Below are 58331 nucleotides of genomic sequence, written 5' to 3'. Positions count from 1 at the left end.
TTATATATTGGAGATAGCCTGCTATAAATAGTTCCAACAGTGGTTTTATTCCCTCCTGTGTTATCTTTTCCCAAGAAGTATACTAGGAGGTTCAAAACTTACTTCAAAGTTAGTTCAAATTAAACTTGTTACATAAAGGACTCCTCTGGACTATTTCTTTCCTGTTGTTTTATATTTTGTGACTTTGTCAATAACCCCGTTGCTGTTGAGTCAATTCCGACTCACAGTGACCCTACATGGACAGAGTAAAACTGCCACATAGAGCTTCCAAGGACTGCCTGGTGGATTCGAACCGCCAACCTTTTGGTTGGCAACTGTAGTACTTAACTACTACTATGCCACAGGGTTTCTGACTTTGTCAGTAATCAGTGTTCATATGATAGACCATAAATAGTGTGTTCTTTTAAAAAAAATACTATTTTATTGTTTTCAGTGAGCATTTACACAGATTAGGTTCCCGTTTTAACAATTCCTATACAAATTATTCAGTAACATTGGTTACATTTTTCACAATGTGTCAATCTTCTCATTAACTCTGTTCTGGTTGTTCTGTTTTCAGTCATCTACGTTCCCTGCCCCCGTGTCTTCTCATTTTTGCTTTAGGGTTGACCATTTGGTCTCATACAGATGATTTTTTAAAGGAATACAATCAGGGACAAATTACCCAATAAACAAGTTACACACAGGCTTACTTATGCTTACTTACTAGTACACAATTTCAACTGGTTTTCACCACAAACCCTTGAGAAACTGTTCACTAAAGATTAGTAAGTAAACATAAACCTGTGCATACTGTGCTTACTGAGCAGGGTACTCGTGGGTTATCTCTTTTATGCACCACTCTGTTACTTAGCTAAAAGACAGTGTCTTTAATAAACTGATGCAATAATGTGCAATAGTTCTAGGTATTTAGTTGTGGTATCATTGCTTTCTGGGAAAGAATTCTGACCCGTAGATCTATTGAATCTTTCAGATTAGGCAGCTGCAAAAATCAGCACACATTTTACTTGGTGACCCCACATCAGGCTTGACTGAAAGCCTCCAGGCATAGATCCAAGGTTCTCACATTTTTGCATGCAATATTTGAAAGGAATACTGAACCTATGAGCCTTAGGCAGTTTGTGTTCTCTCTCTCTCACACACACTCACTGTGATTCTCTACCCTATAGATACCCAAAACAATTTGCGTTACAAGTAAGATTTTATAACCACATTAACTGGCTAAGATCCTGAAGACCCTGAAAAGTTTATGGGCACTTTTGTAAAAAAAAAAAAAAAAAGAAAAGAAAAAAAAAAAAGAACCCTGACAGTGTACTGGTTAAAGAGCTCTGCTGCTAACCAACGGGTTGGCAGTTTGAATCTAGCAGCTGCTCCTTGGAAACTAACCCTCTGGGGCAGTTCTATTCTGTCCTACAGGGCCACTAAGAATTGGAATTGATGGCAACAGTTTTTTTTTTTTTTTTTAAAAATAAAGTTTAATAAAACACTGGCAATCTGAATGAGAAGGAAAGTTACAAAGAGAAATTAAAGAAGTTTATAGTCTGTTGTTAACCAAGGTAGGGGGCGGTGGTGGACTACGGAAACAAGCTTTCTTTGTTTGAATTAGGGGATCTCTTTAGAAATTCTGGCATTCAAACATACAGGTAAAATTCTATTTTAACAGAAGATCAAAATGTCACACTGTGTCTAAGTTTCCGTTTTACTGAAAAAACATTAGAAAGCAAATTAATGTAAATAAAACTCTAGGCATACGCTTACATAGAACCATTTTATTTCCTGCTTAATTACTGTTCATTTTGTCATTTAAAAATTCCTCTACTTTTTATCTGTTTTAAGAAGGTACAAGACATGGAAATCTACTAAGAAAAAGGAACATCTAAGTAGATGCCACCAGAAAAGTCAGATGCTCAAGTGTCTCCTCAGGCACAGCTGTGATTCAGGCTTGGACTCCCAAGGAAGAGGAGGTGGGGGCAGCAAAGTCAGCCTATTTTCCTTCTTTAAAAACATTTTTAGTATAAAACGTAAAAAAATAATTTTGGTTCAAAGGTTACAGTTGCCAAGGAGACAAAGTGAACTTATAAACTGAGCTTGGCTCAGTATAATATACCTTTTTCATTCTTAAGGGACACCTCTCAAAGTGTTGCTGGCTTTCTCCTCAATATAATTTTTTTGAAAGGCATACATTTCTACACACTTCAAAACTAATCATTTTGTGAGCTTTAAAATTCTTGCTGGTATTTTTCATTTTAAAAAAAAGTAACATCAGGAGTGTTCGGGTGCTCTTTACAATAAAGGGTCATCGCAGTGTAGATGCTATAGGCAGTTGGCAAGGCTCAAAGTACCTGTTTACCCAACACTTTGCATAAACAGTGTTGCTGATCATGTGATTAAAATATGGCTCTGTCCAAAATTAAAACAAATTTTAAAGCTTCAAATGCAAAGGACTGTCCATTTGAACCTTTTCATTCAAGAACAGAAATCTATAGTGCATGTGATCTCACATTACCACAGAAATCTAAGTGTGTTTAATAATGATTTTGAGTATCATGACATTAGGATTAAAGATAAACTTATATACCAAAAACCATTAAAATGAAAACAGAGAGGGCAAGAAGAATACAAATTAGTGACACTGGAATCACAGGATAGTATTCGCCTAAGAAATGAAGTTTTATTTATTTCAAATAGCAATGTTGCCATGGAAATGATATTTGTATTAAACACATTATTTTTGCGTGAATAGAAGCTGCTAAAATGTTAATTTAAGAATGCTTTGTTTTTAAGCATGATAAATGTCTACCTTTTAGTGACCAATATTAATTTGCTTAATTCATGACTATTTTTTCCTAAATACTCAGTTTTGATCTGGATGAATTACAAAAATGCAGTAGGATCTGAATTAATGAGGTTTCACTAATACTGATATTAATAAAAGACTACCCCCAAGGGCTTGTTTTCTGGACCCACTTCAACATGACTACTAAGAGTACCACATGTACTCAAAATTCTTTAGAAACTGCTCAACTTATGTTACAATTAGGAAGATATTTAACCACAATAGATAAGGGCCTGTGTGACTTAATACATTATAGCGTTCACGAGCACTTTCAGAAAAGAATTCAATGGTACTTCAGCGACATAAAATCTATTTGAATAAAATGTGTTTAGCAAATTGTAATAAAAAAAAAATAAAATAACCAGTCAGGCTTCATATCAATTAGACGACTTTTACTAAATGAGAAAACTACATTTAAAATGTGCTTTAAAACAAAATAGAATTAGAAAAAAAAGATGTATGCATTTTAAAGAACTTTGCACTGTGCTGAAAATCAAATATTTCTTGCAGTAAATACAATGCGCCAATTCATAAAATGTAAATTAACAGAATTCACAACTTAACATTTTCAAAGACAATATTAAGGTCAAGAATTTCACATCTACGGCAGCACATATAAAAGGGCGTTATAAATCTGACGTCCATCCCCATGACATAAATTTGACGGTGCTCAATAAAAGCTTATAGAATCACATCCAAAGAACCACAAATCTGTGTCCTGTAAGTTCTTGCTCTATTATAGATTATCTTTATGTTGACTTTTCTACTTGCCATTTGTTAATATTAACCCTTAAAAAAAAAAAAAAAGGAAAAGAAATGCTGCAATAAAGTCTCGATCATGTACAGAAATTATTGCTACTATAGTTCACTACAAAGCATGTCTATACAACATTATATGAACTTTGATCATGAAAAATCAGAATAAAAATCTTTAGTGACATAAGCCTTACAATCGTATACAACATTCACATGGCAATATTAGACAGTTAAGCACCCAATAACCAAAGTTGACAAAATGTCCCACTGACTGGCATTCACTTAAATACTTCCTTCTTATAGAGGGGGAAAAAAAGAGATAATGTCAGCTTTCCAAGGCTTGTCAAAAAAGGATTCTCATGTTCTGTGGATCTAAAAACAACAACAAAAACCCCAGAAATAAAACCAATGCAGGTGAGGGTGTTGCCAGAAAGCTAAGCATGCCAAAAGGCGTTTCGTGCGAATTAAAACCTAAAGCCAAGGTACCACAAAATCACATTTCCAACTAGTTGGGCAATACTATATGAGCCTTATCTTAAAATTAAATGAAATTCTACTGCACAGTACAGCATCAATAAGTTAAAAATTATAGTGCACAAATCCAGATCAGTGGCAATTTCTGTATAAAGCAAAGTATTCACTATCAGCTGCAAAGTTCGCCCAAACTGATTAAATCACTGGATTGGACAGTCTGTACTTTTTTAAACCATCAATCTCTAAAATTCATTCTTCTTGTATCAAGGCAAAAATTTCTTAGGAAGATCAAACAGTACATAAGTAGATAAAAGCAAGGGGAAATAAGTCAATGACCATCTTTAAAGCTTTTCCCACATTTCACTTTTAAAAATGTTTAGGGAAAAAACATTAAAAATATTTGCCATTATTCTAGCAAAACAAACAAAACAAAACAAGCCCAAAATAATTAAACAACCAAGCAACACTAAAACCACATTACACAGATGGATCATCATGCTTTCATCTGGTTTAACTATCACATCTAGTTTAACTGGGATGCTTTTCAACTTTAAAAATGGTGATACGTGAAGATGTAGTTTTTATGGATAATTTGAATTTGGATTTAACTTTGTTGAATATTGTAACAGAGTATACTTATTACAATACAGTGTAGCACATCCGTCTATTAGAAAAAAATTGAAGATCCTTTACCCGTCTCATTAAGTGAAAGGTGTGACATCATAAAGGGTGTCAAATGGCTGGATGGTTTTACAGCGCACACTTATATATTATGAAGTATGTCCTTAACAAATCTGATGGTTTCTTTACAGTCCCTTTCTTCACCTTTTCTTCGGTGGATTAGCTGTTCGAGGTGGAGTGACAGGACGTCCAGAATTCAGTCCACCATACTGGTACTTAGCTTTCTTTTCAGATGGTTTCAATATCTTAAAGTAAATGATTTATTAACAATGTTATTCCTTACTGCAGTAAGTTATACAACTGGGTTTCAGAATCTTAAGAAAACAGTGTTAAGACAGTGGGTTCTTCAATAAATGGCTTAAGTTGTAAAAGTACAATAAAAATATAAGACAAAATGGCCAGTTCCATAAATATTGCCCCCATTTAAAGACTGTGCAAATGTCTACGTATTATTGGGTTATATACCATATTAAAGTTAAATGAAATGCTCTGCACAGTATTATTCTACGTGTCATTCCATTCATATTTCAGTCACAAAAGTTCCAGTACCATATCAACCACATAATTCACAGATTTAAATAAAAATTTTTTTGAGTGAGTATCTCCACGGTGAGGAAGACAACACTAGTTTAAGAATCAACAGACGCTGGTTCTAACGACTATTCAGAAAGATAATCTTCAACAAGTCACAAACTCTTCAGACCTTAAATTTCATATGTGTAAATAGGTCTTTAAAAAAGTTTTATTAATATATAATTTACTTACCATAAAATCCACTCATTTAAAGTATACACATTGCCAGTTTTCAGGGTGTTTACAGAGTTGTACAAGGGGCCCTTGTGGCACCAAAAGGCTGGTGGTTAGAACCCACCCAGTGGCTCTGTGGGAAAGAGACCTGGTAATCTGCTTCCATAAAGACTATAGGCAAGAAAACCCCATGGGGCAGTTCTACTGTGTCACATGGGGTCAATATGAGTCAGAATAGACTTGACAGCATATAACAACATAGAGGTGTACAATGACTACAATAATCTAATCTGAGAGAATTTCATCACCCCAAAAAGAAACTTTGTACCCATTAGCAGTCATTCCTCATTCCCACCCTTCGCCTCCCTACAATCCCCAACCTACTTTTTTTCCTACTGATTTGCCTACTCTACCCATTTCATATAAATGGAATCATATATGGTCTTCATGAAGCAACTGTCTTCTTTCATTTAGCACAATGGTTCTGAGGCTTATTAATGTAGCATGTAGCAGTATACTTCGTTTGATTATTGGATTATACATCATTCATCAGTTGATGGACATTTAGGTTGTTTCCACTTTTTGACTAGAAAAACGATGCTGCTAAGAATATTTGTATCTAAGTTTTTGTGTGGACATAAAAGTTTTCATTTCCCTTAGGTGGATACCTAGAAGAATTGCTAGATCATACAGTAATTCTATGCTTAACATCTGAGGAACTACGAAACTGTTGTCCAAAGTTGCCACACTGCTTTACATTCCTACCAGCAACATATTAGGGTTTCAATCTCTTCTAATCCTAACACACTTGTTATTGTCTGAGTTTTTCTATTATAGTAATGCTGGTGGGTGTACAGAGCTTTAACCCACATTTTAGATAAGAAATTTTAAAATTTTACTAGAAAAACATGTCCCAAATACAAAAGACCTGTGGACTATTTCTTAGAACTATTCAGAGCATCACAGCGCCTCAGGGAAAAGAATATTAATCCAACTCCATATGGCAACTGTCAAAGGACAGGGCCTGGTGATGATCTTTAAATTGGAAATGAGAAGTCAACCACTTACCATTCAGTTGTAGTAGCTGATGGAAATGGTGTAATATACAATAAAGGGACAGAGGGATCAGAAAAGCCCCTCTACTTTTAAAAACAGAAATACAGTTGTATGCTTGTCAAGGACATAAAATAACCTTTGCAGAAACAAAGTATTGAAGTACTTTTGTTCAATAAATAAAACTGACTCGTAAGCAACACATTAAACCTAGAGCTGGCCTCCTTTGAAAATGTAACTTTTTCTATGTTTATAAATGGGCACTTTAAGATTATATGGGAAGTTTTTCTCTTATTCTACTTTATTCTCATCTGAGTTTGTAATTCTTCCTCTCCAATATCTCTCCTACCCATTCACCCTGCAAACGAAAACAAAACATTAAGTTGTTGATTGTACTCACATTTTTAACATGTAAGCCACTAACCCACGGGTCATACAGAAATTTAACAATGTAGAACATCTGAATCAAAGATGAACTGATATTACTCAGATTTCCTAAAACCCTCATATTTGATACATTTCATAAAGACTGGAACTTCAGTGACTGAAAACAGAAATCTGTAATAGTCTATGAGTGAGAATCACTTCTGAATAAAATCTATTTTCTATACTCGATCAAGGAAAGATTACAAATCTAAAAGAAAAATTCTTCTGACAGTAGTTTTAATTAGATTGACAGTCATTATAAATGTATATTTTCATCATACCTGAAATGAACACATCAAAGTTTCATCCACACTCATCATCCCACCAGCATTATCAAACTCGCCACAGTAATTTGGGGCTGAAAATAGGGTTACTAATTGTCGTTTAGCAAAAAACTCATATCCATCTTCAACCACCTGTCACAAGAAATGTCGAAAGAAAAACACACTGAAACTTATTTATGGTAATTTTCAACCATCCATACTAACTGAGATTAACATGGCCAAGATTAACAAAACAAAACATGTTTTGGCAACTGTGATTTTTATTCTTAAGCTTTGCTTAGAATATTAAAATTGGTGTACCTTTTCTATAATGGCAAGAAATTTACCTTAAATGAAATAACAACACTCATTATTACTGAAAGGTTTAAAAATCATACCATTTTCAAGGCTCCCCATGAAATAAAAACAAATATGCTATTGGTAGAGTGTCTGCAGGGAGGTAGGACACAATGTACTTCTTTATGATGCATCAATGCTTCGTTCAGTGCACAGTAACCAGACGATTAAAGGTAAGACTTTTCCCAAAAGCCTTTTTTTCTTGTTCCATCTTCTAATTTTCTGTATTATATGGTTATGCACTGAAAACATTACTAAATTTAGCTTAACTTACAGATTTTGCTCCTTAAAATTAGCTGCCTATAAAGTTTTATATGTATATAATTATTTTCCTTAATTACTTAATATGATTTGTACAGTCTGATGCAAATTTCTGAGTATGTTAAATTATGTTTCTCAGCTCTATAAATGTGAGAGACAGCTAATGATATATAAATGATATTTTTTATTTATTTGCGATAGGCAAGATCAGTTTTGGAAGTCTGTTTTAGGGATCTGGAGTTCCTGGGTGGCGCGAACAGTTAAAACATCAACTACTAACCAAAAGGTTGGAGGTTCAAGTCTACCCATAGGCACCTCAGAAGAAAGACCTGGTGATCTACTTTGCAAAAATCAGTCATCAAAAATCCTATGGAGCACAGTCCTACTCTGACACACACAGAGTCACCATGAGTCAGAATAAATTCCACCAGTGGTTCTGGCTGATAAACAAAATTATCCTATGACACTTGTTAACACAAGAAAGCACCTCCAAAATAATTTACATTGTTGGATAACGCTTATCCTCAGTAGCAGATATATGCTTCTCCTACAAGTAAACACATGGTACAATTAGACTACGACCATATCTATCTCCGGCCTCAGTACAGTGCTTGACATCCAGTACATGTTTCTTAGTTTGTTCTTTCTTTCACACATTTATTATATGAACTTTTTTTTTTTTTAATGGAAATATTCATAGGTTATGTTGTTTCTCACTGTAAGCCTCTCAATGTTAGAGGTAACACACACTTTGAAAATAAGCAGGATAGATTTTGCAAGTTTCTGGAAAGACTGTGTGAGCTAATTTTTTTTAATTTAAATTAGCCTCAACTTTAAGACGACAAGTGAATTGAGATCTACAGTTTAAAAAACTGACATCAGTGGGTATTTCAGCTAGGAAATTAGCAACCCTGCCCTGTCATTTAGTAAAAGCCTTAATTATCAAAGTCATAAAAACAAAGATTTACTGACTAAAAGGTCAAAGCAAAGGATTTGGAGACATGATGTCATTTCAACGAAACGACCAGGAAATTCTGCTCAGAAAGAGACATGGGATATGCAGCCCATGCAGATAATGAGAAGTGAGTCATTCTTATTACACAGAACCAGACAAACAAGTAGAGGCAGTCAAGTGTCACGGGGAGTAAAGCCCGAGAGAACAGGGAAATATTTTGTAACAGCATATACTTAATTTTTCTGTAACAAATAACAAGGAATCTGAAAAAGTATTATATTTATAGACGTCAAATATTTTTAGTAGTCTCAAATTAAGTTACATGTCCAAAAAAGATTTTAAAGAATGCCTTTCATTCAATGCGTCTTGTAACAGTTAGGTTATAGTGAGCATGAGGGCTTGATATGCTGAAGATACTGAAAACCAAAAAAAAAAAAAAAAGTACTAAAGAACTGTTAAAATAAGCTTTGGTTTATTCATTCATTTATTCAACAGTGAGTGACTGCATGCTATAATACCTCAGTAACCGTTAATGGTATTCAAATCACCATCAATCCTCTCCTTAAAGACCACACAATCTACTGGTGGAGGAGGACATTTAAATAACTACCTAAACCGTACGTATGTTTTTATAATAAAAAATTTCAACGATCCACAAAAGTCAGAGAAGACTTCAAAAAACTCCCATTTATTCACCACCCTGATTCAGTAACTATAGGGATTTTGCTTTGTTTCATTTATCCTTCCACTCCCCTCCATCCTTTTTTTTTTTCCACTCTGACAAATTTTAAAGCAAATTCCAAACATGCTATTTCACCTCTACAATCCTGAGAATGTATTCCTGAAAAAAATGTAAACATTCTTCTCACAGAACAATAATACTATTATCATGGCTGGAACAATAATTCCTTGGTATTTAACACCCAATTATAATCAAATTTCCTCAGCTGTTGTAAAAATGTCTTTTCTGTTCTTACCAAAGTCCAGCTGGAACAATAATTCCTTGGTATTTAACACCCAATTATAATCAAATTTCCTCAGCTGTTGTAAAAATGTCTTTTCTGTTCTTACCAAAGTCCAAAGTCTACATAAATTAATTTGCTTGTTTTTCTATACTACATATTCAAAGATCAGATCAAAATGGACAAAATATTGTCTAGAAAGTTTCAGGAAAGCATTGAAAAGATGTGTCAGGATTACAATGTATTGCTAAAATAGGTTCTTTTGAAGTATTTCTTCCTATACAGTAAAAAAAATGAACAAATCACTAGAGTATTAATTGTGAAATCTAGGTATTGGATCTGCCTCTCCTACTGCTTACCTTATAAAAGTCAATTTAACTTTCTTGGATCTGAGTTTCCCCAAAAACAAAATGAGAAGACTTGGTATGAAGAAGTTTACAGATACTAAAATATCTAATAGTTTTATATTTCATACCTGATGAGCTCGACAAATCAAGTCCAAATCATGACGGTTCAGAAATTTACTGACAACGTCAGCTCCAAAAGTGAAGGAAACACCACGATCATTTTCTCCCCAGCCTTGCACATCCTTATCTGGGTCAGACCACAGCAAATCACATAGCAAACCTTCAAGGAACAAAAATACAGCAATAAAAACAAAAAAGTCCCCCCAAATTTACAACACAAAGTATATCTACATCACTTTTCATTTCTTTTCCTGCCCTCTTACTCATTCTTCCCTTTATGTAATGACAATCACTTGCTCTCCAGTATCCCAGCCTACTGAGAGTTCTTCACTCTTTGTTAAAGCAACCACACGAATGGAATCTTGCCTGGCGTCTTCCAGAGGTACTTCCCAGCCCTTTCCATATACAGAAAATCTTTATATGGCCCACTTTTGAGCATAACAAGGTACTTGAAAAAGGCTGTTCTTCTTGTGTGTATAGTTTCTCCATATGGAAAACCAACCTATCAAGCAGCATTTCCTGAACAGCCTACCCTTTCCCTACAGCGATCTATACTGTTTCCGGCTGTGTAATCTCTTCCATTAGCATATTTTATCTATCCCCGAGCCAATAACACAGTCTTACATGCTAGAATTTTTAAACAAGTCTTTATATCTGGCAGGACTAGTATCACCATTTAATTTTTTTCTCCTTCAGGATTATCTTGGTTATTTTTGATCCTTTCCTCTTCCACATAAACTTCCAAATCAGCTTGCCTAAGTCCATGAAAAACCCAGCTGGGATTTCACTGGCATTCCATTTGATCTACAGATCAATTTGAGGATGAAAAACATTTTCTACTGAGGCCTAGAGGATTTTAAAAGCACACGAGGAATGACAGAATCAACTGAGATCCCTGGCTCTGGTAATCCTTTGGGAAAATATTAAATCAAGGCTGGAAATACTTATCTATGAATTTCATCATACTAATAGCCGTGGAAATTTTAGGAGGGACTTAGGCCACCTTGGGAATATATAGTGAGAAGACGAGTAAATGAACTCTGGGAAATCCAAACATTCAATGGGCAGACAAGGGAGGAAGGATGAACAAAAAATATTGAGAAGAAATGGTTAAAATGAAAGAAATCAGAATAGAAGAGAGAGAATTTTCTAGAAGTAGGAAATTGTTAATAGTTTCAAGTGTCATAAACGAGTGGGTACAGAACAAGGACTAAAAATGTGCCACTAATAGTAGATCATCGGCTTAATAAATGCAGCTTCTTGATGGCTGAGGGGAACAGAGAGGGTAAAAGTCAAACTACAGTGAGATTAAGAGGGAGGTGAGAGTGGAGGTTGAGATGGCAATATGGAAGGACAGTAAGAAATCAGTAGCATATATTCTTTATAGAATGAGGCAATGTTAAGATTTTTTTTTTTTGTAACTCATTAACCTTATAATGTAGCTTACCAGGAAAGGAGATCTTTATTTTGAGTCATATTATAGCTTGTCGTTCTAAGGGAATTGTTTAAAACACTGCAGAATTGCTGACAAGATAGTCTTAATTTCTCTTATTGATATTTAAGAACGTCTGCTATGTGTGTACGTTAAAGAATCAGCTTAAATATCATAGCACTGGGTTTTCTGGGGTATGATATTTAAGCTGATTCTTTAACATACACACACACACACTATAATGCTCATACTATATTTCCATAGATTCCAGTGACGGAAAGCCACTGTATGAAAATATGTAATTTCGGTGAGAAAATAAAATCGAGTACAACCAGAATTTAGTTGCTTTAGGAATTATCTGGAAAATATAACAGTCTAAAGGCATGAAAAGTCAAATACTAAGAGCAACAACGATCTAGAATTCTTCAATCTTAACGGATTCAAGATAAGAACCTCAGAATAATTTTAATTCCTAATTAACCGCCATATAAAATTAAATTTTTGAAATACAGAGAACATCAAAGTTCAAAATAATTTTTAGTATCTTAATAACTTCTGCTAAAAAGAATAAAGTGTCACCCTTAAAACTTAAGATTTATATATGAACTATAAACCCTAAAGATGTAATGACTTGAAATACATACATTATACTTTACTTAAAAAATAGAATTTTAATATTAAATAGTTCCCATTAGGGTTAGTGAAATATATACTATATAATTACAGCCTTGTCCTATCGGGTTGCCATGAGTCAGAATCGACCCTATAGGACAAAGAAGAACTGCCCCCATAGGGTTTCCAAGGCTGTAATCTTTATGGGAGCATACTGCCACATCTCTTCTGTGGAGCCATTGGTGGGTCTGAACCACTGACGCTGGTTTAGCAGCTGAGTGCTTAGTCACTGAGCCATCAGAGATCGTTTCAGTACATATACTGGTACCCAAATATGAGTAATTTCAAACATTTTAAAGACAACAGAATGGGTAAGTGGTAACAGTGATTATTTATTTACGAAATTATACTAGGCTCATTTATTAATCAATGGTATTTTATTCCAACTGGAATTTGTTTTTTTTTTTTTCTTATCTAAGAATTATTCTGAATGTCCAGATGTGTTTTCACAACACATTTCTGTAGAGCCTTAAGAGCTCTAAAAATTTAAAATATTGATAATGCAGAAAATAACAGAAAACTTAGTACCAAAATCGCAAAACCTATTGCTGTTGGGTTGATTTTGACTCACAGCCACCCTACAGGACAGAGCAGAATCGCCCCATAGGGCTTCCAAGGTTGTAAATCTCTATGGAAGCCACATCTTTCTCCCACAGAGTGGCTAATGGGTTTGAACAGCTGACGTTTCGGTTAGCAGCTGAGCATTTAACCATTGTGCCACCAAGGCTCCTCTGAGAAAACTACTAGACCATTAAAAAGGTAAATATATCATCAGCTAAGAAGGAAAGAATTATTTTAATTATGAAAAACTTTTGATTAACCAATGCAGACTCAAATGAAGGAATTTAGAGATAAGGAATTAAGAGGAATCAATAGCAAGATCTTTTGTGCTAAAACAACTCTGGCAGAACCATATTATGGTACTGTAATACAAAATTTTAAAGTTCTTCACTTTGGGAAATGATTAGTTCAAAGTGAAATGTTTTATATTACTAAAGTTAACTTCTAGTTTACTGACTATAAAAAGCTCTATTATTTATTATATAAACCAACCTTACTTTCACTAGATATAATCAGGTTCAAAGGGTCAAATATGCCAGCATTTCATGAAAAACAATTAATCCGACTTCTCCACATATCTACCTGTATCAGGGACATCAGTGGGTCTCATGATTCTCCGAATCTGCTCCATAGACTGCAGGTCTGGTGACAGTCCTATTAATAAAAAGACACAGTGATGACACCTAAAAAAATCTTAACTGGCCAATAAAAAAGCATTTAATCAAAGTTGATTAATTACTTGAAATTAAAGTTACTTAAAAAACTTGTTGCCATCGAGTGGATTCTGACTCAGCGACCCTATAGGACAGAGTAGAAAGTGTTCCTTTTAATGTTATCTTAAAGGTCAACACACTGAGTTATTTTGAATCCCAGTTTGATATAACAGAATATTATGATTAGGTATTATTCTCCACTTTTTCTTACCAGGGAAATGAAACTTCCCTCTATTTCAAAAGATTTCCCAAGTAAATAAGTCCCACCAGTCCTCTTTCCTCCCAACCATCCCCTGACCTTCCTAAGAACGTAATTCCACCACTCTTCCTATCACTTCTTCCTTACCACCTAATCTTAAAGCTTTATTTCCAAGTTACTCTGTCCCTCAGACCTCCGTCCCACATCCCACTCCAACGTGCTCATGGTCTTCAAACCGACAAACTGCTGATCAGGAGGAGAAACAAGAAAAAGCACATGAAAATACTCTGCAATTTTTTAAAGTGGTACATAAATATATACTTATATTTAAATATTATGTATCAATATATTTCGCTCTGGTAGGCAAACCAAGTATCACCATAAGGAATAATGCTCAATAGTCAATTCCATACTGCTGCATTTCTATTCTTAGCTATACAAATGTGTAACGATAGCTGGGAACCATGCAGTTCTTCTGGTGATGAATGGGATCAGATTATAGAGAAATACGAACACTGTGCAAAGGAGTTTGCTGAATGGTTTAATAACTACACTGGGTTTTTTATTAAGGAAGTAATTTAATGAGAATAGTGTAAGAAAATTCGTTGCCCTTTTTTTTTTTTTTTTACTGTGCAGGAGGAACTGAAGATGAACACTTAGATGTACTTGTCTAGGCATTAGGTATAAGTGGTTTATTCTCTGACAGAACATAATTCACTGTATTAGTGGAAGAACGTTTTCCAGGAGACACTAAATGTTTAAGGAATTGTAGCTCTTACACATTTGTATAGCTAAGAATGGAAATGCAGCAGTATGGAACTGACTATTGAGCCTCATTCCTTGTGGTGATACTTGGTTTGCCTACCAGAGAGAAATATATTAATGCATAATATTATTTAAATATATATTTATGTGCCACTTTAAGGACTGCAAAGTTTTTGTGTGCTCTTCTTGTTTCTCCTTCTGATCAATAGTTTATCGGTTATGAATTAAATTCCCTTTAATACTCAACATTTGTTGCAAAAACAAACTTTATCAATAGGTCTTTAAATTCTTCAAGACAACTAGGTCATACACTATCCATATATTTTCACGGCATCTAGTTAAGCACTAAGCACATATGTCAATTTTTCAAATGAACTTTCACATATTCAAACTTATTTCACAGGTCTTATGGAATAACACCATTCTATCAAAAAAATTATTTTTAGCCTATCAGCTGAGGAATGGATAAACAAAATGTGATACAAACAATGAAATATTGCTCAGCCAGGAGAAATGAAGTCTTGATACATGCTACAATACGGATGCAGCTGGAAGACATTATGCTGAGTGAAATAAACTAATCACAAAAGGACAAATATTGTATGACCTCACTTATGTAGACAAGAAAACGCAAATGTATAGAGACCAAAGTTTATTACTGGTTACCAGCAGCAGGAGGGAGAGGGAAACGGGGGGTTAACAGTGATGGAAAAATCGCATTGATTAAGGGTAGGGCTGCATAGGCGATTATTATAACTGCTGTCAACAAGTTGTATACCCATAAGAAGTTTAACTGGCGAAAGCTGTGTGGTAAATATACTCACAACAATGACAAAAAAAAAGAAGAGAAAAAATAGCTACTGAGGCTGTTTATGTATTAATACTACAATCAAAAACCTTGTGGGATTTGGTTCCTTGGTTTGGAGGTATAGTTTCACGGGACATCTTAGTTAATTGGCCTCATAATGTGTTTAGTGCTTCTGTTCTCCCTCCATAGTGCCTAGGGTCTTAAAAGCTTGCAAGAGGACATTCAAATAACAATAACTGGTCTCTATTCACCTGGAGCAAAAGAGGAAGAAGTCAAGAACAGGAGGAAGATATGGAATGTGTGGCTAACTGTTTCCGTGAAAAACCGCCTCCTCTGCCATGAGACCAGAAGAACTGCATGGTTCCCCGCTATCACTACTGAATTTTTTTTTTTTTTTTTACTGTACTTTAGATGAAGGTTTACAGTGCAAATTAGTTTCTCATTGAACAATACACATATTGTTTTGTGACACTGGCTGACACCCCCCGGACACGTCAACACGCTCCCCTTCTTGACCTTGGGTTCCCCATTATCAGCTTTCTTCTCCCCTCCTGCCTTCTCGCCCTTGCCCCTGGGCTAGTGTGTCCACTTAGTCTTGTTTTGTCTTATGGGCCTGTCTAATCTTTGGCTGAAGGGTGAACCTCAGGAGTGACTTCATTACTGAGTTAAAAGGTATCCGGGGGCCACACTCTTGGGGCTTCTCCAGCCTCTGTCAGACCAGTAAGTCTGGTCTTTTATTTTTATTGTACTTTAGATGAAGGTTTACAGAACTAGTCTCTCATTAAAGTTAGTACACATATTGTTTTACGACACTGGTTAACAACCCCACGGCATGTCAACACTCTCCTTTCTCAAACTTAGGTTCCCTATTATCAGCTTTCTTGTCCCCTCCTGCCTTCTAGCCCTTGCCCCAGAGGTGGTATGCACCTTCAGTCTCGTTTTGTTTTATGGGCCTGTCCAATCTTTGGTTGAAGGCTGAACCTCAGGAGTGAGTTCATTATTGAGCTGAAAGGGTGTCTGGGGGCTATACTCTCAGGGTTTTTCTAGTCTCTGTCAGGCCAGCAAGTTTGGTCTTTCTTTTTGAGTTAGAATTTTGTTCTGTGTTTTTCTCCAACTCTGTCCGGGACCCTCTTGTGATCCCTGTCAGAGCAGTCAGTGGTAGTAGTCAGGTATCACCTCGTTGTACTGGACTCAGTCTGGTGGAGGCTGTGGTAGATGCGGTCCATTAGTCCTTTGAACTAATCTTTCCTTTATAACTTTAATTTTCTTCATTCTTCCTTGCTCCCAAAGTGGTTAGACCAGTAGTATCCTAGATGGCCACTCACAGGCTTTTAAAACCCCAGACGCTACTCACCAAAGTAGAATGTAGAACATTTTCTTTGTAAACTATGTTATGCCACTTGAGCTGGATGTTCCCCAAGACCATGGTTCCCACAGCCCTCAGCCCAGCAATTCAGTACCTCAGGGAGTTTGGACGTGTCTGTGGAGCTTCCATGACCTTGTCTTGCACAAGTTGTGCTGGCTTCCCCAGTATTGTGTACTGTCTTACCCTTATCTATTGTCTATTCAGTGTTTTTCCATCCCTATACCTCCCTTCCCTCATAACCGTGAAAGATTCTTTGTGTGTAAACCTTTTCAGTACAGTCGTGGTCTCATACAGTATTTGTTCTTTTGTGATTGATTTATTTCACTCAGCGTAATGTCCTCCAGATTCATCTATGTTATGAGATGCTTCAGATTCATCATACTTTACCATTGCATAATACTCCATTGTGTGTACGTGCCAGTTTGTTTATCCATTCATCTGTTGATGGGCACCTAGGTTGTGTCCATCTTTTTTGCTACTGTGAACAATGCTGCAATGAACATGAGTTTTTTTGTTGCTGTTGAGTTAGAATTTTATTTTTTTCTAGACTGGTCCAGGACCCTCTATTGTGATCCCTGTCACAGCAGTTGATGGTAGTAGCCAGGTATCATCTAGTTGTGCTGACTCTGTCTGGTGGATAGTGAATATTTTGATCAAAGATTCCACAGTATAATCCTGATCAAAAAGGGGAGAATGCAGAACAGAATTTCAAATTCTCATGGACTACAGACTTTCTGGAGCCATGGAGTGTGGATGAACCCCTGCAACTACTGCTCTGAGATAATCTTTAAATCTTAAACCAAAAATATCCCCTGAAGTCATCTTAAACCCTGAACAATAGTTTAGCTTAGTTAAATAGTTAAAAAAAGACTGACAACAACAACTCAAAAGATCAGACAGGAACCATAACCTCAGTGAGCTTACGTTAATGAGGGAGGAACAAATCAGAAAAGGAAGGTGAGAATGGTGGCACAACTTGAAGAATGCAATCAATGCCATTAAATTGTACATGTAGAAACTGTTGAATTGGTACATGTTTTGCTGTATAAAATTTAGTGAAAAAAATTATTTTTAGGACTAAAGCAGAAATGTCAAGCTTAGAACTCAGCATGTGTGAATATTAAGCTCAATTCAACTTGGATTCCAATGAAAGGTATTTCATATAGGAAGGAAGATAATGATCCTCTCATTTTTACTAATGGCAGGGGTATCTTTCTGTCAAGACTTGAGACAAAACAGAAAAAGGAAAGACATTTTTTCAAACAAAAGTCTACTTATCCTCTTTATATGTGAAATTCTTTAAAGGTGAGTTTTCATATTGAGGAATAATCATAAACTTCTATTTACTAAAAGAGACTTTAGCTATGTTTAAAATGGTTTCAATATTTTGAGTTTTCACACAAGAACTACTTTTTTTCCTATAGAATCTTAGTTATTATAGATGCTTTCTAAATAGTGGATGAACAGTAAGAAAAACCCATAAAGCAAATTTACTAGTCTACCTCCATGACAGCAGAAGATCTTCTCATCCACAATGGCTGCTATAGGCAGACAGTTAAAACAATCGGTGAAGGTCTTCCACAATTTAATATTAAACCTTCGTTTGCCTGTAAAAAGAATAAGCAGATAAAATAAATATGAAATAACAACCTATATAAAAAAACACAAAAAAACCTATATATAAACATCAATATATTAATCTACCTATATATTATGGCATGACTAAATCTAAAAAATCTAAAACTCCCCTCGATAGTTATTTGAAAGTCACCAGATTATGAAAATTTTTAATTTTGTTCTTTATGCTTATCTAGTACTGTTTTTTTTTTTTCCTATAGTGAATAAGTGTTACTTCTATACCTTTTAAAAAGTAATAAATATAAATAAACATTCAGCATGTTCGGTAAAGTTTAAAGACTTCCAAAGGTTGTGCTAGGCGTTTTATGAAACAAAAACATCAATTTTGTCTTTTAAGATCACTATAACATAGCAATTCTGAAATAGTTTAATAGGCTATTATTTTTTCTCTTTAATACATATACTAGGTAAATACCTAGCTAAACGAGTGGACAGAAGTGAAAGGGGTGCCTCTGGAAACTGTCCATTTGACATTAATACACTGAGTAACAGTGTAAATTTACTGCCAAGAAAAGAGAATTTCCCAGTGTTTAACTGGTATTCACCTTGGAATGAATCATAACTTGGCACTAGAGCAAGTATAAAGGGAGACACAAAGGATATAATTTTCCTGTACTTTGGCATAAACAGGCACAACAAAGACAGCCTCAAGTGTACATTCACCTTTTTAGAGTTGCTTGATTTTCCTGAAGTTGGCAATACTTTGCAGTAAGTAACCCAGGGGAGGATGAAAGATACAAGTACTAATTTTCTATGCCATAGCCTGCCTCTCAGTAAGTACAACTCAAAGCAGGGTTGACAAACTGTTCTCATATATATGATTTCATTTGATGTCAGTTTTACCCTCAAGGAAGGTAACTATTCAAGCCTATTTATTTCATCCTTTAAGGATATATCTCTATTTCTGATGCAGCTTTAGGAAGATGGTTATAATTTGACATACTACAACTCTCTTCCTCTTAACTGGTCTGATTCAAACACTACACATCAGAAATAAATGTGCAATATAAAATCAAATACAGAATCATTCAACTGGCGTATAAGCTGTGTATGAACAGAGACCACTGGATGCACTGTTGCATTCCTGGCGTTTAGAACAGTGCCTACCATATACCACGTCCTCAGTTGTCAAATAAATGATTATATGGATCAGGGAGATACTTCACAGTTTAAATAGCACTATTCAACATAGAAAGATGGGAAAAAAGCAAAAAGCTTGTTCTAATGGGGAAATTCAGTATTAAGTAAGAATAAATTCACTGTAATTCAAATCACTGGCAAATTAATTCTTAGTTGTAATTAGCCAAATATATGCTCACTCCCATATTCTACCTAGCAAGCCCAAAAGACCAAGGCAATGCTACTGCTATAAACAGCAAATGAGTGATTTCTTACTGGTGAAAGTACAATAAAATATCTCAAAATACGCAATAACCTTGTTTCTCTAGATTTGTAGAGAATACATTTCAACTTTAAATAGTTTGACAGAACTTCTCAATAGTTTGTACGACACGGGGTTGATAAGGGTTCCTGTCATATCCTAAGAATGCTGAGAGCTAAAACCTTAATGGATACTATAAAACCAGAGGCCACTGTCTTTACTGACCTCTGCTTCACCAGAATATTTTGCTATGTAAACTAATTAAAAGAGGGTAGCAGTTTCAGCCGAATAAGCTTTATTCAACCTGAAATAATATGACCAGAGAGATCTCAAGGAACTAATTAGTAACATATTTCTCAATTTCAGGCTCCTTGTCCACAAAAGGCTCTGTTCCTAGTCCTATGTTTAACAGATCATATGTTGAAAAACTGTGAATTGAAGAAACTCTTTTGAACCGGAAAATTATTAGGGAATTTTCCCATTAACTACTTTTCTAAGTTTTTATTTTTACTTACATTCATCATAGAATCCATAAATGCGATTGATGCTAGCACACTCATGGTTTCCTCTTAGGAGAAAGAAGTTCTCTGGATATTTGATTTTATAAGCCAAAAGCAAACAAATGGTTTCCAAAGACTGCTTTCCTCTGTCCACATAATCTCCTAAGAAAAGATAGTTGGCTTCTGGTGGGAAACCTCCATATTCAAATAATCGCAGTAAATCTGTATACTGTCCATGAATATCTCCTAAAAATGGAAAAAGTTAGTTTTAGAAAATTTGGTTACTGTGGCAGGTAGCTTTTATGAAATGGTTTCCAATGTTCATGCCCTTGTGTAATGTCCTCCCCGTGAGTGTGGACTGGACCTAGTGACTTGCTTCTAGAACATGGCAAAACTGACGGGTTGTCACTCCTGAAATAAGGTTAACAAGGCTGTTACTTCTGTACTGCTAACAGGCTTGCTCTGGTGAAGCCTGCTGCCATGTTGTCAGCTGGTATATGGAGAAGCCCATGTGCCAAAGAACTGAATCCTTCCCTAGAGGACCCTTGAGATGACTGCAGCCAGCTGATACTTTGACTGGAGCCTTGTGAGAGAACCTGAGGACCCAGCTAAGCTGCACCCAAATTCCTGACCCACAGAAACTGTGATACAACAGACAAATGATGTTTTAAGTCATAAAGTTCTGAGGTAGTTTGCTATGCAACAATAGACAACTAATACTGTTATTCTTTAATAATTTAACTTAGGTCATCTTTGTTATACTAAATACAAGACAAATGACAAGAACTTAGAAAAATGTAGTATAAATAATTACGATTGCATTAAAGTTATTTCTTTATTAAAGTATTTTAAAGAGTACCCTGCCAAGGCTTTGAATCGTTTTATTTTTAAGATCACCTACAAGTGATCTTACATTTGCTTCATTTAAAGTCACAGAATGGACTGATCATTTCCACAAAAGTTCAAACCTCTTAAAGGTGATAATCTGAGTTAGTCTATTCATTCATTCAACCAACATTTACTCAGCTAATATCTCTTATTTCCTGGGCACTGTACTAAGGAGCACCAAGCTCATGCTGTAATACAGCACATGAAGAAAAAGAATAAAAAGTATTCAAAGAGCATGCTAAGCACCTGCAGGTTTCATGCTGTGAATGTGGATCATTAAGAAACATGCAGTAAAAAAAAAAACCTTTGCAAATAATCCTTGATTGAGCAAAAGCTGTTTAAAAGCTGTTATAAACATTAATAGGCACTACAAAAAATACCTGCATTATCAAACCAAAACCCAGTATGATACAGTATTTATACCATACTTTTTGCTGTTTTATGTGAACTTAAAAAAAATGCTACTTTCTCTACGACAATCCTCTGGCTGATTCCAAGGATCAATCAACTTAAGGTCACAAGTTCTTGCTTTTGGCCAAAAGACATGGTAAGACTTAAAAGAACAAATACAAATTGCAAAGTGATGTAATGTCTTTTTCTTATGTATTTCTAAGAACTCTATATATTGTGAATAGCAATCTTGTATATACAGCAAATATTTTCTTCTTGTCTGTCACTTGTCATTCTAATGAAAGTTTCAACTCTAATATAATTTTATGTAATAAAACCTATCAATCTTCTCCTTTACACAAATAAAAAATTTTTTTTTCTTCAGGTTATCCTCAACGTAAATATGGGAAGAAAAACCTAAGTCATTCGAAATGGATTGCTTTCAACTTTATTCATTTACATACCACAAATTTTCAGTGGTGCTTCCAATTCTAAAAGAATAGGCTGGCTGAGAAAGATCTCCCGAGACTTGATACATAAGCCCCGAACTTCTGCTTCAGTCATCTGCACAATCTTTCCTGGACGACATCCTCGTACTGAAAAACAATGAGTAAAATGGTCAGCGTTATGAATTGTGTCCCCCCCAGATGTGTGTCAACTTGGCTAGTCCATGATTCTCAGTATCATGCGACTGTTCACCACTTTATCTGTCATCTAATGTGACTTTCCTATGTGTTGTAAATCCTACTTCTATGATGATAATGAGGCAGAATCAGAGGCAGTTATGTTAATGAGGCCGGACTCAATCTACAAGATTAAGTTGTGTCTTGGGTCAATTTCTTTTGAGATATAAAAGAGAAAAACTAGCAGAGAGACATTGGGGCCTCATACTACCAAGAAACAGGAGCCAGGAGAATAGTGTGTCCTTTGGACCTGGGGTCCCTGCACTGAGAACCTCCTCGACTGAGGATGATTAAGGACAAAGACCTTCCTCCAGAACTGACACAGAGAGAAAGTCTTCCCCTGGGGCTGCCACCCTGAATTCGGACTTCTAGCCACCTAGACTGTTGAGAGAATAAATTTCTGTTTGTTAACACCATCCACTTGTGGTATTTCTGTTATAGCAGCACTAGATAAACCAAGACGGTCAGTTTTCTAGAATTTATCTGTAAAATAATAGTTCTCAAAAAAAGAGTCATATTTTTAAAGATCAGAAAAGTCACACAGGCAGCAAACTACCAGATGCTTTGCTGTGTGCTATGGCTAACAGTGAGGTTTTTCTATGATCTTTGGCTTCTCTTTCTCTACCGCTGCTGGTTCCTGATGATACTTCTCAAGCCTGCTGCCACCAAAATGCAGCCCTCTTCTTTGCTCTCCAGTAGCCAACTTGAGGCCTAGGAGCCCATCAAATCTGAAATGTCTCCAAGGGCAGCATCCTTAAGGATCTGGCCTACTCTCTCAGCATAGCAAGTCCTCCATCTAGCAGAAGGCCAGATCAACATCACTAAGAACCAGTGGCTATGAAAAAAGGGAGGTTAATAAGTAGCTGTCAGTAGGTGGTACTTCACTGAAATAGTATTAGCAGTACCAAGAATTTTAGCAACCATAACCTCCATTTTCTGATCAAAACAAACGTTAAAAAGGTGCTAGGTGCTTTTATATTATATTTAATGCACTATTATGTTCATAATAGGGCACTGTATAAAAAACTCTATAGGGCTGCTATGAGTCAGAATTGACTCGATGGCAGTGAGTTTTTTTTTTAACAGGTTATATAGATGGTGTAAATCTTTTTCTTTTTTTTAACACGAATGACCTATAAAATCCATAAAATAATATGGCTCTTCAGTAACTTTCAGTGTGGGATGAAGTAAGGTAGAATGATGTATGGGAGGAGAGTGTCTTACTTGCCCTATAGGACTGAACTTGTAATCATTTCCTCTTACATCTTTATCTTCTCCACTGGCTCTTTCTCTTTAATCTTTAAATATACTGCTAGTTCCCACTTAATCGTAACTGAAAAGGCATTGGAAAAAAAAAAAGAGACTATATTTCTATATGCTTTGACTACTTCCCGTGTCTAATTTGTACAACAAAGTCCATACGCTTCTTCCTAAAAATTGTTATGATGTCAGGTCAACCAGACAGGCTTTAAAAAAAAAAAAGAGCCAGGCTCCCATTTACGAAAGTTAATCCATCTATAAAACAAAACCAAACCCACTGCCGTCGAGTCCGACTCACAGCGACCCTATAGGACAGAGTAGAACTGCCCCACAGAGTTTCCAAGGAGTGCCTGGCAGATCTGAACTGCCGCCCACTTGGTTAGCAGCTGTAGCACTTGAACACTATGCCACCAGGGTATCCCATTAATGTAAATCCCTCAAATATTCACCACTGCTTCCTTATATCTGGAGCGAAGTTATCTGCCTGTAATAAGCAGATATGAACACAAATGCCCATAAAATTGTCTTCTAAGGAAAATGAAAAGCATTAACTAAAGTTACTTTAAAAACTAATGCCTGATTTGCCTTAGGTTTTGAATACTCACTAATTTGCATGATTATACTTGTAACAAAGTAACAAAGAGGAGACAGGGACAGTGTTCAAATGTGCATTAGTTAGTATGCCAGTTAATAAAACCATGCCTGGAACTCAAAAGAATAATGATCAATGAAACTGCTTTTGTTATGGGAACTTAAACATCCCTTCTAAATTAGTTATTAGCACTCAAACTATCAATTACTTATTCCTGATGCACATTTGGGTTTTCCTAAGACCGAAAAGGACAAAAAACAAAACCCCCCCAAAACAAAAAATTCAGATGCCTTTGAGTCAGTTCAGATTCATGGCAACCCCGTATGTGTCAGGGTACAACTGTGTTCCATAATTTTTCAAAAGTAGATTGCCAGGCCTTTCTTCTCAGGTACCTGTAGGTAGACTGGAACCTCCAAGCTTTCAGCTAGCAGTTGAGGGTGTTAACCTTTTGCACCACCCAGGGACTCTATATCTAACTATATCTTTCATTAAATAACTGGAATGCTAACTCAGCTTCATTTCCCCGTAACAGGAACAATTTTTAATCTTGTCATCAGTTTTCAACTTGGGAAATGATGACTAAAACATATAGTTCTCTCATAGAGAACCCCTGAGGGAACAGAAAAGCAGTGGGATGCAGACCCCAAATTCTCATAGAAAGACCAGATGTAATGGTCTTACTGAGACTAGAAGGACCCCCGTGGTCATGGCCCCCAGACCTTCTGTTGGCCCAGGACAGGAACCATTCCCGAAGCCAACTCTTCAGACAGGGATTGGAGTGGACAGTGTGTTGGAGAGGGATGCTGGTGAGGACTGAGCTTCTCGGATCAGGTGGACACTTGAGACTATGTTGGCATCTCCTCCCTGGAGGGGAGATGAGAGGGTGGAGGGGGTTAAATGCTGGCGAAATGGACATGAAAAGAGAGAGTGGAGGGAGGGAGCGGGCTGTCTCATTAGGGGGAGAGCAACTGGGAGTATGTAACAAGGTATAAGTTTTTGTGTCAGAGACTGACTTGATTTGTACACTTTAACTTAAAGCACAATAAAAATTTAAAAAAAAAAAGGATAAAAAACAAGACAATACTAATTAGATGAAAATTATAAAAAAATAAAAACTGAAGAAAAAAAAGTCCTCTCATCAATGAGGCAAAGGTCTATGTTTTAATTTAAGGGAAAAAAATATTCACTTTGAAGGATTAAAAATCTTTGGTTGCTTTCAGATGATAAGTACTTACAGCTTGAAGTGATTATTCGGAAAATTTATTAATTCAACAAATACTTGAGAAGTTACAATATATTAGTGGTCCATCAGGGTCAAAACACTTTCGGTTCTTATAAAAATGTTCACAATTTGTTCGTGATCCTATAGTAATAAAACACTGTTTCGGTTACTAAAAATTTAATTGTAATTTGATGGCAGTCATTAGGTAAGTAAAAAAACTAGCATGGGTGACTTTAATGTGTGAATTTGAAGTGTTCAAAGTACAATGATAAATATTTTACTGCATATACATTTTGTTTTCTCTGTAAATTACATGCCTCTCCTTGGCCTCCCAAGTGAGTAATTTAGGTTACACTGAGGTACACTTAAGACTAACATCTTTACAGAGCTATAAAATGATTCAACTTAGAAGTCATACTAACCCACAGAAACTAAAAATTTACCAAAATAGTAAGATCACCGTGTGGAAAAACATCTGGTATTTCACTGTTCTAAGATGCATATTCTTCCCCCAATAAATACCTCTGAAACTAAGAGATAACTTGTAATCAACAGCTTCTTACAACTAAATGGCAGTATCTTTCCCCCTTAGTGGCACTGGTTCATTTCATAATCAATGAAACAGTTGACGAAATGCAGACAAACAAAAGGTTCTTCCATAGGTTAAGCCTCTGGCAAATCTCAGGAAGGAATTAGCCCAATGTTTGGGAGAACAGGGTAGATGGCTCAGAACATTTCCGGTTGTCTCCAAGAGCACTTTCAATTTCTCAGAGTCATCTGCAAAAAGGAAGAGATTGGGGCAACCTGCTACATATGGTAACTCAGTCATGATGACAATCTCCACAAGGATTCCAGTATTTGGGGGTATGTGAGCCTAGACATTAAGTGTCTCAGTGGACTATGAAAACACTATAAATCTGCATACTTCACTAGGTGCAAAGCAGTTTTACATCCATCATCTCATTTAATCCTTTTGATGATCTCTGGTACTAGAAGGGGAAATTATTATCCCCACTGTACAATAATAAAAAGATTAAATAACTTACACAAGATCACATGTACCCAGGTTTTACAAGACCGCAGGGAGTGAAAAGCAGCAGCATACTCAGAACCCAAGTACTCTAACCTTCTCTCCACTTTACCACTTAAAATTTTTTTGCCAGAAGGAAAATATTTCAGCATATAATAAATTTAAATTACCTATTCCTGATGCGGAAACCCTGGTGTCATAGTGGTTAAGAGCTACATCTGCTAGCCAAAAGGTCAGCAGTTAGAATCCACAAGGTGTTCCTTAGAAACTCTATGGGGCAGTTCTACTCCGTCCCATAGGGTCGCTATGAGTTGGAATCAACTCGACGGCAACAGGTTTGGTTTATTCCTGATGCACATTTGCATTTTCGAAGTAGGATGGAATAACCAAACCAAAACCAAACCCAATGCTGTCGAGTTGATTCTGACTCATAGCAACCCTGTAGAACAGAGTAGAACTGCCCCATAGAGTTTCCAAGGAGCACCTGGTGGATTCGAACTGCTGACCTCTTGGTTAGCAGCTGCAGCACTTAACCACTACACCACCAGATGGAATGATACTGTACTATTACTACTTTAAGAAAATTTGAGGCATTACATACATAAGTACATTAATCTCAAATGCATAACTTTTGAATTTTCAACAATGTATACACATGAGTAACTCCCCAGATCAGGATATAGAACACTTCAGAAGTGCAAAAGGGTAGGTACCTTGTGCCCTAAGAAGTGAACAGTTGTTAGCTATTCTTACTTCTTTTCACTACAAATTAAGAATGACCAATTTTGAATTTTAGACAAATAGAATAATACAGTAGGTATTCTTTTGCTCCTGGATCTGTGAAATGCATCCATGTTATTACACGTAGCAACCATTTGAACTATTCCTGCACAAATATACCACAGTATTTTTATCCCTCTAATGCTGTTGATGGGTATTTGGGTTATTTCTAGTTTGAGGCTATTATTCATGCACATTTCTCTGGAGTATATACCTAAGAGTGGAACTGCTGAGTCATAGGGAAGGCTTAGCTTTATCAAGTTTAGCTTTAGTAGATGCTGCCAAATTATTTCCCAAAGTGGTTATACCAATTTATAATCCCACCAATGATGTTGCTCTACATCTCTGCTAACACTAGATATTATCAGTCCCTTTAATTTTGCCTATTTTGTTGGATGTGTAGTGACAGTCACTGAGATTTTAATTTGCATTTTCCTGGTAAGTAATGTTGAGTACCTTTTTATATGCTTAATGGAGTATTCAGATATCTTTTTTTGGTAAGTTCCCTTTGCCCATTCTTTAAAACCGAATTGTCTTTTTCTTACTGATTTGTAGTTCTTTATACTCATAGTCCAGATGAGTCCTTTGTTGGACACATGTTTTGCAAATATCTTCTCCCCATTTTTGCCTTGTCTTTTCCCTCTTAATGCTGTCTTTCAGTGAACAGAAAGAACTCCTTTTTTTAAGCAAGCTCCAATTTAATCAATTTTTTTTTTTTGGTTAGTGTTTTTTAGATCTTGTTCAAGAAATCCTCGTCTTTCCTAAGGATATTCTGTTATGTTTCCTTCTAGGTGCTCTATAGTTTTAGCCCCCTCCTCCCATTTCATGCTACAGTCCATCTCCAATTAAATTTGTTTAAGGTTTGAGGTAAAGGTCAAGTTTCATTTATATCCACAGATATCTGGGATCGACTTGATGGCAACTGGTTTATACAATTAACGCAGCAACATTTATTGTAAAGACTGTCCTTTCCCTGCTAAACTGCAGTGGCAGCTTTGTAGAAGATGAGACAATAAACAAGTTGGTCTAAATCTGGACTCTCTATACACTCCCTTCTCTACTGGTCTATTTTTCACATCGATACCACACTGTCTTGACTGCTGTAGCTTTATATTAAGTCTTGGTACCTGGCAGCGTAAGCACCCCAGTTTTGCTCTTTAAGATTGCCTTGGCTAATCTAGGCCCTTTGAGTTTTTGAATATTTTAAAACTGGCTATTTAAAAACACAAACACACATGCACACGCACATACACACGCATGCGCACAGAGCTGCGATTTTAATGGTGACAGGATTTAAGTCTAGGGAGAATGGACATCTTAATTTTGAGTCTTCCAACTCATGATCTCTCTCCTTTTACTCACGTTGTCAATGATTTCTCTCAGCAATGTTTTATAGTTTTTGGTATGGCACATTTCTCATCAAATTGATTTTTTTTGCTATTGTGGTTTAAGATTTCGGTTTCCAACTGTTTGATGTTAGTATACAGAATTATAACTGACTTGTATTTTTTGTTGTATACAGACTTTGTATTCTAATCTAATAGTCTGATGATTCTTTTGATTTTCTAAATATACAATCGTATCATCCACAGAATGACAGTTTATAAATAAACGTACACTTTTATTTTTCTTCCTCAGTGAATTCACGAAAACCTCCAGAATAATGTTGAATAAAAATGGAGCTAGTGAAATTCTGTGCCTTGTTCCTGAACTCAGAGGAAAAAAACATTCGATATTTGACTATTAAGTATAAAAACTATAGTTTTGTACACACATGTTATCTTAAGGAGCCCTAGTGGTGCAGTGGTTAAGCACTATCTGCAGAAATGTGGTAGTCCGCTTCTGTAAAGATTAACTCAAAACCAAACCCACTGCCGTCCATTCGATTCTGACTCATAGCGACCCTACAGGACAGGGTAGAACTGCCTCACAGAGTTTCCAAGGAGCACCTGGTGGATCTGAACCGCTGACCTCGTGATTAGCAGACATACTACTTAACCACTACGCCACCAGGGTTTCCCTGTAAAGATTACAGCCTTGGACACCCTATGGGCAGTTCTACTCTGTCCTACAGGGTTCCTATGAGTTGGAACTGATGACAATGGGTTTGGCTGTCATCTTAAGAAACTTTGCTTCTATTCCTAGTTTGCTAACAACTTTTATCGTGAAGAGGTGTTTAAATTTATCGAATACATTTTAAAACTGAAATAATCATGTTTTTTCTCCTTTACTTTGTATCTGACTTAAAAGGACTGATGTTTGAACGTTAAGTTAACCTTGCATTGCTGAAATAAACCCTACCAATTTATCATTTACTATTTCTCTTATATATTTCAAGATTCAATTTGCTAGTATTTTGCTCACAATTTTTGAGGCTCTATAGAGTTGCCCTGAGTCGGAATCGACTTGACAGTACTGGGTTTGGTTTTTTGGTCTTATTCATGAGAGATAATGGCCCCTAATTTCCTTGTTATTTCTGAGATTTGGTATTAGGGCTGTGCGGGTTTCATTAAATGAGTTGGGTAGTGTTATTTCTTGTTCTATTTTTTTGTAAGAGACTGTGTAAAACTGGTGATTTATTCTTTAAATATTTAAAGCTTGCCAGTGAAATGATCTGGGGCTGGAGTTTTCTTTTTGGGAACTATTTCAAGTACAAACTCATGTTCTGTAATAAATATAAGCCTATTCAGATTTTTAATTTCTTCTTGTGTCAGTTTTGCCAATTTCAGCTTCTCATCTAAACTGTTAAATCTTTTAGCATTTATTTAAAATATCCTCTTATTATCCTTTAAAAATGCACATATATTACTTTTCTGAACCATCTGAGAATAGGCTGCATATATTATGTCCCCATACCTCTTTATACATCAGTATGTATTTCCTAAGAATATTTTCTTATATATCCAAATTACATGTTACCAGAATCAAGAAATTTAACACTGATAACAAATCTTTACTCTAAAGACCATGCTAACTACAGTTTTATCAATTGTCCCAACCTTGTCCTAGGAAACCCTATGGGGTTGCGATGAGTCGGAAATGACTCGATAGCACTATTTTTTTTTTGTTGTTGTTCTTTATAGCATTTTTTTTGTTGTTGTTCTTTATAGCATTTTCTCTCTAGTACAGAATTCTGGATCACATATTGTATTTATTTGTTCCATCTCTTTCATATTCTTTAATAGCCATATCTTATTATTCCTGATACTGATAATTTTTCTATTTTTTATATTATCATATTTATATTCTATTTTTTATATTATCAGTCTTCCTTGGGTTTATCAATTTTATTAACCTTTTCAACAATTTCATTTTTTCAGTTTTATTAATTATTCATTTACTTTTTATTTCACTGACTTTTGTTCTTACTGTTGGTTTTTCTTCCTTAACTTTCTTTGCTTATAATTTGCTTGTTCTTCTATTGTCTTGAGATGAAACTTTAATTTTCAACCTGTTTTTAGCATATACATTTAAAGGTTTAAATTTCCTTCTCTGCACGGCTTTTAGCTTCAATCCCACAAGTTTTGACATGTATTTTCATTAACATTCAGTTAGACATATTTTATAATTTCCTTGGCTATTTCTTCTCTGACCAACAAGTTACCTAAAAATACAACGCTAATTTCCAAATACTTGAGAACTTTCCAGTTATCTGTTATTGATTTCAGTTTATTTCCACTGTCGTGAGAGAACATGCTCTGAAATTTCATTTCTTTTTTGTTTTGGGTGAAGTCTTCTGTGTGTCAATGAGGTCAAGTTGGCTGTGTTGTTCAAATCTTCTAGATCCTTGCTGACTTTTTCCCTGCTTGATTTGACCTACTAGTTTACTCACAGAAGCATGTCAATCTACACAGCGTGGTTCTGTCTACTTTAACCTTATAGTTCTGTCAACTTTTGCTTTTTGCATTTTAGACCTATATTATTAGATACATGAAAATTTTTAGGGTTGTTATCATCTTCCTATTGAAATGGACCTTTTGGCATTATGCAATACTCTTATCTCCAGTCATACTTCTTGCCTTAAAGTCCACTTTTTATGATATTAAAATAGTAAAAATCAGCTTTTACTGTGTGAATACATTTTTCCCATTTTTTAACTCACCCATCTTTGTATCCTTGTAAACACTATATAGTTGTGTCTTCTGAGCTTTATCTTCACTGTTTGTTCCATTTACATTTACTACAATGACTAATAAAGTTGGGTTTATCACCCTGTCATTTGTTTTCTATTTCTTCTTTTTTGCATTCCTCCTTTAAAGTAATATTTTTTATTATCCCATCCTCTTCTCTATTAGTTTTTAAGTTATGTATATTTAAAATTTTCATTCAGTGGTTAACTCTAGGAATTACAAATGCACTTTTGACTTATCATTCCCTCCAGCATTTTGTGCTACAGTTGTCATATATTGCTTCTACATGTTTCAAGCCCCATAAGCAAAAGTTATGATCTTAAACAGTATTAATTCATAGTCACATTCTTCATTTCTACAGTTTTTTGCTCTTACCTGCCATCATTTTCTTTCAACGTGTACTTTAAAATTTTTTAATTTCAGTCTATTTGCAATTAATTCTCTCAGCTTTAGTATGTCTCTGTTTTGCCTTAGTTTTTAAAGGATATTCTCACTGGATGTAGAAGTCTAGATGAACACTGTATTTTCTTTCAGCACTTTAAAGAGGTCGCTCTACTGCCTTCTGGCTCCTTGCTACAACTTCAGGTGATAAATCAGCCATCATTCTTACCATTTTTCCTGAAAGTAATGACTTTTCCCTCTGCCAGCTTTTAAGATTTTCTCTTCTTCTGTGGTTTTCAGCAGTTAAATTAATGATGGATCTCCACTTGGTTTCCTTCATATTTATCCTGCTTGGAGTTCACAGAACTTTTTGAATCTGAGTTTTGATATCTTTCTCAGTTTTGTCACATTCTTGGGTCAGTATTTCTTCTATCCCATTCTCTATCTTTTCTACTTTTTGGGACTCTGATTATACAATGTTAGTTCTTTCATGGGTATCTCAAATTTCTTATGGTCTCTTCTGAATTTTTCCTCCATTTTTTCTCTCTTGGCATTGAATAACTTCTACTGAACTGTTTTCCAGATTACGAAACCTTTTTTTTTGTATGAAAATCTTCATAAATACTTTTTATTTTTTATTGTGTTTCAGATAAGTTTACAGAGCAAATTTCTCATTCAACAATTAATACACGAACTGTTTTGTGACACTGTTTGCAAACCTCATGATGTGTCAACATTTTCCCCTTCTCCACTCAGGTGCCCCCACTTCCATTCATCCAGTTTTCCTATCCCTTCCTGCCTTCTCATTTTTCCTTTGGTCAGGTGTGCCCATTTAAGTCTCGTAATACGTGACTGAAATATGAAGCACATTACTCAAGTGTGTTATTGTTTTTTTAAAAGCCCTGTCTAACCTTTGGCTGAAGTGTTAATTTTGTGAGTGATTTCACTTCTGAGTTAAAAAAGCAGCCGGGGGCCATATCCTCAGGGTTCCTTCAATCTCTGTCAGACCAGTTAAGTCTGGTCTTTTTTGGGAATTTGAATTTTGTTCTACATTGTTCTCTGTCTGGGACCTTCTACTGTGATCCCTGTTAGAGTGGTCGGTGGTGGTAGCTGTACACCATATCTAGTTGTTGTGGGCTCTGGTTGGTGAAGGCTGTGGTACTTGTGTTCCATTAGTCCTTTGGGCTAATATTTTCCTGTGTCGTCTTCTTCATACTTCTTTGCTCTAGACGGGATGGGACCAGTAGATGTATCTGAGATGACCACTCTCAAGCTTTTAAAACCCCAGACACTACTCACTAGAGTCAGATGTAGAACATTTTCTTTATGAACTATGTTATGCCAATTGACCTAGATGTTCCTGAGACCTCGGTCCCTCAGGGTGTTTGGATGTGTCTTTGAAACTTCTATGACTTTGTCTCGGTCACATTGTGCTGACCTCTTCTATAATGTGTACTGTCTTTCTCTTCACCGAACTCACCACTTATTTAACCATCTAGTCTGTGATTTCCCCATCCCATCCCATCCCACTTGCCAGCACCATTTGATAAAAAGACTGTCTTTCCCCATTTAATGGACTTTGAGACTTTGTCAAAGTTCAGGTGATCGTAGGTGGATGGATTTATATCTGGGTTCTCAACTCTGTTCCATTGGTCAACGTGTGTGTCACTGTACCAGAACCAGGCTGTTTTGACTACCACAGCTGTATAACCAAAACCAAACCAAACCTGTTGCTGTCAAGTTGATTCCAACTCATAGTGACCCTACAGGGCAGAGTAGAACTATTCCACAGGGTTTCCAAGCAGTGACTGGTGGATTCAAACTACTGACATTTGTATAGCAGCTGAGCTCTTAACCACAGGTTCTGAGACCATGGAATATGCGGCCTCCTAATTTGTTCTTATTCTTCAATAATGCTTTACTTATCCGGGGCCTCTTTCCTTTCCTTTCCACATAAAGCTAATGATTGGTTTTTCCATCTTGCTGAAGAATGCTATTGGTTTTGGATAGGGATTGTATTGTATCTGCAGATCGCTTTAGGTAGGAGTGACATTTTCCCAATGTTAAGTTTTCCTATCTATGAGCACGGTATGTTTTTCCATTTATGTAGGTCTCTTTTGGTTTCTTGCAGTAGTATTTTGTAGTCTCCTTTGTATAGGTCTTTTATGTCCCTGGTTAGATTTATTCCTAAGTTATTTTTATACAGGCTATTATAAATGATATTATTTTCTTCTTGTTCACAGTTCTCTGTTGGTATATTGGAATCCAAACGATTTTTGTATGTTGATCTTGTATCCTGCTATTCTGCTGAATCTTCCCATTAGTTCCAGTAGTTTTCTTGTGGAATTAGGGTTCTCTATTTTATGTATAGTATGAACTAATAGTATCTTATCGTTTGCAAATACGGAGTTTTACTTTTTCCTTTTTGACTTGGAAGCCCTTTTTCTTGCCTTGTTGTTCCAGCTAGGACTTCCGGCACGATGTTAAATAGGATGTGATAAAGGGTATCCTTGTCTTATTCCTGTTCTCAGGGGGGAAGGTTTTCAGCCTCCTTCCATTAAGAATGATATGGCCACTGGTTGCGTACAGATGCCCCTTATTATTCTGAGGAACTTCCCTTCTACTCATATTTTATTGAACATTTTATCAGGAATGGGTTTTGGACTTTGTCCAATGCCTTTCCTGAGTCAATTGAGATACACACGTCATTCTTTTCTTTTGTTCTATTTATATGGTAGATAATGTTGATTGATTTTCTAATGTTGAACCACCCTTGCATACCTGGTATCTCACTTGGTCATGCTGTATCTTTTTTATACGATGCTGAATTCTACTGGCTGGAATTTTGTTGAGAAGTTTCGCACCTATATTCATGAGAGATACTGGTTTGTAGTTTTCTATTTTTTGTGGTGTCTTTACCTGATGCTGGCTTCACAGAATGAATTTGAGAGCATCCCCTTCTTTCCTATGCTCTGAAATAATTTGGGCAGTAACAGTGTGAGCTCTTCTCTGAATGCTGAGTAGAATTCTTCAGTGAAGTCATCAGGGCAAGGACTTTTTTTTTTGTTTTGCGAGTTTTCTGAAGAGATTTCTAATCTCTTGTTATGAGTCTGTTCAGACTTTCTACCTCAGTTTTTGTTAGTTTAGGTAGGTAGTGTGTTTCTAGAAATTTGTCTATTTCCCCTAGGTTTTAAAATTTGCTGGAGTACAGTTTTCCTGTTATGATCCTTTTTCATTCGGTTGAGGCAGCTGTAGTGTCTCCCATCTCATTTCTTATTTGGGTTACTTGCTTCCTCTCCTGTTTTTTCTTCTGTCAGTTTGGCCAATGGTTTATCAACTTCATTGATCTTTTTAAAGAATCAACTTTTGGTCTTGCTGATCCTTTATACTGTTTTCCTATTCTCTATTTCATTTGTTTCTGCTCTCATCTTTATTATCTCCCTTCTTCTGGTGGCTGGGGGCTTCTTTCGTTCTCTGTTCGTTCAAGTTGTAGGACTAACGTCTTGATTTTGGCCTTTTCTTCTTTTTTGACATGTGTGTCTACTGCCATAAATTGACCTCGGAGTACTGCTGTTGCTGTATCCAAAGGTTTTGGTATGACGTTTTGTCACTGTCATTTGATTCTATTAAGTTTTTTATTCCATCTTTGATTTCTTCTATTACCCAGCAGTTTTTAAGCAAGGTGTTATTCAGTTTCCATGTATTTGATTTTTTCCCCTTGCTCTTCCTGTTACCAATTTCTACTCTTATGATGTTGGGATCAGGGAAGATGCTCTGTATTATCTCAATGTTTTGGATTTTGTTGAGGGTTGCTCTGTGGCCTAAAATGTGGTCTAATCTGGAGAATGTTCCATGTACATTGGAAAACACATACTTTGCTATTATTGGGTGGAGTGTTCCATATGTCTATTAAGTCAAGTTGATTGTGGCCTTCAGATCTTCTGTAACTTTGTTGAGTTTCTTTCTAGATGTTCCGTCCTTTACTGAGAATGGTGTGTTGAAGTCTCCTACTCTTGTTGTGGAACTATTTCTCTTTCCAGTTCTGTCAAGAGTTTTTTTTGTGTATTCTGGAGCCTGTCGTATTTATTAAGATTATGTCTTCTTGGTGGATTGTCGCCCTTCCTTGCCTTTTATAGTGGATTTGCCTTACAGTCTATTTTATCTGAGATTAGTATTGTCACTTCTGTGGTGCAGTGGGGTGGAGCCGGCGGGGAGGGAGGTGGTGTGGAGCTGCTTCCACTTACAGTCGCAGCACAGCTCAGAGGGAAGTGGCACACGGCCAGTTCCACTTGGGGCCGCGGTACAGCGGGGCACAGGAGACAGGCAGGGAGGGGGGCACAGAAAGGGCAGGCAGGCTTAGATGGGGGAGTGGAGAGGGCAGGTTTGTACTCTGGTCCCTGGCAGCTGGGGCTGCTGGAATGGGACAATTTGCACTCCTATTCACCAGAAGGGTGGATGTTGTGGGAGCGTGCTTCTCCGGTTTCTGTGTGAGTGTCTGAGCACATCCTTAAGCTGCAGCCAGCAAACAGGATCTTACTTCACTCTGGGTGTGTCTGTGCTGTTTCTGTATCTCCTATTGAGAATTCCGTGAAAAGTACCTTTCTGTGTTCTTCATGTGGGGCTGTTGGCTTTATTCCAAGATGGCCATGCTGTGCCGTGCTGGTTGGCAGGGAGCTTCAAATTATGTATCTCTACTTGTTCATTATTTTTCATCACTTTCTTCTCAGTGGCTCCCAATCTAAAACTTTAACCCTTTGTTTAAAGGTCAGGTTTCCAGGATTGATGTCTGTATCTGTTCTTGGTTTTTTGGGTCGTCGTTGCAGAGGAATGGTAGCGCATCTGACTACCACCTTGGCTCTGCTCCCAATCCCCTATTCTGATGTCTCTAATTTGCTACCAAACACAACTGCCAAATTCTGAAATTTAGTTTTGTATTTTTTTTCAATTCTAAAGTTTCCACTCGACTCCTTTTTAATGGTTCTAAGTTTCTGATCATGTTCTCCATCTTTTCCTCTTTTAAGTCTTGAACATATTGATCAGTTATATAAAAATTTCTGTGTAGTATCTTTAATATCTGAATCACCTGTAGGTTTGTTTCCATAGTTTTTCTCTTGATTTTTGGTCATTTAGTTCTATTAGCCTTATTAATATTTCACTGCATGGAATATTGAGTTATGGATGAAAAACAGTAGAGGCTCTGGATGACATCGTCTTCTAAAGAGGGTCATTTCCTTTTGGCAGAAGATAAGAATACCAGTGATTCACCTAGATTGTCCTGAGGGCTGGTCTATTTCAGTTTTGCCCTCAATCTTAGGAAGTGGCACCAATGGGGTCCTAATGGAAAACCCAGGGTATAAAAAGGTCATTCTAACTTGGCGGAGTATGAACTTCAAACTTTGCCTCCTGGGCACCAGGGGGATGCTGAACACTCTGCTCAGATCTTTAGGTTCTCAGGTACCATTTTCTGCTGCGTTTCTTGGAATCTTATACGTACACGTACAGCTTATGAGTCAATCAATGGCTTTAGGGAGACCTGACTGTAGATTTTGATACTAGTGTCTATGTGCTCCTGGATTTTGCCATTTAATTTTAAACTTCTTTGGCAGCCCCAAACTTCAACATCTGTCTTGCTAGACCAGTAAGACTAGTCCCCTCTGCCACAAACTAGGAAATGTCTCTAGGAAAAAGTCAGAGTGACTGGTAGGCTCATGTTGGGTGCTTCCCTTCACTTAAAAAACATAACCCCTCCAGAATTTCCTGTGTTGGTGGCTCTACAACAATGAAATGTCTGCTCAAGTAAGAACAGAAGAGACATGCAAAATATAGTCATGGGTTACACACTAGAAATTCAAATAATCAAAGAATCTGAAGGATACCTTATCAAGGACTAGACAACACGAGTTTTAACCTCATATTTTACCTGACTTAACCAGTCACACAACTTTGGTGGGAGAATTAAGGTCTCTTGGCTCTTAGTAAGTTAATCTTTCTGCACCACCATGTTTACATCAGAAAGGAGAAAAAATACAGCACTAGGGTTCAGAAGACTATGGCGGCCTGTAGGCCATATCTGGACCACTGCCTGCTTTTGCATGGTTTGTGAGCTAAGAGTGATTTTTATAATTTTTTAAATGGTTGGAAAATAAAACAACACAAAGAACAATGCTTTGTGATACACACACACACACACACAAAAAATGAAATTCAAATTTCTGTGTCCATAAATAAAGTTTTAGTGGAACACAATCACTCATTTATATACTACCTATGGGAGCTTTTGCACTTTAATGACAGGTGAACACTTGCGATAGAGACTGTATATGGCATTCTCATTGCTTCACACTGTTCAGTGTATTATCAATCGAAGAGATATACTTACAACTCTGACAACATTTTGAATCCCATGCATACTGCCATAGGACGTCATTTTATGTTTATTGCCAGTGCATACAAGAAAAGAAACATGGACTTTGAATGTTGTGCTTTTAAGGCACAGTACAGTGTGGATTATTCCAATATAAAGTCAGCTGACAAAGCACTGTTCTGATGACATTATAACTGTGCTAAAAGAACACAATTTGTGCCCACATTACCAGATTAAACATTCATCACAGGAAAACAATGATCAGAAAAATTAAGAAAATTTAAAACAGAATATCTCATCACACCAGAATTTCTTCACAAAAAAATAAAAATGAAGTTGCTACCAAAATAAGTTTCCAACTGGCTAATTTGTTAGCCAAGTGAGTAAAGCCATTTAACTATAATGTGTTAGTTAAATCATGTGATTTGAGAAGGTAGAGAAATGCGTCTTGAGAAAATAAACTTGTTTAGTAAATTCTTGGTAAGAACAGCGCTTGAAGAGTTGAGGACACTGGGACAACATCAATAAACTAAAAAAAAAAAAAAGCAAGACAAATGATTTCACGGTTTTTCTTTGGTTCCTGATGAGCTGACAGACGTTACTGACACCGCTCAGCTGTTGCTTATTAGAGGAGTCAATACTGAATTTGAAGTGACTGAAAAGTTGGCTTCTATGAATAGTCTATGTGGGACATCTACAGGTAATATTTTCAAAGAAGCTGAGAAAAAACTAATTTAGAACAACCTCAAGCGGACTCTGCTAAGATGTATTACAACTGATGGTGGCAAAAATATGTTGAACAGAAAAAAGCTTAAAAAAAAGCCACTGCTGCCACGTTGATTCCAACTCATAGCGACCCTACAGGACAGAGAACTGCTCCACAGAATTTCCAAGGAGCAGCTGGTAGATTTGAACTGCTGACCTCTTGGTTATCAGATGAGCTCTTAACCACCGCACCACCAGGCCTCCAAATAAGGCTTAGCTGGACAAATTTATAAAGTTTGTGAAAATGTAAGGCATTTAAAGCCTATGGTTATTCATCAGCAGCTACTCTATGTAAAAACATTTTAATCTACTACATGTTATCTGAACCAGAAGTATCAATGGTGAACTTCATTTGTTCTCATGGACTTAACCATTGTAGTTCTGTAAAAATTTGTCAGGGGAAGTGATTATTTTGACTTGTCCTACCACACAGCAGCTCCATGGCTTAGCAGTGGTAAAGTTTCATTGTGTTTTTTTTTTTTTTTTGAGCTCAGGGCCAAGACTGACATTTTTCTGAATGAGAAGAACCACCCTTAACCTCAGTCACTATTATCAAGTATTGAATGGCTTTGCAATTAGCTTTTGCTGCAGATTTCACATTTCTTAAGGAATTCAACCTAAAACAGCAAGGTAAAACAATGCTTATATATGAAATTATACCCTAAGTCATTTCGACAACTAATGTCTGAGTCACAAGTAATATCAAACTGCTTATACATTTATGCTACCAAAAGTTGAAACGAGAAGTCACAAGTTCATTCTCGCACAAATCTGCAACAAAATAATTTTTGGAGGTCAAACTACACACAGTTGCAGCATTGCTTTTTGGACCTTGACGCAAGTGCAAAGGAAATTTCCATATATCAGAATCCATTTAATTGTGTGGTTAAGGAGCTTCCACCTAACCTTGTATGAGAAATGATTAATCTGCAATGTAATAACATGTTAACAAGAAAATATCAAGAAAAGAACCTAACAGAATTCTATAAATGCTTTCTGTACGCTCAATTAAAATCATGTTCAGGGACTGACATCAGTACCTGGCGGTACCTGGGGTTGCCATGGGCCAGAACTGACTCCATGGCAACTAAAAACAACAATCTCTGTGAAAAGATCTTCCAAGAGGAAATATGTAAAATCCCACCACAGGTCAGCATTAACTCATTTGCAATCAGTTTTTATGATATTGTTGTTGTTGTTAGGTGCCCTCAAGTTGGTTCCGGCTCATAGCAACCCTACCTACAATATAACGAAACACCGCCTGGTCTTGTGCCATGCTCGCAATCGTTGTTATCCTTGAGGCCATTGTTGCAGCAACTGTGTCACTTCAACTCATTAGGGTCTTCCTCTTTTCTGTTGACCCTGTGCTTTACCAAGTATGATGTCCTTCTCCAAGGACCGACCCCTCCTGACAACACATCCAAAGTATGTAAGACGTAGTCTCGCCATCCTGGCTGCTAAAGAGCATTCTGGTTGTACTTCTTCCATGACAAATTTGTATATTCTTTTGATAGTCCACGGTATATTCAATATTCTTTGCCAACATTACAATTCAAAGGCATCAATTCGTCTTCAGTCTTCCATATTCATTGTCTACCTTTCACATGCATATGATGCGACTGGAAATACCATGCCTTGGGTCAGGCGCAACTTAGTCTTTAAAGTGACATCTTTGCTTGTCAACACTTTAAAGAGGTCCTTTGCGGCAGATGTACCCAATGCAATGCGTCTTTTCATTTCTTACTACTGCTTCCATGGGTGTTGACTGTGAAATGAAATCCTTCGATCTTTTCTGTTTATCATGATGTTGCTTATTGGTCCAGTTATGAGGATTTTTGTTTTCTTTATGTTGAGGTGTGATCCGCATTGAAGGCTGTGATCTTTGATCTTCATCAGTAAGTGCTTCCTCTCCACTTTCAGCAAGGTTGTCTCATCTGCATAACACAGGTTATTAATGAGTCTTTCTCCAATCCTGATGCCCTGTTCTTCTTCATACAACCCAGCTTCTCGGACTATTTCCTTAGCATACAGATTGAACAGGCATGGTGAAAGGATACAAACCTGACACACACCTTTCCTAACTTTAAACCACACAGCACCCCCTTGTTCTGTGCGAACAATTGCCTCTTGATCTACGTACACGTTCCTCAGGAGCACAACTAAGTGTTCTAGATATGATAGGGAATATTAACTTCGAATGTCAAATAAGCAAAATGTTATTTCCCCCCCCAAAACAATTCCATTCTTCTATTTTAAGAAATTATATTCAACTACCATATTTTGAATTTCATATATTTACATAAAACTTTTTCAATGCAGATCTCTTTTAACTTAAAGGGGGTGTGTGTGTATATGTATGTATACATATAAAACTGCGCGTATACACACACCTACAATTTTATCTTTCAGTAACCATTATTTTCTCCAGCAATTTCTGACCCAACCAAAACCAAAAAACCAAACCTGCTGCTGTCAAGTTGATCCTGGCTCACAGCAACCTTAGGACAGAGTAGAACTGCTCCATAGGGCTTCTAAGGAATGGTTGGTAGATTCCAACTGCCGACCTTGTGGTTAGCAGCCGTGCTCTTAACCACTGTGCTCCAATTTCTTACCAACAACTGCCTTTTCTAAAAGGGAAAGGATGGTAATAAAAAGGGACCGATTCCACCATCTTTAAGCATGTCTGCTGCATGAAATTTTAGTAATTTGAATTAACCTTTGATATTTTAACTCCCACTTAACCCCGCCCCCCCCAAAAAAAGATTCACTCAAGGTTACATACCAATTAATGGCAAAGTTAACATAAATTAAGATTTACTCAATCTTTTTTCCCATCAATTCCTCCATATTTAGCACAAATTTCTGCTTTAAGAAACAGAAGGGAAGAAAAATAACATATTTTTTTAAATTGGCTAACATGTGGAATTTGGGTTTTAAATGGAGGAATTAGGCAGCTGCTGTAATTTCAATTCGCCTTAAGAATGTCTGGTATGAATAATCAATGTGGGTTCAGAGCCCACAGGTAGCCTTCAGGAGCTCTATATAATATCCCAAATTATGTGTAATATTGGGTGTGTTCATACATACATACTGTTCTGAGAAGGGCTATAATGCTCATGAATTTTCAATGGAGTCTATGAGTCACCATAAGCTAAAAAAAAAAAAAAAATCATTTCAGGTATACTGGTAAACAAACAGGCACCGTAAGGGGAAATGAGTAGAGAAGAAAAGTGATAGATGCGGGAGGACTAGATGTTTCAGGAACAGAGAAAGGAGTGCCCTAGCCCAACGGCTCTCCAAGTGTGATCTGTGTTGACAGCTACATTGATGGGACAAAAGCAATGGTGGGTAAAACTGCTGGCACTTTAACACAAATCAAATCAGTGGCATCAAAGTACGCTGGCAGTCACTGTGTTTTGTTCCTTAGTGACACACATTTGCAGCAAAAAACAAACACATGCCAGCTTCACTTAAGAATACCCTTGATGAAGCAGTAAAAATTATCAATTTTATTGAATTTTGACTCCTGGGTACACATACATCTTTTTAATATTCTGCATGATGAAATGGAAAGTACTCATCAAGTACTTCAGCTGTGTAACAAAGTACAACGGCTGTCTCAAAGAAAAGCAAGTGCACGACTGTTTTAGTTCCAAGCTGATTTGGCCACTTTTTTTTTTTTTTTTTTAAACAAAATGCTTTTTTTACTGGAAAGCATAACTGACATACAAACTATGATTATTCAGACCTAGGTATCTAACAGATACAGTCAGGGAATCCCAGACAGTTACCAGAAAAGTTCCAGCTTCTTAAATGCTATTTGCATTCAAGTAGCAAAATGAAACACTTCCAGGGTACTTCTTCAAGCTGTCAAAGTTTCCCTCATCTGCTAGAACTAATTAACGAAAAAATAAACTTAATCTCTGAATCCGTTAAAAATTACACCACCATCTTTATGCCTCCTCTAACCTCTCATCTAAGAAGAGATAATAATAATTAAAAATATCCCTGAAATGACTGCCCCTACTCCCCTGCCTACCCCTTTTATCAGGTCTGGCCTCAGATCTACCACAACACTCCCTTCTCCCCATCAAGTTGAAGCTGAGGGCAGCAACTAGCACTTCCTTCAACCTGCCTAACCTTGGCTGCTGGGGTCAAAAAAGAAACAATTTAACCAGAAAAGGGGCTTTAAATTTAAACAATCTGGCAGTTCCTCAAAAGGTTAATCACAGCAATTCCACTCCTATGCATATACCCAAAGAACTGAAAACATGTCTACACAAAGCTTGTATATGAATGTTCATAGCATAACCGTAATAGACAAAAGTTGGAAACAACCCAAATGTCCACTGCCAGACAAATAAATAAAATGTGGTATTACCCATACAGTGGAGTATTATTCCTATAAAAAGGAATGTAGTGATACATGCAACAACATGGCTGAACTTTGACAACACTATGCTGAGTGAAAGAAATCAGTCATCAAAGATCCCATAAGATTCTATTTATTGAAATGTCCAGAACAGGCAAATCTAGAGAGAGAAGGTAGATTAGTGATTGCCTAGGGCTGGGTGGAGAGTAGGGGGAAAAGGGTAGTGACTAATGGGTAAAAGGTTTTTCTTGGGGGCGAGGGGGAGGTGACAAAAATGTTCTAAAGTTGACTGTGGTGTCGGTTCTACAACTCTGTGAACATACTAAAAACCATTAAATTGTATACCATAAACAGATGAATTATGTGACATATGAATTATATCCCAGTAAAGTTGTTATTTGGAAACCGTGGTGGCATAGTGGTTAAGTGCTACAGCTGCTAACCAAAGAGTAGGCAGTTCGAATGCACCGGGCGCTCCTTGGAAACTCTATGAAGGCAGTTCTACTCTGTCCTATAGGGTCGCTATGAATCAGAGTTCATTTGATGGCACTGAGTTTGGTTTTGGTTTCTTTAAAGCTGTTACTTAAAAAAAAAGAAAAAGGTTTAATGTAGTTTCATTAATCTGTTCTGGTTTTCAAATACAGTCTTCTTTTAACCTCCAAACGGACCCATAAGAGGAAAACCTCCTACTTACTTAGTCTGTCAGCTTAACTGAATCTTAAGAGTACATGATTCACAAGAAAAGGAGAAATACACTAAACGATCATGTTGTTGTTACTGCTGAGTGGATCTGGACTCAGGCAACCCCCCATGTGCAGAGCAGAACTGCTCCATAGGGCTTCTGAGGCTGTGCCATTTGGAAGCAGACTGCCAGGCTTGTCTTCTGAAGTGCCTATGGAAGGGTTTGAACTACCAATCCTTCAGCTACTAGTTGAGCGCTTAACTGTTTGTGCCACCCAGGGATTCCTAAATGATCACAGTAGTTTCATAAAGTCAGACATCTGACAAGTTGAGGTCAAGTGAAAACAAGAACACTACATCCCAAGATTTCCATAAAGCCACTAAACCAAAACCAAACCAATTCATTGCCATAGAGTCAATTCTGACTCACAGTGACCCTACAGGACAGAGCACAACTGCCTCACAGGGTTTCCAAGGAGCAGCTGGTGATTCAAACTGCCAACCTGTTGGTTAGTTGCCGAGGGTTAACCACTGCGCCACTAAGGCACCATAAAACCACTAAAAACAAAAAAACCCAAACCCACTGCCATCAAGTAGATTCCAACTCATAGAGACCCTACAGGACAAAGCAGAACTGCCCTAAAGAGTTTCCAAGGAATGACTGCTGGATTTGAACTGCTGACCTTTTGTTAGCAGCCTGAGCTCTTAATCACTGTGCCACCAGGGCTCCATAAAGCCACTAAACCAAAACCAATAAAGCCATTAGTGGATCAAAAATAGAAACAAAACCACATACTGCCAAGGAAGCTTACACAGTGTTAATATTCTACAACTCCTGCTGTAATATTCAAGCTCAGTGTTTCTGGTAAAGTTATAAACACTTTGGGAAAACTTCTACAACACAGCAAACGGCTTTGAAGTCTTTCTGAAAATATTTCAATGACAAGAAAAAAATGTTCACGATATAACGCTATACGAAAAACTCATAAAGCTGCAAAAAGAATATTCTAATTATGTAAAGTATGTGAACACAAAAATATACCGAAATTTCAAAAGGGGTTATGTCTGGATTGTGGAGTTACGGGGACTTATTTTTTTCCTATATATTTCACTAATTCTCATATTTTCTACAATAAGCACGCCTTACTTTTACATTCAGAAAAAAGAAAATCCCAGATATCCACACGTACATGCATAGTTTTATATATACTGCAGCCATGGTGGCACAGTGGTTAAGAACTCAGCTGTTAACCAAAAGGCTGGCAGTTCAAATCCACCAGCCGCTGCCTGGAAACTCTATGGGGCAGTTCTACTCTGTCCTCTAGAGTCCCTGTGAGTCAGAATCAAATCTACAGCACTGGGCTTTTTTTTTTTTTTTTTTTTAATACCATGGGCATATATTAATTATCATCAACTGGGAGAGCCCAGTTTTTTTAACACCTGGATCAGGTCTAGCTTAGAAGGCAGTGGATGGGAATTGTCTTAGTCATCTAGTGGTGCTGTAACAGAAATACCACAACTGGATGGCTTTAACAAAGAGAAATTTATTCCCTTGCTGCCTAGAAGGCTACAAGTCCAAATTCAGGGCATCAGCTCTGGGAGAAGGCCTTCACTCTCTGTCAGCTCTGGAGGAATGTCCCTGGCTCTGAAGAAATGTCCCTGTTATCAGCCTTCCCATGGTCTGGGGGCATCTCAGCACAGGAACCTAAGGTCCAAAGGAAGCCCTCTCTTAGTGGTATGAGCTTCCTACTCTCTGCTAGCTTTCCTTCCTTTTATCTCTAGAAAAATAAAAGGCAGTGCAGGCCACATCCCAGGGAAACTCCCTTTACATTGGATCAGGGATGTGACCTGGTAAGGGTGTTTCAATCTCACCCTAATCCTCTTTAACATAAAATTACAATCACAAAATGAAGGACAACCACACAATACTGGGAATCATGGCCAAACCAAGTTAATACACACATTTTGGGAGGGACATAATTCAATCCATGACAGGTACAGAGGTGGTACTATCTCAATAACTGTTAAGTTTATCACACTAACCTCCTAAATACAGCCCAGGTTATGACCCTTGGAGGGCAACCATACTTGCCCTTTAACGTTACGTAAACTTACCCTCACTTTGAAAAGGACGAGCCAACAATCACCTTCACTTGCTGCACGTGCAGCTTTTAAATCACTAAAAAAGCTTTGAGCCTGTTCTTGCACTAACGTACCGCCATGGAGTTGATTTCGACTCATAGCGACCCTACAGGACAGAGCAGAACTGTCCCAGGGTTTCCAAGGCTGTGAATCTTTACGGAGGCAGACTGCCGCATCTTTCTCCTGTGGAGCGCCTGGTGGGTTCAAACTGCCGACCTCTGGGTTAGCAGTTAGTAGCTGAGCACTTAATTACTGTGCCATCAGGGCCCCTATTTCTTGGACTAAACTAAGGCTAAGTAAGACCTGCATGCAACTGTTCTGACTTACCTACAGATTCCATTTAAGACACAGGAACTGATCTCGTATGTAACACAGGGACTGCCCGTACACCAGTTTCTACTCATCCTATCTCATCTGTTCCAAAATAAACTCCATATTTATAGCTTGAAAAATGTTCCTTAGGTGATTCTGCTATACTTCCATCCCCATCCTAATTCCTTTGAGAATCACTGATCTAAGTAAAAACCTTTTACTGGATTTTCCAGGCTACCCAAATGAACCAGTTTCAATTTAAATAATCAGTCAAGAGCACTATGATAAGCCACAAGAATGTGGCAGCCGGATCACTACTGGTATGGTATGGTACATCTTCAGATTTTAGTTTTATGTAAAACTTAACCCAAGAAAACATACTGAAGTGTACATTGTTTTCCATTTACTAAAATGTTCCAAATGCAATGATAGGTATAAAGTATGCCTATCTGAAAAAGAAAAACACAATGCAACTCATAAAATATTTTATAGTTGATAGACAATTTCATACAGCACAAAACAATCAAGAATATGTTGCAGAGCTATAATTAGCATTTTAAAATGAGATCATGTCCCTCTAAATTTGTTTCCCTAATGTAGAGAAACTCTGGCCAACTTTTAACTTGCACTTTTATTTGAAACTTTGAAAACAAACTCCTAACCGTAGTCTACTGGCTTACAAAAGACCATTATTTGAATTTGAGTTAAATTTAGTTAGCATGTACCACCACTGAAAATCAAGGTATTCAAAAAACAAATCTTATTTGAAGACTATAAACAATTACTTACTAGAAAAATTAAGTATGCTTTGGACATATCTTTGAATGGGTCTAGATGGGGGGCGGAGAATTTGAGAATCTCAGGGATAAGGCACTGTCAAACTAAATACGCTTCCTTAGAAATTAGGAACTAATGAAACTCTTGACAAAGGAGGCTGGAAAAAGCTGGAGAATCACTTGTTTAGACTGAGGGCACTTTGAGTAAAGAGAAAGACTGTTTTTAGATTCCTGGTGCCTGGTACAGAGGAAGTCAATAAATGCTTAAGTTAAAAAGGGAAAATGTAACTGGACTAGAATAACACCAAAAGAAAACGAAACATTTAAATTTGCATACACAAAAACAAACGGAATCACTTAGGCTATTTTTTCCACCATCTTTTCTTCCCAATAACCTTGGAAAATCCACTAGTGAAGTTTCCTAAGTATAATCATAAAAAGTGGATCTGACTTAAAAGGTTCCAGTTGAAGCATTTTTAAATGAGCAAATATACTGTATTTTACGCCCATGGAGTATATAAATATATAAGTAAATAAACATATAAAGAAGTTGAGATACAAACATCAGATTTTAAAAATATTTAAGTTTACTCGCAAGGTTTAACAGGTACAAAAATAGTGGCAGGCCTAAACGTCCCTAAAGGTTGACAAGATACTAAAATTCTAAAAAACTGTTTTTCCCTCTTACGACAATGCACAATTACAAAATCTATACAATCGTTTTCACAACAAATATCTCACAGTTAAAGACCCAGCAAGATGTTCACGTTCGTGTATGAAGTAGTGAACACTGACTACCGGCACCAGGGGGCCTCCCAGGAATAATTTGATAGTAAAGGAAAAGGTAAGTAAGAGTTCCTGGTAAAACTTTGCTTCCTAGTCAGTCTTAAGACTGTTGGAAGGTTTTTACATCTGGAGCAAATATACTGTATTTGATTACACAACAGGTACACCAGAACTGATGTGGTTTTAGATATCGACAAACTAGATGAAAAAAAGGAACTAGTATCCTCCCCAAATCACACAACCTTCTTTGGTCATTTTCCAAATTTAAATACATACTGCTTCACTGTAGTAAACAATTATATCCAAATAACTGGAAAGCAAATGGCAGTTAATGTATATACAATCCTTTGACTGCACCTGACAAAGAGAACTCTAAATTTTTAAAAAGACCTAATTTCTTTTCTACACACTTATAAAACAACTAGCGATGGCGTAAATTTTAGGGAAAACCAGTCATTGGCAGAAGACTGCGATTAATTTTGAAAATTTTCCTGCAATAAATCAGTTCTTCCCTTTTCCCCAACCCTCCTCCCACCAACATAAAACTATTCAATAAAAACTAGCAGGGCCAGAAACTTAAAATGTGGATAAAACCTGTAAATACCTTTCAAATACAAGAGAAGCTTTACGAAAGACCTTTACTAACTTTGTTCAGAAATTAAATTCCGTTTAAAGCTGTTAAATTCTCAAACCCAAAGCCCAATCCCTTCACAAAACGTATCCACTTTTCGGATTTCTTGCGTGAGTCTTCAACCCGATCAAGGATTTTGTTTTTACATATTTTTAAAAAACTAAATAAAAAATGCTAGGTATTCCCCGCTAATTTTATCCTCTCCTTAAAAGAGTTCGTTCTATAACATCATGTAAACACGCTGAACGGCAGGTTAACAATCATATTAAGAAGATTTTTTAAAATTCACTTCCGGAACAATTTGAGGCAGCAAAGGCCAATGCAGAATAGAAAACACACATTTCACGGACGTCCAATGCACACCAGCACGCATCCTCGCCCCCTCCTTGGAAAGGGTCACCGGAGGCGAGCACAACAGCAAGAACCCAGCAGCCCTTCTCTTCTTAAACGCTGTCTCCCCGCAGACAGACTGCTCACACCCCAGACTAGCGCTCCTGGGCCCCGAAGAAAATTATTCCCAGGAGCCCGACGCGGTGGCCCACGGGGCACAGCCTCCCCCAGCCCCAGTTCTCGGAGACCGCTCCCCCCGCCAACAAGCCTCCTCGCCCCCTCCTCCGCGGATGCCTCGGCTGGTTCGCTCCGCTTCCCTCCGGAGACCCTGCTCACGGGGCGGAAAGGAGGGTCCCCCTCGGGTTTCGGCGGTAAAAGGGGGAGCGAGGGGATGAAGGCGCTGCCCCCTCCCACCAGCCCCGGCCGGCCCGGGCTCCGCACTCACCCTCCAGCAATCGGGTGATGAGACTGTCCACATTCAGCTCCCCGTCCGCCATCTTGTCGGCACCAGACTCTCCTTCCCGGCAGCGGGAACAAGGGCTTCTCGGCGGCAGAGGCTGCGGCGACGGCGCGGCGTTCTCTCACCTACAAGTCACGCGGCGTTTCGACCCCGGTCCCCACTCCCCCTTTACCCGGGCCCTCCCCCCACCCCCTCCCCACCGAGCAGCGAGAGCGCGCGCACACTCGGAGGCACACAAATAAATAAATAAATAAACAAACGGGGCTCCACGAACCGGGCCTCGTAAGACCCAGCCGCCACCTCCTCCTCCTCCTCGGCACCGCCCAACTCAGCAAAGCTCACCAGCGCCGCCAAGGCCCCACCCGCAGCGCCACTCCACACGGCCCTTCCCCGCCGCCGCGCCACGCAGCCGTCCGCGCAGGCGCGCCGCGCACCCCTTCGCGGCTCCCCTCGCCTCCCCGGCCTTGGCGCAATCGCACTGCCCTCAGCTCGCCGCTGCCGTCCCCGCCGTCGCCGCGGTTGCCTTAGCGCAGGTGCGTCGCCCTTTCCCTCCGCTTTTACTGCGCCGAATCGCCGCAGCGGCGCAGGCGCCACGGAGGGTTTGGGGGATTTGCGGCGCCGAGGAAGCTCCCATTACGCAGGGCGTACGTAGGCAGGGTTGGCCTTCGCCCAGCCCTGGCCGGCACTCGGGCTCTTCGCCGCTCCGCAGACGCCGTGGTGGGTCCTTCCCACATCAATTTTGTTTGCTTGGCTTCATTACCTGGTTTTGCAAGCAATTCCTTATGTTTCCGCTAACCGGGAAGCCTAGACTGCAGTAACCCATGTTTGAAGCCCGGGTTTGCGCGTGTCAGAAGCAAGGGGGTGTTACTCTGCTAGAAAGTTTAACGTTGCGCATAAGGGGTCTTGTACATAACTGTTCCACCAGGTTAGGTCCTCAGATGTTCTAGGATGAAGTAAATGTTAAAGTGGGCCCTGGAAGGATTAGCAATAGGAATATATGAGTATCGCTTTCACGTGTCTTACATCACCCTGTGGATACTATTTTTCCACAATGCTTTTTTGTTCATACCTCCATTCATTTGCTTAATCATCCTACGTTATAGTTGTTTACGCATTTATTTCCTACACTCGACGCTAAGCTCCTAGAGAGTAAAAACATCTATGTTTGTGTCTGGCCCATAGAAGAGAGGGAGAAGGAGAAATACGGAAGTTCAGCTGTTCTTTCCATCACATAAAACTGCCTTTACAAAAGCAGGAGGAAGAGCAGCTACGCAAAGGATCTAGTTAACTTAGAGTTTTTGGCCTGTTCTAGGAGATGGCCGGATCATCTTTACTCATTCCTCAGGTGTTTTTCCAAAATTCAGACAGATTCTGCCCTAAGCTAAAGGCAGTGCTTCTCCCACCCACGTATCACTAATAATAGCTAACACGTATTGAGATACCTGTATGTACTTGACACTATTTTAAGTGTTATACATTCCTTATCTCATTTAATATTTACATCTGTGTGAGATAGGTACTACTACTCTCTTCATTTTGTAGGTAGGATTAGTTGAGGCACAGAAATGGTTAGATACCTAGCACTAAATCATACAAGTAAGTGAATTAATGGCAACACTGGGATTCAAGCCCAGGCATCTAGAGCCAGAGCCTGCACGCTTAATTGTTGTAATGTGTGTGTGTGAGCTGTACATGAGCTGAGCTGCTTAAGCGTGTTTGTGCTATGTCATAATCTTAGATAGTAGAAATCAAAAGTTTTAGAGAAAAGCACCATCCAACCATGTATTTTGTAATGGTCCAGGTGACTTACAGAGCTTGCATTTCCTAATACCTTTTTGTCCCCCCTAGCTTTCTCTTCCTTCGTTTTAGAATATAGCTTGTACATTGTGATCATAGGAGAACAGGTAGCAAGCTGTAGTGGAGGTCCTGTCTGGAGCAGCCTTCACAAACTCAATGCCACCAGATGGAAATGAAGAAATGGCTCCTCGTCACTCTATGTTGAAACCCTGGTGGCGTAGTGGTTAAGAGCTACATCTGCTACCCAAAAGGTTGGCGGTTTGAGTCCACTAGGTGCTCCTTGGAAACCCTGTGGGGCAGTTTTACGCTGTCTTATAGGGTCACTATTACTCAGAATCGACTCGACAGCAGTGGGTTTGGTTTTTGGTTTGGTTTGTTCTAGAAGAAAGGATTTAATGTAGCTTATATATTTGTGCAGCAGGATAGATTAAAAAATAAGTACAGATTAAAATAAAGAGCCCTGGTGGCACAGTGGTTAAGAGCCCAGCTACTAACTGAAAGGTCAGCAGTTCAAACCCACCAGCTGCTCTGCAGGAGAAAGATGTGGCAGTGTGCTCCCGTAAAGATTTATGCCCTGAAAATCCTAGGGCTGTAAATCTTTACGGGCCTTTCTACTTTGTCCTACAAGATCGCTATGAGTCAGTTGACTGGATGGCAATGGGTTTGGTTTGAGTACGGAGAAAAATAGGACAAAATAAAACCAGGAGTGGCAGTTTTGTATGCAAAATGCATGGTGTAAGGTTTGCTACAAAGAGGCCACAAATATGACTCTAAGCTCTCCAGCAACCAAAGAAAAGATCAGTTACAAGTGGAGTAGGTGTTTTGGCTATGTTGGAACTATGACTTGAAATCACTTGTGGAGTTGGGTGCCACTTCCCTGAATCTGTTCCGTGAGCCTCTTTAAGAGTTACAGAATGCTCGGGAACACTTATTCTGCAGTTTTCATGGGGTCCCTAAATTCCATGAACAAAAACTTTGAACCTTATCTATGGTTGTGGTTCAAATATATGCAGACGTATGTAAAAGACAAGGGATACCCAAAGTAAACTGAATTGAACAGAGAGAAAGTGAAATTCTGAGAGAAAGTCACCATGGGTAGAGCAGAAGAGAGGCCAGTCTCAGCATAGAGTTCTGGGGGTCAGAAGGAATTGGAAAGTGGTTCTCAGTATTGTCTGCAGATGTCCACTTCTCTGCCTCTCACCCCCAGGTTTTCCACTGCTTTGGAATCCTGGGAAAGAAAAAGCAATTATAAAAATGAAAACTATATCACTAGGGTCTCAACCAACTTTTCTGTGGGATCTCTCTCTCAAAGAACTATAAAAGAACTTAGAGCTCTTCAGATTTTTAAGGTAAACTGGTACATGTTCTATATGTTACTTCATATCCCAGCAGCTTAAAGCAAATCACGTGAATATTAACATCAAGTAAGATAAATAAACACTACAAATAACTTCACAGCTGTTCGGGTCATACTTGCCACTATAGTATCTTTTTTTTTTTCCTTTCTTTTATCCAGAGTGAAATATGATTGCTGAAGGAAATTTGGAAAGTGAAAAAACAAAAACAAAAACACCTCTTCTCTCACCACCCACAAATAACCATTTTCCAGTATTATTTCTGAATGTATGTAATACATATATATCTTCCAGATTCTGTGTTCAGTAACATCATATTGATTACTTGAAATTTGCCACAGTGGAAATATTTACACCAATGAAATCAATAAATGCTACAAATCATAGCTTTTCCCTCTAGAGAGACAAATGTTAAACATTTATCAGCACATGCCTGGGTATAGGAAGACATTTGGGTCACACATGTCAGTATCCTTGTGTAGTTACAGAAATGTTTGGGGAAGGAACCCCTTGATCTTCACTTGAACTTCCTGATAGAGGTCTGGAGTATCATGATTTGGGGGTCTTATTAAAAATGTGATCTTATTTGTACTTACAGGTAATGCCTGGGACATGCTGGCGCCCATTATATAAAGTCAGTACTTAGAGGAACCCAACGATCACTGTACTGAGACCAGAGAGATGTCCCTATGGAAGTTCAAAAAGAAAGCACCACGGAACACAGTGAAGAGCAGCCTCGTAACTTCTTGTAGTAAAGATAGTAAAGACTTTCATAGAGGTATTTTTCTTATAATGTCTCTCAGTATTGGCCAACATGATGTGGAGGTAAGTAGGGTTAGGTGGCAAAATGCAGAGGTTGTGATATACAGCTTTTTAGCTGCCCTGCTTAATCCAAGATAGCTTTTAAATGAATGAATGGGAATTCACTGGACTGTCTTCCAGTAAATATTCCCCTCAATCAAGTCTTTAATAAGTCTTAAGTGACTATTTCTAAAATTTACTAAGTGTACCTGGAGGGCAACCATTCTATATAGCAAATATCATAGGCTTTTGTAGTCAGCTCAACTAAAGAAAGTTGAGAACCCAGACAGGGACACATGCATCAGTAGGAGGCCACGAGCTCAGTACAGAGGTGGGCTGAGGGAGTTTATCCTGGCAGGGCTAAGATTTTTCCTTAAGATTTAGTTCTGGGTTCATTTCAGTGCAGAGATGAGAGTAATCAAAGTACCAAATTCTTAGCTAAGCTATAAAGAAAGCCTTCAGTTATATTAGCCTGAAAAATTAAAAACCAAGCATAACCAAATGCCTTGACTATAACCAATTATAACCAAGCATAACCCCACCCCCACCCCCAACACACACACACAAACCGTCAGGACTGAATGTCTGATGGGTGAAAACCAGTAGAGCCTTCAAAATAAACTGATTGCAAAATAAATGTGTAGGTAATGGAAAGAGTTAACATGTTATAAAGAACCGTTAGCTATAAGGTCATTAAAGTTGGATGGACGGCTACCACAAACGATGACTATGTAATTTCTGAAGAGTTTAGTATGTATCCCTTTTTTTTTTTTTTGTAATTAGATTACAGGGTCAGTTTTCTATTTAGGTCAGTCCTAGTGTGTTACAACAAAGCCCTATCATCCCCGTATATGAGAATGTTTCTCTTTCAGTACTTTCCCATACTGCTCATTCAAACAAGATATCAGGAAATAACTACATGTGTTTGTTGATGAAGAAAATTATACCAAATGTGAAAGCTTGTTTCAAATAAAGCAATTTAAATATTTTGTTTCTAATGATGGTACGTCATGTCCAAAGCATATATGATTCATCTTCTCAGTGGAAGGTTTACTTCTAAAGAGTTTCATAGGTATGTTTCAGTTGGTTTTGATAAATGAAACAAGGCATTAGTCAGTGCTCTAATTTAGTTATAAAAGGAATAGCTGCCCCCAAAGACCACATTAAAATTAATAGCATGTATCTCCCTAAACTAAAACCAAATATGTCTGTGAACTGTGAAAAATATTCATCAGGGTTATACCAATAGGTCCTTTTATGTAGAAAACACTGGCTAAATAGAATATTTCTGAATTATTGTTTAAATCTTGATATGAATAAAACCTAGTCTATTTGTAAATAGATTCTTAATAGAAATGGCTGCTATGAGTTGGAATCGACTCAATGACAAAGGGTTTGCTTTTTTTTTAGTGATACTTGTTATTTAAGGAAATCTTACAGTGAATAGACCTTGAAAACAAAGTGAATAATGAACCAATTATGTGTTTATGAAGCATTTGATGTGTTTGATTGTGTTGAAGAAAGGCATGATCTTTCCAACTTTTAAGTAGTTTAACGGCTGTCTGGGAAAATGACCACAAAATTATTTGGATAGTGGGAACGGCAATGGTTTGGAAGTGGGAGTCCAAAGTAGCTGAATTACCTCAGAAGAGTCACTGTCTTTCTGAACCTTGGTTTCATTACTTGTAAAATAAGTCCATTAATAAATAATCTCCACATTTTCTTCTAACTCTAATGAGTCCTTGATGCTAAGGCACACACATGAAGCTAAAAATGTAACATCATATTGTACAGGCTGTCCTCAACTTAGGAACTGGATCAATTCCAAAAGGTCAATTGTTTGGAACACAAAATGTATTTTCCCACAGAGACCTTGGTACAAATGGTGGTTAAATTCCCAGATCAGTCTGCAAAATCAATTTAATCCTTAATGTAACTGTAGAAGAGTATCCATGGCAATGTGGACTTTAACCACCAATTATGACAAAGTTTATGAGGTAAAATCCATTGAGGATTCTAATTTGGCATGGCAGAAAACATCTCCCAGTGTTTTCCACTACCTTGAGCAAGAAGCATGAAGATAGTTCCAATTCACAGTGGACCTGGGCCCTATATGGGAGACAAGGCTTAACTGGCAGCTGGGAGAGGGAGAGAGACTCTGATATCTGGGCGGTGGGGGCTTTTTCCACAATCGGGGGTGAGAGGGGGGTGAGAAGAGATGAGGGGTGGGGTTAGGGTGGGGATGTGGGCTAAGGACAGTTAAAAGTGTCTGGGAGTTTGGTCACCTGGATGGAGTTGGAATATAAAGGCAGAAGGAAGAAAGGGAGAGTGCTAGGAACTTTTTTTTTTTTTTAAAGATACAGTTACTTTTAATTTCACTCTGCAACTGAGGAAGTCAAAATCTACGAAGGTTAAATTGCATTGATGTAATAGCAAAACTAGGACTTGAGTCTGGAACTTCAGTTGCTGTGCTCTCAGATTTTTACTCGGAAGCCAATTTGTGCTGTGCAAGAAGGTACCCCCTTCCTCCCCTCTCCTCCCTGCTCAGTAATCCCTTGGAGCGCTGCATCCCCATGCTCCTCTGCATCCTTGTTTTCCGTTCTCCGTTCTCCTAGGGCAGCCTGGTCAGCAGTTAGCACAGCACTTGCCTGTTTTCCCCAGTGTGTTTGTAGGGTGTCATCAGCTCAAAGAACAACTTTGTAATTACTAAAAAGAGGTTACTCTGGTCCCTTGTCTTCAGTCCAAACTTGAACATATCTCCCAGAGAATGTGGTTGAGTACACTCAAACTCAAGTAACATTAGGGTGCATCTGGGATGCTCCCATTAAGACAGAACCCAAGCTGACTAGGACAGCCAATGTCCTGATGTCCGGATGATGGACATTGCTCCTTTGGCAGAAAGAAGGCCTCTGGCTAGAGGTCTCTAAATGTACTAGGTGCTGGGAAAGTTTACTAGTGTTATCACACTTAATGCCACTGAAAATCCTGTTAGTATTTTCTTATTCTAAACATGTGGAAATGAAGGCTTAGAGGCTTTAAGTGTCTGGTCTCTAATCACCAAGTTGGTCTCATTTTAAAGCCCTGGCTGGAATAATTCTGGCAGTGCGACAGGTGGACCAGCTGTGGTTCACTGTAGCAAAAGGAAGTGAGAAAAAGTGAGCAGAGGGCTGGGGCAGGCAGTGGATGCAATCTGCTTTGCTGGCAGGGAGGGTTAGCTCACAGCAGAATGGAGGGGAACAGAATGAAGGTGATTTTGGCTATAGGGCAGAGGGCAGAGTGTTCAGGATGAGAGGGAAGGAGGGGTCATCCTTAGCGACAGCCAGGGGAATGATGGGGAATACCTACCTGGTACTTCAGAGAGGGCACTTTGGGCAGACACACATGCCCACATGTGTCCACATTTTTATGTCAGGCCTATATGACTAGCGCTCAGGGGTATGGTTCAGATCCTAAGCTTTTTAGAGTTCCGAAGATGGGGAGGGCAACGAGGCTAAATAAGGCTTTTATAGCAGTGAAGCAACTAGGGATTTCAACAAGGGCTTCGGGTTCTGTTTCAAACCCTTGCTGAGAATTTGCCATTTCCACCCCAAATATACGAAATCAGAATCTACATTTTAACAAGATCTCCAGGTCATACTTATGTATAACAGGTTTTGAGAGCCACCGTTCCACTAGTGGTTCTCAGAATTGGCCCCTAACCAGCAGCATTACCATCACCCCTGAACTTGTTAGAAATGCAAATTCTCAGCGTGGTTCGAACTGGAATGAAGCAGTTTGAAGCTCTGATTTGACCTGGGTTGTGAAATATTGCAGGATTTAGATCAGTAACTTTCAAATAAAGTGTGTGTGTTTGTTTTCAGAACCATCTAGAGAACTTGTTTTCAACATACCAATGTTTGACTTCCCCTCTGTCTCCTGAAAACCAAAATGTCATCGAGTAGATTTTGACTCCTAGTGACCCTCCCAAGGAGATCATATTTTAATCTCAGGGTTGGGGTGTAGGAGTGTATATTTTGAGATTATGCTCCAGGGAATTCTGATAGTGACCCATGCAACTGCCTATCTATTTTCACTGATATAAATCTCAGAAGATAAAATAAAACATGTCATAGAGACTGACTGATGCAGACAGAAGATTGAGGGGAGAGGCTCTTGATGTGAAGGGCTAGTTTCTAGTAAAGTTTGTAATGGAGTAAGGAAACTGGTATGGAGCAAGAGGGTGACACAGCAGGAGTACTGTAGTAGGAAATGTTGTTAGCTGCCATCAAATTGGCTCAGACTCATGTGACCCTGTGCACAACAGACTTGAATACTGCACAGTCCTGTGTCATGCCCAGGATTGGTTGCAGATCAAACCATTGTAATCAGGAGTGTTTTCAAAGGCTGATTTTTGGAAGTCCATCATCATGAAATAGAGTGGGATAATTAAGACAATGGGGCAGTCAAGGAGGAACTGGGAAACAGTGTAGGAGAGTTTAAACCAAATGTTGCTTGAAACGGGGAACGATTCATGTATTCATTTGGTCAATAAATATTTATTGAGCACCTTTTTTTTTTTTTTTTATGCCAGGCACTGTGTTATATGCTGGAGAAATAGCAGAGAAAAAACACAGGCAAAGTCTTTTCCCTTATCAAGCTTATATCTGGGTAGGAAAGGTGGAGAGTGATCAACTCATCCCAGTTTTCTGGGGACTCTCCCAGTTTTAATACTTAAAGTCTTTCAGCTTTGAAATTTCCTGAGTCCTAGGGAAATCAGGATGGTTGGTCTCCTCAGAGGTATAGTGTGTGTGTGTGTGTGTGTGTGTGTGTGTGTGTGTGTGTGAATAATAACAAGTGCCATGGAGAAAAATACTGCAGGATAAGAGTTTGGGGATAAGAAAGAATGCTATTTTAGATAGAATGGTCAGAGAAGGTCCCTCTATGCAAGTGAAAGCAATCTGAGTAAAGTGTCTGAGGGTGGAATGGGGAGGGTGATTATTTGAAAACAGCAAGTTGGTCAGGCAAGCTGGAGTGGAGGAGGTCAGGAATAAAGAAGGGCCAGATCAGTGTACCATGATGAGGACGCTGGACTTTGTTGAGCGAGATGGGAGCCACTGGAGGACTGAGAGCAGGGGCATGACCTAATCACTC

At 37.9% G+C, this 58331-nt stretch overlaps 1 protein-coding gene across 2 annotated transcripts; it reads right to left on the bottom strand.

Moving 5' to 3' along the window:
* Positions 1-710: 710 nt before the first annotated feature.
* On the bottom strand, positions 711-49672 carry PPP1CB (protein phosphatase 1 catalytic subunit beta). 2 transcript variants are annotated; one of them, XM_049905107.1, is made up of 9 exons: positions 49591-49672; positions 49234-49373; positions 22016-22147; positions 20289-20519; positions 18257-18361; positions 13486-13557; positions 10247-10398; positions 7255-7389; positions 711-4992 (listed from the first exon to the last, which is right to left on the bottom strand). In XM_049905107.1, the coding sequence occupies exons 2-9, from the start codon at positions 49283-49285 to the stop codon at positions 4888-4890; spliced, it is 984 nt and encodes a 327-aa protein (XP_049761064.1). In that variant the 5' UTR covers positions 49286-49373; positions 49591-49672; the 3' UTR covers positions 711-4887. The 2 variants fall into 2 exon arrangements, with proteins under 2 accessions (XP_049761064.1, XP_049761065.1); XM_049905108.1 differs by lacking the exon at positions 49591-49672 and adding an exon at positions 49523-49581.
* Between the last annotated feature and the right edge of the window lie 8659 nt (positions 49673-58331).

This window comes from Elephas maximus, chromosome 12 (genome assembly GCF_024166365.1).
Source record: "Elephas maximus indicus isolate mEleMax1 chromosome 12, mEleMax1 primary haplotype, whole genome shotgun sequence".
Classification (NCBI taxonomy): domain Eukaryota; kingdom Metazoa; phylum Chordata; class Mammalia; order Proboscidea; family Elephantidae; genus Elephas; species Elephas maximus.
This window is presented reverse-complemented; position numbering and strand designations above follow the sequence as displayed.

Coding starts and splice junctions, on each gene's coding strand:
- PPP1CB (XM_049905107.1), bottom strand. CDS start 49,285: ATGGCGGACGGGGAGCTGAATGTGGACAGTCTCATCACCCGATTGCTG. Junction 20,520..22,015: donor AGCACCACTGAAAATTTGTG/GTATGTAAATGA, acceptor TTCCATTTTTAG/GAGATATTCATGGACAGTAT. Junction 10,399..13,485: donor CACTGATGTCCCTGATACAG/GTAGATATGTGG, acceptor TGTTCCTTGAAG/GTTTGCTATGTGATTTGCTG.